At 41.8% G+C, this 68954-nt stretch overlaps 1 protein-coding gene, 1 long non-coding RNA gene, 1 other non-coding gene and 1 pseudogene across 4 annotated transcripts; 1 reads left to right on the forward strand and 3 right to left on the reverse strand.

Annotated features, from left to right (window-relative positions):
- Nucleotides 1-5954: 5954 nt before the first annotated feature.
- Nucleotides 5955-23119, forward strand: LOC139179388 (uncharacterized). Its single transcript, XR_011563769.1, has 2 exons — nucleotides 5955-6126; nucleotides 21082-23119. It is a non-coding gene; the product is annotated as an uncharacterized lncRNA (long non-coding RNA).
- Nucleotides 21052-43114, reverse strand: SERPINB8 (serpin family B member 8). Of its 2 annotated transcripts, XM_019986979.2 has the most exons (7): nucleotides 42939-43114; nucleotides 33898-34075; nucleotides 29740-29877; nucleotides 27304-27421; nucleotides 26570-26712; nucleotides 24840-24992; nucleotides 21052-21578 (listed from the first exon to the last, which is right to left on the reverse strand). In XM_019986979.2, the coding sequence occupies exons 2-7, from the start codon at nucleotides 34063-34065 to the stop codon at nucleotides 21174-21176; spliced, it is 1125 nt and encodes a 374-aa protein (XP_019842538.2). In that variant the 5' UTR covers nucleotides 34066-34075; nucleotides 42939-43114; the 3' UTR covers nucleotides 21052-21173. The 2 variants fall into 2 exon arrangements, with proteins under 2 accessions (XP_019842538.2, XP_070634789.1); XM_070778688.1 differs by lacking the exons at nucleotides 33898-34075; nucleotides 42939-43114 and adding an exon at nucleotides 28079-28164 and having other exon boundaries at nucleotides 29740-29881.
- On the reverse strand, nucleotides 39686-39758 carry TRNAK-UUU (transfer RNA lysine (anticodon UUU)). Its single transcript has one exon. It is a non-coding gene; the product is annotated as a tRNA-Lys (tRNA).
- Nucleotides 43115-45624: 2510 nt separating the features above from the next.
- LOC109577640 (serpin B10-like) lies at nucleotides 45625-52313 on the reverse strand (annotated as a pseudogene).
- Nucleotides 52314-68954: the final 16641 nt, after the last annotated feature.

Raw genomic sequence — 68954 nt, forward strand, 5'->3', positions numbered from 1 at the left:
CTTTAAAGGATTAAAATGTAATTGTTGTTTAGTCACTAAGTCATGTCGGACTCTTTTGCCACCCTATGGACTGTAGCCTGGCAGGCTCCTCTATCCATGGGATTTCCCAGGAAGAAACACTGGACTGGGTTGCCATTCCCTTCTCCAGGGGATCATCTTCACCCAGGGATCAAACCAGAGTCTCTTACATTGGCAGGAGGATTCTTTACCAGTGAGCCACCAAGGAAGCCTAAAATGTAAATCCTTAGGACCAAAGTTTAGTAAGGCAGACTTCTAGTGCAGATGCTGGGGTAGATCACCTTGTTGGATTGATAGTAAATATGTCTAAAACAAAAGCTGAATGAGTTATAAGCTTCAGTAGCCAAACCTGTTTAATGCTTTCCTTGGCAGGATGCAGATGTAATGTTACTACATAACTTCTAATGAAGAAAAAAATCTTTATTCTCAAACTGTTCAGTTTTAGTCGTTATGGATTATGCACAAAGGACTTTTTAGCTGTTTTCAAAACCAAAGGTAAAATATACTGGGATAATTTAAATCCTGTAATAAACAAAAGATCTAAGATATAATAATAACTGTAAAATACCAGGGAAAATTAACTCACTGTAAAATCGGTCTTTAGCAGGTGTAATGAAGAAGATAAATTTCAACAATTAGGAACTAATGAAGTCTTTGTAAAAAATGCTATTTATAAAGAATAAGTGAGAAAATGCTTGGGAAACATGACATATATTAAGCAATAGGTCTGAATGACAAATGCCCTGAGCTATTAAGGAAATTAGTCAAGAAACTTAATTAACTTACAATGATTTTTTTTTCAAAACTCATAGGAGATTGGATACTGGCAACATGGTACCCATTATCAGAAAATGATTGGAAAGAATGAGCTCAGAAATTACCAGGTGGCAATTTTTCCACTAATTGTATTATTAGCAAAATCCTGAGATTAGAATTCAGTGCTTAACAAAAAGATCAGGGTGCCAGAATCATAATAACCAGGAACATATTTTTAAAATTAACCACTCAAAACCAAGTAACCTTTATTATTTTCCATTCAATATCACTGAAATACAGAGGAAAGGAAAATAAAATTCACATCGCCTATTGAGTGTGTATTTTTTAAATAATTTTAGAATGTGAAAAATCTAACATTCACTTGCCGAAATGCTTTTAATTGACTTGTTTAGAAGTTGAGCTATGTAAATTGAAACTTGTCCTTGGCAGGGGAAGACTAATAGTTATTATCTTCAGTCAGAAGAAGTCTATTTAAGGGTCACAATAATTGATCAGAGGGCTAATTTTCTATTAGTCTATACCTTATGCTAATGAAGTCAATACTGAACGTTGTGACATTTGTTTGTGTCTCAAGAGCGAGACTGAGTTTAGGATTTAAACTTTCATTGCATAGGGAGTTTGTGGTTAGCACTGATATGGGAAGGAAAAGAGTGAACCTAAAACCTCAAAGCCAGGGGAAAAAATAGATTTAAATGGGAAAATTGGAGACAAGTTGTTGAGAGGAAACAAAGTCTTTAATGAAGATAAATGGGTGGATGAAAGCAAGTAATCAGTGGAAGAGGGATGTTCCCCAGCTGGTGGCAGTCCTAATGAATTATTCACTAGAACCGTGGCCAGCTAGGAGCTGTCCTCTTCTAGCAGGTTCTGCAGTAGTTAACTGGCAAAACAGTGTGAACTTGACTGGAGCACTCTGGGCCCAGCCTGGAGGGGAGTCAGACTGTGACACCTTTGGTGGGATTACCTTCTCACTGTTGAGATAGATAGTAGCTTAAGTCCACATTAGACATGGATTCTGTGGAGAAGTAAATTCAGTGCCACCTTGAATAATATTACTATTAAATCACGTTCTTCTAAAGGTTTTATCCTGATGTAAGGACTGATAGTAACTTTGGGACTTAAGACTTGGCCTTCCAATGCAGGGAGGGTGAGTTTGATCCCTGGTCAGGGAGCTACGATCCCACATTCTAAGATCCCACAATATTACTTCCATTTTATGTTTTACTTTTTGGCTGCCAGAAACCAAAAAGCCAAAGCATAAAATGGAAGCAATATTATAATGAATTCAATAAAGACTGAAAAATGGTTCACATTAAAAAAAAAAAAATGACTGATAGTAACTTCCTACCATATAACAATTAAAAGATTTAGGGACTTCCCTGGCAGTTCAGTGCTTAAGATTTCTGCATCTCCAAGGCAGGGGGTACCAGTCTGATCCTTGGTTCAGGAAGTAAGATTCCTCATGCCACACAGCCAAAAAATAAAATTTAAAAAAAAAAAGTGAAAGATTTATGTGTAAAAAAAAAATCTAACATGATGCTAATTTAGTTTTTAATCTTGGACAAGTTTCTTAGTTTCATTGCCTTTGTTTTCTGTTTTTCAGCAGTAAATAGAGATGATTTTTGAAAAGCGTACTTAATGTGAGCAGGAAGCTTAATGAAGTGAGTTGTCACATGTGAAAGTTATTCACAAATTTTCAAGTGTTATCCATTAGTTATTATTTTTGCTATTCTGGGTAGATTATATTTGTACTCCTCTCCAAAGTATTAACATATACATAGGCCCATTTAACAAACATTTATTTTAACTCCTAATCTGTGCTGCAATGACAGGTCCAAGGACGCAGTGATGTATAAACAGTTCTCTGCCCTCATAATTTATATTGTGTGGGAGAAAGGACTATTACAACATTATGTGACAATGAATCTGATTTTTTTTAAATGTGTATACATGGGAGACACACTTATTCCAGTCTTAGAATAAGGAAAGCATCCTGAAGGAAGTGACATCTAAGATGAAGACTAAAGATGTGTAAAATTTAGAAAAGTTAGAGATTTTGATGGGGGATTACAACCCAGATAGAAAAAGCAATATGTGCAAAGACCTGGAAGGCACCTTCATAACATATTTCTGGAACTCCACACAGTCCAGTTTTCATAAAATGAATAATGTAATTCTGTGTACAAGGAGAGATGAGTTAGGACTGTTTTATAGAAACGAAATCTTGACGGTCTTATACAACATACAACAGAGGCTGGACTTTTTCCAGTAGGCAACAGAGTTTTAGGCAGGCTATGGCATGATCTCAACATTCAGAATACGAAGATCATGGCATCCGGTCCCATCACTTCATGGGAAATAGATGGGGAAACAGTGTCAGACTTTATTTTTCTGGGCTCCAAAATCACTGCAGATGGTGACTGCAGCCATGAAATTAAAAGACACTTACTCCTTGGAAGGAAAGTTATGGCCAACCTAGATAGCATATTCAAAAGCAGAGACATTACTTTGCCAACTAAAGTTCGTCTAGTCAAGGCTATGGTTTTTCCTGTGGTCATGTATGGATGTGAGAGTTGGACTGTGAAGAAGGCTGAGCGCCGAAGAATTGATGCTTTTGAACTGTGGTGTTGGAGAAGACTCTTGAGAGTCCCTTGGAGTGCAAGGAGATCCAACCAGTCCATTCTAAAGGAGATCAGCCCTGGAATTTCTTTGGAAGGAATGATGCTGAAGCTGAAACTCCAGTACTTTGGCCACCTCATGCGAAGAGTTGACTCATTGGAAAAGACTTTGATGCTGGGAGGGATTGGGGGCAAGAAGAGAAGGGGACGACAGAGGATGAGATGGCTGGATGGCATCACTGACTCGATGGACGTGAGTCTGAGTGAACTCCGGGAGTTGGTGATAGACAGGGAGGCCTGGCGTGCTGCGATTCATGGGGTCTTGAAGAGTCGGACACGACTGAGTGACTGATCTGATCTGATCTGATGGCATGATCAGATTCGAATTATTGAGGATTGGATGAAAGATTTAGATTAGGGTTATTGCAGTAATCCAGATAAAATTCAGTAGTAACATGTTCTAAGACAGATCTGCACACATTTACTATTCATAAAGTTTTACTGAAGATGGCTATATTCACTTACATATTGTTTTTGTCTGCTTCAGTGCTGCGGTGGTAAGGCTGTATGGTCATGACAGAGACTGTTTAGCCCCTCAAACCTGGAATACTCACTATCTGTCATTCACTAAAAAAGTTTGCCAACTTGATCTAAGGAGAAAATATAGTAGGAATGAAGAACAGAAGGCATTGCAGAAAAATCACAAATTGACAGTTTGTAACTGATTAAAGCTGGAAGGGATTGGGGGCAGGAGGAGAAGGGAACAACAGAGGATCTCATGGCTGGATGGTATCACTGACTCGATGGACCTGAGTTTGAGTAAACTCTGGGAGTTGGTGATGGACAGGGAGGCCTGGCGTGCTGTGATTCATGGGGTGGCAGAGTCGGACACGACTGAGCGACTGAACTGAACTGAACTGAAATGTAGAGTAGTAAGAAAGATAAATCTAAAAGATGTTTGACATGGACTGAATTAACAGGTACTAAATAAATAAACTGTATCTGATACCCTATCTTTGTGACTATTCAACTACTATGATATAATCACACTCTGATATTCACAGCTTAGTGCTGAATATATCTAACATGAGCTTCTCTGGTGGCTCAGACAGTAAAGAACCTGCCTGTAATGTGGGAGACCTGAGTTCAGTCCCTGGGTTGGGAAGACCCCCTGGAGAAGGGAATGGCAACCCACTCCAGGAGTCTTGCCTGGAGAATTTCATGGACAGAGGAGACTGGTGAGCTGCAGTTCCCGGGGTGGCAAAGAGTTGGACATGATTGAGCAACTAACACTTTCACTTTTTTTAACATTCATCCATAACATACTGCAAAATATTAAACCTCCCAAAATGTCAATCCATATGGTTTAACACGTATTTAATAGACCAGTATTTTATTTAAACTGAAAATTAGAATGAATATTCTTTTCCAAGTAAAGTTAAACGTGCCCCTTCAAATCTGATTTTGTTTTTCTTTAATGAATCTTATAGAAGTTTGTAAATTTAAGTGTGCATCTTGGGAAAATCCTTTCAAGTCTCAGTTTTCTCATTTGCAGAATCATTATTTATATTATCCCTAACATCTAAAAATTGAAACATTAATGATTCTAGAGCATTATGATTTTCGTTTAACTTGCAGCAGAGGAAAAGAGCAAAAATAGGGTTGCTGCTGCTGCTGCTAAGTCGCTTCAGTCGTGTCCGACTCTTTGCGACCCCATAGACGGCAGCCCACCAGGCTCCCCCATCCCTGGGATTCTCCAGGCAAGAATACTGGAGTGGGTTGCCATTTCCTTCTCCAACGCATGAAAGTGAAAAGTGAAAGTGAAGTCTCTCAGTCGTGCCGACTCTTAGTGACCCCATGGACTGGAGCCTACCAGGCTCCTCCGTCCATGGGATTTTCCAGGCAAGAGTACGGGAGTGGGGTGCCATTGCCTTCTCCGAAAATAGGGTTGAAGTGGCTATAAATCTGAGAAATAGAACATCAAGTGAGAGAATCATATGATAAGAAAGATATTCCTAAGCTAAAAAGGAAAGTTCCAGGCGCTAGGGAGACATATATCCAGTTTAGTATAAAACTGGACTGGATACACAGTATGTTTAGTTGGTTCACACTTTTAAAATGTTTTTAATGACCTATTTCTACTTTCTAGATGCCCTGATGATTTATCTCTATTGAGCCATGCCATGCCAAGTTGCTTCAGTCGTGTCTGACTCTTTGCGACCCTGTGGACTATAGCCTGCCAGGGTCCTCTGTCCATGAGATTCTCCAGGAAAGAATCCTGGAGTGGGAGTTGCCATTTCCTCCTCCAGAGGTTCTTCTCAATCCAGGGATCAAACCCAGGTCTCCCACATTGCAGGCAGTTTTTATTTCTCAGCTGCTCTCTTGAGCAGCTCAATACAATTACTGACTTGTTTCTCTGTCTTTATTGTCTAGAACCAAACAGTGCAGTTAGTGTTTCAACTGACCAATCAGTGTCTTGGAAATTTTGAGATGGTTCAATGGAGATATAAACCTTGGTGAGTTGCTTTGATTTTTGATGTTCTAGAGACTCTTCCTTCCAAAAGTTTCCTTTGCCTTGTCTTTATTTATTTATTGTTTTCTTAAGTCCTGATAGAAGGAGAGAAGTTGGGTCTTTTGTAGTATGATACATTTGGTGGACTCTGAAGACATTATTCAAAAAAGGAGATTGGGGGAGGAAAAGTCACATGCGCACGGGGTAAGTGTTGCATTGTCTATTACTTGAGTACTTAGGTACTTACATTTAAAACCCAGAGCACAAATATTGTAAGTCAGGATCAATTTTGCTTTAAATCAGTTGGATAGAGGCAGAGCCAAGGCTCACTGGCAGCCAAAGGACCTGTTTAGGGAGATGATAAATTGAGTCCTTAAGTCCCTGGCAGAAGAACCAACTTATAGATAGGAGATAAGGAAATGAGTTTGCAATAGAATCTCTACTGATTAGTTGGGATGAAAATCAGAAGGTCTTCTGTGGTCTGGATTGCATTTTATATTATCTTTGCCACTTATTTGGTACATCAGCATATTTTGCAACTTCCCTCCCACCCACACCACCAACTCAGTCCCTTCAGTAACATCTTTTGCTTGAGTGAGCAGTAAATAACAAGGAGAACTAGGGACAATTAACTATTATTGTAGCCCTATGACTAATGAAAAATCGTACATTGCACATTGGGGAAAAATGTACTTATTAACATGCCTGTGGGGGGTAGGTTAATGTTGCTATTTTAACTTTGCTTGGGAGAAACTGAAGTCAAATAACTTACCCAAGGTTATCGAGCCGTCTGTGGCTGTGAGAATTACACAAGCAGAGTTCCTCCCGTCAGTGGCCCCAAGACACCTGGTGAAGAAAGTCCAGGGTCCCAGCAGCACCCTCTGGCCGTATCCCAGACTCTAAACACAAGATTCATCTCTGTGTAGTGAGGCTCATTAGCAGGGTTACTAAAAATGCATGCAGCAACCAGCAAGTCATCTCAAGGCTTTTCTCATGCACTCACACATTCACTTGACGATTCACAGAAATCTTCATTCCTTTCTGAAGAATTTTTTTAATCGGAGTATAATTCCTTTACAATGCTGTGTTAAATTCTGCTGTACAACAATATGAATCAGCTCTGTGCATACATGTATTGGCTCCCTCTTGAGCCTCCTTTCCACTCCCCCGTCTCACCTCTCTAAGTCATCATAGAGCATCGAGCTGAGCTCCCTATGTTATATGATAGCTTCCCACTAACTCTCTCTTTTATATGTGGTCATGTGTATATCGGGCTTCCCAGGTGGTGCTAGTGGTAAAAGACTTGCCTGCCATTGCAGGAGACATAAGAGACATGGGTTCAATTCCTGGGTTGGGAAGATCCCCTGGAGGAGGAAATGGCAACCCATTGCAGTATTCTTGCTGGAGAATCCCATGGCCAGAGGAGCCTGGTGGCTTCAGTGCATGGGGTTGCAAAGAGTCAGATACAGCAAACACAGTGTATATATGTCAAAACTAACCTCGCAATTTATCCCACTTTCTCCCTCCCCTTCTACATCTGCAAGTCTGTTCCCTACCTTTGTGAGGATTTTTTAACCCAGTACAAATGCCAGGACCCCCAAAAGAAAGCCTTAATGGTGAGGTGACAGTTGGCAGAGTTGGCAAGCAGGTTCATTAGGCACCAAATGACACTGTCACTTACTTCTTTATTAATTCAACCAAAACTTATGTGGCACTTAGTGGGTAGTTCAGTGCTGCTGTAGTATAAGCCCTAGTAGAGTTAACGGAGGACTGTGGCATTAGGTGGGGCTAGTACTGAGGACTCTCCTTGTGACATAAAAGGGAGTATTCTATTGTACAGTTAATGGTTGTTGTTACTCAGTCGCTAAGTTTTGTCCGACTCTTTGTGAGCCCATGGACTGCAGCATACCAGGCTTCCCTGTCCTTCACCATCTCCCAGAGTTAATGGTTAGCCGCTGGAAAAGTCTGAACAGGGGTGTGACTTAATTAGATTTTCTTGACTGCTACTGACAACAATCTGGCAGAGAAGGAAGAAAAACCAGAACTAGGAAATAACCCTTTTCTGAGACAGAAGATAAGAACTTGAACTAGATCTTTAGCCATGGGTTTGGCAAGACGAAGATAAACAGAGATATTAGTATTCACAGGACAAACAGACAGGAAGACAAGAGTGGCTGGAGGTAGGAGGCAGGAAGGGGGGCAAATTTGGGGATGACTTCTAGATTTCTGGTTTGGACGATGGAGTAGATGATGCTGTCATTCAGTGATTCCTCCTGGAATTACGGGAGGCAAATGAGGTGGAGGCTGTGTAGGGTACAGGAGATGCAGAATAGGAAAATGTCTTTGCTTTGAAATATGCTGAGATGGAAATGCCTGCAGGCATCTGGACAGTTTCCAATAAGCAGTTTGCTATAGAGGTTTAGCCCTCAAGGAGAAATCTGCACTAACATCAAGATTTGGCAGTCTTGATACAGTGGACACTCGTGTATCTTGGTTGGCCTGGATTCCTCACCCAGCCAGTGTCTGATCCTGAATTAAAGGTTATAACCTGTAGAACTGAAAAACTGGACATGGTCATTCACTTTCTCTTTGCCTTTGTTTTTATGTTGTTGCCTTCGTTTTTAAGCCATGAAAATATCTGATATTAGCAAGTACTGGGGAAAATATAAAGTCAAATATCAAGATGTGTCTAAGAAACTTTGATAGACTTATAAATCCACTATAACAAGGAGTACAACTCACAGGTGTTTATTTTGTTTCCCTTGGTTTCCCTGAGTTTTTTTTTTTACTTTTGTCCTTGACCTCATGAGAGTCATTAGGATAAAATATTTTATAAGCTGCAAAAAATTAAACAAAAGTGAAGGATTAAAACAGTCATAATGATAAAGATGATTATATTTTAAAATGTAAACATTTTAAACACAATGTCATTTAACACAATGGCTTCACATCATAATTATTCAATCAATATTATTTTTCTTAGTCACTTCAATGGAACCAAATGCTTACAACATCTTCAGCACAAGAAAACTAGAACAATTCTAATAATCAAGCCACTAGTTGTAAGAAATCAATTCTTAACGTTCCATTCACTTTGTATTGATTGGCCTTTGACAACATTTTAAGAGTTCCTTCTGGTTCTGTAATTTCTGCTCAGTGCACCAAGATGATGGATGTAATTAAGGAGGCTTTTTAATCAGACAAGATTTATTTGTTCAGAAGTGTCTCTGGAAATAAACTCAAAGCTGAATACTATTAACTTTTGAAAAATAAAATTAAAAAGCAAAAATTTTAGTTGAATTCTAATATATCTATTCTAGTTTAGCTCAAAAGTATTTCTTTAAAATAAACAAGTTGTCATCTGTCTAGAATAAGCGAAAAGGAAATTGTGGTTCAGTTACCTACGTACAGACTAATAGCAACACCAAGTGGTAGCATATTGGAATTGTTTTCAGTCTGTTTTATGAACGCCTAAGAGAAATTACAATCTAGGAAAGTGGCTATTGTGGCCAGCGTAATCTGTAATTGGCCTCTAAACGGTTGCAGATCTGAAGTATAATTACAACTAGTGCTTCTGTAATAAAAGTTTTATTTCCAGTCCAGAGTCAGAGTCAAAAATGACTCTCCATATGGACAATCTTGGTATACAAATGAGCATAAGGAAAGTTGCTTATCTTTTGGAAAGAAAGAGGAGGCAGGTGCAGTGCAGAGGGGCCATCAGCCTGCTACAGGGGTCACTGCTACCCCTTACTGATGAGAGGAACTAAGGGGAAGGGTAAATCAAGCAAGGTTAAATCCTTCTCTGCTGCTTGTTGGATATATGATTTCCAGTTCATTATTTTAAACTGAATATCTGTTTTTTTTTTCCATCTTTAAAGTGGGGACAGCTACACCCCAGTTACAGAAAGGGGAGGCCAGTTACAGAAAGATCCAGGGTGGACAGCGAATCTGTCATCACTTTCAGATGACTGGGTTCCTCTTGTCTCACCTTTACCTAGGAACAACACCTGAGAAGTTCTCCATGTTGCAGGGTATATATGATGGGCAGATCCAGGGGGCAAATAGGAGATGACAATAAGAGAGGAGGAAGCATCGAATGTGGCGAAGATATGAAGCCACATGGAATATGAATCAGGCTACCAAGTTCACTGTAGCTGAAGTATAATATACAAGCGAGAGAAAAAAGGGAAGCAATGAGAGTAAAGAATTAGTGAGGGGACTTCCCTGGCGGTCCAGTGGTTAAGAGTCAGCACTTCCACTGTAGGGGGTGTGGGTTCAATCCCTTTTTGGGAAACTAAGATTCCATATACCATGCAGTATGGCCAAAAAAAAAAAAAAATTAATTAGGGGCAGATCATAACTGGTCATATCACTTGAACAAGTTTGGATTTTATTATGAGGGCTTTGAAAAATGGAAAGTGGTTGAACAATCTTTATTTTTTAGAAGTATGACCTTAATAACAAGTTAAGGATTAAATTCAGGAGGAAGTGGATAAGACTGGAGCAGAACTAGCGAAGTGTTGGCAGGATGGGAGAAGCACATGAATTTATAAAACAGGCAGGGTTTTTAACCAATCAGATATTAATTAATTGGGGAACCAGAGAGGTAGAAATCAAGGATGATGCCTAGGCATCTCTTGTTTTCCTATAGATGATATTCTATCAATGGAGAAGGGAGGGCAAAACAGCTCTCTAATCGCAATTTCTGGTGGTGAAAGTCTTAGGCTTAGAACAAAACAGACAGTGGAAAAGGAGTTTAAAATTCAAGGATTCTTGAATGCAGGTCTATGTTTCCCATTCTTCTCCTTCCACAATCCAGGACTGACACCAAGATTTGTGTTACTGAACACTTAATCCAGAAATATTTAATAAACTGATATAACATGTGAGGTGATCTTCTGGATGATGGACAGGCTATACAAACTCTCTGGGTCTTAGATTCCTTAAAATAAGGATGAAAAGTGAAAAGTGTTAGTCACTCATTAGTGTCTGACTCTTTGCAACCCTATAGACTGTAGCCTGCCAGTCTCCTCTGTCCATGGAATTCTCCAGGCAAGAATTACGGAGTGGGTAGCCATTCCCTTCTCCAAGGGATCTTCCTAACCCAGGGATTGAACCCAGGTGTCCCTCATTGCAGGTGAATTCTTTACTGTCTGAGCCACCAGGGAAATCATAAAATAAGGGTGGCATCTAGATTATTCCTAAAAGCTCCCCCTATTCAAATTCTGAATCTCTGTGACTTTCCAGTAAACCCCTTTTTATTCACCAGTCACCTTTAGCAGTAATAAAACTTATTTATCCCTTCCATTCATCACTATGAATATTTCTGTCTGTGATGTCTACCTGAAGGTAAGGAAATCAACCTTGCTGCAGCCTCCCTTGAAAGCAGAAGTCTCAAAACTTCTGGGTTTTCTAGAACAAATCTGATTTCAGATCAGAACAAATATCATTTCAAACCAGAACACACCTGGTTTCAACCAGAAAAAAAGAAAAAAACAAACACGATTTCCAACCTGTGTTTCTGAAAACACACTTGCATTGTGCCCTGATTGAGGATAATCAAAGCTGTGATTTTCCCAGTAGTTATGTATGGTTGTGAGAGTTGTACCATAAAGAAGGCTGAGTGCCAAAGAATTGATGCTTTCTAATTGTGGTGCTGGAGAAGACTCTTGAGAGTCCCATGGACTGCAAAGAGATCAAAACAGTCAATCCTAAAGGAAATCAACCCTGAATATTCATTGGAAGAACTGATGCAAGCTGAAGCTCCAATACTTTAGCCACCTGGTGTGAGGGTCAACTCATTGGAAAAGACCCTGATGCTGGGAAAGATGGAGGGCAGGAGGAAAAGGGGGAGACAGAGGATGAGATGGTTGGATGGCATCACCGATTCAATGGACATGAGTTTGAGCAAATACCGGGAGACAGTGAGGACAGGGAAGCCTGGTGTGCTACAGTTCATGGGGTCACAAAGACTCAGACACGACTTAGCAACTGAACAAACAATAACTGATTAAGGCTTTGAGGGAACTGGTCTTGGCAGAGACAGCTAGAAAGCTTTTCTAAAGAATCGTCTATTAAGCTTTGTGACCTATTGGATAAACAAGGCCTCTCCCAGTGGAAGGACTTTCTGGCAAGCTTCAGTCACCAGCTGTACTTCTCAGGAAGCATAACCAGATCAGCTGCCCTGCCCCCAAACCCTGCACTCCCAGGTGTCACCTGAAAGAGGCTTAGCGGTTCTGTGAATATAAATAATCTTACTTCCTAAGAACTGCACAAAAGCCACATGAGCCGCTGAGCCCTGCAGCAGCTTTTTCCTCCAAATTTTGGTCCTCTAATCGAATGTCGCTCTCTTTATCAGGAAGCAAAGAGACTGCCTGGAGCCCTTGGTTAACACGTAGCAGGCTTGCCTAGACCCCTGTCTCTGACACAAGTCGTAGCCCTGGAGAACTATTAGCAGAAGCCTTCATTCTGATGAGAGGAACTTCAAAGACCCCCGATGAGGAAGGCAATGTCCCTGGAAAATGTTGAAATGACAAATAGCAATATTTCCGCTGACAAAAGATGAAGATGAAACAAATGTTAGAACAGAAAACGTGATTTTATTTTGCTGGGCTCTCACTAAAAACTGTCATCAAAGTCTTTGACTGAAATGAAAAAAAGGCATAACCATAACAAGCCCAGTAGAGCCAACTTAGATTTCTAACACCGAAAGTCATCTTTGAAATAACAAAAGCTTACAAAGTAATGAAAAATCGCAACACAGAAAGTCACGTGCATGGCCCCAAATAGTCTTGTGCTGCACATTTGGGACAGCAATAGAGCTGGAAGCCTCTTAGGGATCATTCAGGCAAACCCTTTCATGTTACAAAGCAGAGACTTGGAACCCAGAAGACATGTGGTAACTTTCTCAAGGTCATAGAACTAGTTAGTGACTTCCAAATTCTTAGCAACTGCCCCTCTACATCTGGGGAGCCAATCGCTTCTCCCTGCAAATCCAACTTTGCCCAGTGATTAAGACAGCTCTCATCAGGTGGTGCTAGGGGTAAAGAATTTGCCCGCAATGCAGGAGACCCGAATTTGATCCCTGGGTTGGGAAGATCCTCTGGAGAAGGGAATGGCTGCCCACTCCAGTATTCTTACCTGGGAAATCCCACAGACAGAGGAGTCAGTGGGGTCGCAAAGAGTCGAACACGACTGAGTGACTAAGCACACACAGCCAGGACTGAAATTCAAGTTCAGTAGGTCCTGGGGCCTAACGTTTGTCCTGCTATCTCAGGTCCATTCTGTGTTATACTTATTAAGCCATAGACTTGCTGAAACCCGCCTCATCACTGCCTCACAGCTGCAGAGTCAGAGGTCTGTGTGCAGACCTATGCCCTCTGTGTCAGATCTGTCTGATGACATATGACCTGGAACACAGGGACCAAGGCTGTAAATTTCAAAAAAGTACTGGACAAAAAGGATGAAGGCATGGTGCATCTTAAAATTTGAAGCCCACAGAGTTAAACATTAGGGATAAGAGAAAAGATAGAAAACCCCAAAGATAAAATTACTTTTTTCCAAACACTGCTTAATATGAGAAGTCCTAGGTGAGGCATTCAGTCAACAGGTGAGGCATTCAGACAGTTCAGCCTTTTAAAAATTTTAAAAGATTTGGAGTTTTGTGGCTTAATCTGCCTTTCAGATATACAGATGACAATTTTTCAACAATAAGTAAATTTTTTAAATTTTAAGTGAAAGGCGTAGAGCCTATAGAGATGAACCCTCAGATCAAACGCAAAGAAGCGGCATGGAAAATACTCAGAGAAGGGCAATCTGAGAAGGCTCTCCTGCAGAATCTGAAGGTAATGGATGGAAACTGGTATGTACAACAGAAATCAAGTTGATGTGTTATTTATGAAATTGGATCACACCATCCAAGAGTCTGCGGTTGAAAAAAGAGATAATTGGCTTACGGAAGGATTGCTGAAAGGACTCTCAATCCATAATCTTTCCGCCTAGGGCTCTGCATCCCCAACTACTTCCCTGGCCTTGCATCATCTGACTCTGTTCTGTGCTCTAGATACAGCTATGAAGCTACCTTCTTGAAATAACACATACTGTCGGCCTTCATTAGCCACAAGTTCAACATCCACAGATTCAATCAACCACAGATTGAATTCCACAATATGGAGTGCCAACTGCTCATAAATGTTGCAAGAATCTCAGTGTTAACCAGTTCAAAATGGGACCCTTGGTCCCCATGCCACCTACAACTGCCCGACCCTGCTCCCCCTTCAGCTTTTCCCCACCACAGGAAAAGCACCTCCTTTTGTTCCTTAACTTATGCCAGACCCTTCCATAGCTTAAGTTGCCCTCCCCATCCTCACACGTATCCTGGTACATTTTGTTCCACACTGTGACCTGTGATAACTTCTCTAAAATATGTCTCTAATACGTTCCCTTTTCTAAGCATAGTCCTCTACTACTCTAGCCAGATCAGCCCTCATCTCTTGCCAAGACTGTTAAAATAACCTCCCAATTGGACATCTTGTTTCTATGTTTGCCCTATTTTATTCTCCATACAGCAATCCAAATCATATTTAGAAACTGCAGATGATTTAAGTCTTTCCTTCTACATAAAACCCTTTTGCTATGCTATGCTATGCTAAGTCGCTTCAGTCGTCTCCGACTCTGTGAGACCCCACAGACGGCAGCACACCAGGCTCCCCCGTCCCTGGGATTCTCCAGGCAAGAACACTGGAGTGGGTTGTCATTTCCTTCTCCAATGCATGAGAGTGAAAAGAGAAAGTGAAGTCGCTCAGTCGTGTCCGACTCCTAGAGACCCCATGGACTGCAGCCCACCAGGCTCCTCCATCCATGGGATTCTCCAGACAAGTGTACTGGAGTGGGGTGCCGTATGAAAGAAAGTGAAAGTGTTAGTCGCTTAGTCGTGTCCTCTTTTAGACCCCATGGACTGAAGCCCACCAGGCTCCATGGGATTTTCCAGGCAAGAATATTGGAGTGGGTAGCCATTCCCTTCTCCAGGGGATCTTCCGGACCCAGGGATTGAAGCTGAATCTCCTGCGGCCCCTGCATTGGCAGATGGATTCTTTACATTTTAAGCCACCAGGGAAGCACACCAATAGTATTATTAGTTAAATATAAATTTTTGTGTGTGACACACCCACCCTTCATGACTGACCCTGCTTCTTTATTTTGCTTCCTTTTCACCCCTCCTCCTCTGGCTCAAAACTTCCCTCACACATTGTTTCAGTGCTCCTTCAATAAGCACCTTTCAATATCAGGAGTTTGCACCTGCTGTTTCTTCTTCTTGGTACATTTTGCTCATTAACAGCCTCGTTATTGTCACTCAAAATTTAGATCTTAAATGGTACTTCCTCAAAGAGATCTCCCCTCTTTGGCCATCCAAGTAAGTCTCCCAGGTGATTCTCTCATTGCCTCCTTTATTCTACTTCTTTTCCTGATATTTAGGATACTTTGTAACTATATTGTTTTGCATCCCTTTGGTTCATCTTTATGACCTTCACTCCACAAGAGGTAATGGAACAAGAAGACTAAAATGACCTCATTAAAATGCAATATTATTTCATGTTTTGCTAAGGAATTAAAACTTGTGCCGACTGAATTATGATACAATAATTGATGTTTTCCAATTGTGGTGTTGGAGAAGACTCTTGAGAGTCTTGGACAGCAAGGGATCAAACCAGTCTATCCTAAAGAAGCTCAACCCTGAATATTTATTGGAAGGACTGATGCTGAAGCTGAAGCTCCAATACTCTGGCCACCTGATGGGAAGAGCCGACTCATTGGAAAAGCCCCTGATGCTGGGAAAGATTGAGGGCAGGAGGAGAAGAAGGAGGCAGAGGATGAGATGGTTGAATGATATCACCGACTGAGTGAACATGAGTCTGAGCAAATTCCAGGAGATTGTGAAGGACAGGGAAGCCTGGAGTGCTGTAGCCCATGCAGTTGCAAAGAGTCAGACACGACTTAGAAACTAAACAACAACAACAGCAGCAATACTTTATTTCACTTGAAATTTCATGATAAATATGTAAAAAGTTCCTTTGCGTTTAGACATATATTTTTGTATATCTTATTCATATGTATTGATAGAATGCAATATTTGCAAAATAAATCACACACAAAAAAACTTTAGAATCTGGTTCTTTTAAATGGTTATGGGGCTTAAAATCATAGATGTTAATTTTTCATAATGGTATTCTTTAATATGTTGGCAAGAATTTTGGTATGTGGGCATTACCAAACATGAACAAACACAGTGCTATTATCAGGAGGTTTTGCTTCCAAGCTACTGACACTCTTCCTGCAAGCTTTGATGTTGGTGTGTGAAGTGCAACCCTGTAACACACTCACCCACTTGTTCTTTCTTAGGTCCTACAACGTTGCTTTGCAAGAAAATTGGGAATTTCACTCATTCCTCCAAACCTAGATATTCACTTCTCTAATATCAAATTCCACATCACTGTTTCACTTCAATAATTTTTAGCATTTACAATAATGTTTTCAATGCCAGATATCATCTTTAAAATTAATGGCGACTATTCTCAACACATACAACACCAAAAATAACTTGAAATGAAAAAAAAAAAAAATAGATACCTTGACTAAAACATGTATGGACCGTGACAATTATATCAAGACATAGCTTACTTTCGGAGGTGTGCAAATGTACAAAAATGGGTCTTATTGTGAAGTATGGTATGATCTTTGGCTTTTTTATCAGTTTTTTAATTATTATTTTTTTGTGTGTTCATCTGTCCCGTTTTGAAAGAGGCACATTGAAATTTAAATTGCATCTTTACTGTGAATCGTACCTTTTCTATACCAAATGACAGCATTTTTCCATTTTAATTCATTCCTTAAAGTCTGATTTTTCTGGTATTAATAGCTTGACTCCTGTTGTCCCTTTCTTTAAATCTGCCTGATATATCTTTGCTGATTTTATGTCATTTTGTTTGAGATATGCTAATGGAAGACCATATTTGACAAAACACCATTTTTTATTTTCAATGTAAGAGATTTCTATCTTGTAATAAGGAAGTTACATTTAGTTCCATTATTAAATTTGTAATAGTTAGTCTTGCTTCTCTTAGCTGGCTGTAGTTCTTATGGCATCATATTATACCATGGTTTCTCCATTCTTTTGTTAAAATGTTTTATTGTGAAATGTATCATAAATACACACAATGGATATATATATGCATATTTAAAGATTAATAGTTAAGTTGAATAAAATTCTAATATCCACTATCCAGCTTAAGAAACAGAGTATTGGGTATAATTCTGCAGCTTCCCGTTGATTTGATTATACTCTTTCCCTGCACTGGATTCAGTACTATCCTGTATTTTGTATAAGCAGTTCCTTTGCTTTTTCTCTATAGCTTTACTACATATATGTTGCTTTAAACAATTTAATGATCAGCTTGCTTATTGTTTAACTTTATACAAATGCAATTGATACATGATAGCTTTGCTCTGGACCATTTTATGCTGATGGCTGTGATTAATTCATTTTCCCTAATATATGGTGTTCTGTAAAAAATCGTGGAAGCTTGTACATTGTGTTCTGTATGAAAGGTACTGACAATGTGGATGGTGCCCCGGAGCTGAAGAAGGCCATAACCCCGATCCTTTGTATGAATGCAACATAATCTACTCATTTTAATAATTCAGCATTTTTCCTAGGGTTGTTTTTCTAACTTTTTATTCCTTTTTTTTGGCCATGCTGCATGGCATGTGGGACCTTATTTCCCTGACCAGGGGCCAAACCTGCCCCTGCACTGAAAGCACAGTCTTAACCACTGGACCACCAAGGAAGTCCTCCTAGGTTTCTTGAGCTTTCTTTAACAGTTTTTCCTTGGTTTCTTGCAATAGTATTGCCATGAGCATTATTTTACACGTCTCTGGAACATATGGTTTCTCTAGGGTTCCTAACTAGGAGTGGAATAACTGGTAACAGTGCGTACACATACATATGTCAATAAACTTTTGTTCCGGACTTCCCCAGTGGACCAGTGGCTAAGGCTCCATTCTCCCAGTGCAGGGGTCCCAGTTTGATCCCTGGTCGGGGAACTGGATCTTACACGCAGCAACTGAAAAGATCCCATGTGCTGAAACTGAGACCTGGTGCAGCCAAATAAATAAAAAATAAACAAACTGATTTTCTCTTGTTAATCTTTTTGTTAACAAGTCTCAGCTGGAAACCTAAAACAGTGGATAGAAGATTCACTTCCTTATAAAAGCATCAGGTGGATGGGGGACCACCATTGCTGGCGTTGAAAATGGAAGAAGCCACAAGAAAGGCCCTCAGCTGACAGGCAAAGAGGAAACAGGGGCCTCATTCCTGCAAGCACATAGAGCTCAGTGCTGCCAGTAACCTGAAAGTCCCCGGAAATGAATTCTCCCTCAGACCCTGCCAAGGAGGCAGCCTGGCCAACAGCCAGACTTTGACCCTGTAAGACCTAAGACAGGGCAGACAAGTCACTTACCTACAATATTATGAGACAGAGATCTCTTACTCAGTGTTAGTCGATCAGTCTGTCCGACTCTTTGTGACCAGGCTCCTGTGTCCATGGGAGTCTCCAGGCAAGAATACTGGAATAGGTTGCCATGCCCTCTTCCAGGGGATCTTCCCAACCCAGGGATCAAACCTGGGTCTCTTGCATTGCAGGTGGGTTCTTTCCCCCTGTACCATCTGGGAAACCCTTTCTCATGCCACTGAGATTGTAGCAGTCTGTCAGCAATAAAAACCAGCACATTTGATGAGCCTAGTTTATGATAGTTTTGATGATTCAAATGCTTTCAAACAGCCTGATCAATATTATTTCAAATTAATCATTTTTCTAGTTGTGTCAATCTTTAATTGGCAGGAGGAGGCCATGAAACTAAGAAGCATCACTGCTCAATTAAAGGCAAAACAGGTTGGGTGGAAAAGAGACACCTGATCAGTCTTCCAAGCAATGTATTTTAGTAACTGTCTCTAGTTTATCTCTATGGTTTCCAGACACTTTGCCCATGTTGTTTGTTCTAGAATGGACAGCTGTGGAGCAAAATTTGGCCAGTCCATACTGGGGTTAAAGGGTGGAACTCTGCTTCAAGTTCCGCGGGGAAAGAGAAGGAAGCTGACACACAGAGAAACAATAAAACCCGAGATGAAGAAAGAACCTAAGGCACTTGGGTCCAAGATTCTGATTATTCCTCACACACTTTTCCAAACTTGATATCAGATAATAAATTGCTTTTCACTAAGACAGAAATGTGTTTCAGTCATTTGCCAATGAAAAGAACCAGTCTTGAATGCTGTATTCTTTTCCGAATGATAAATGTAGTGACTTATTGGTAAAACACCACACATTCACTATCTCAAAGCTGTGCTGTTCAGAAGTTCAGGGCAGGTCTCTGGGCTAAAACCAAGGTCCTAGCAGAGCCACAGCCCTGTCTCAGGGCTCCAGGCCAGAATGCATGTCCCTGCCTTCCAGCTTCTCCATCCACACTTGGCTGGGCCCGTTTCCTCCATCTTCAAAAGTCAGCAACATTGACTCTCTCTCTGCCTTTCCTCCATGGTCACATCTCCCTCTGACCTCTAATGTCTATTTTAATTTGTTTACTTTTATGAATGACATTGAGCATCTTTTCATGTGTTTACTGACCTTTTCTGTTTTCTCTTTTGTGAGTTCTCCATTTCAAGTCTTTGTCAACTTTTCCATTGGGTCGTTTGCTGCTTTTCTTCCCATTTATTTCATGGAATTATTTCACATTTTGGAGATTTATCCTCTAGCAGTTAAATCCATTAAATTATTATCTCCTGTTTTGTGCTTATATTTTGATAATTTTATGGCTTTTAAACTTAACCTGTATTTTAATGTAGTTGATTTTGTCCATTGTTTGTCTTACTTTTCTATATATTGATGAAGAAATTCTTCTTTTTCCCTAAAATCAAAGGATATTCTACTATATTTTATTGTAAAGGATATAAATTGTTCTTTTCTAATTAAGTATTTACTCTGTCAATAATTGTTTTCTCTTTTTCCCCCAATTAATTAATTAATTTAGCTGCCTTGATTCTTAGTTGCATTCTGGGCTGCTCTCTCGAGTTGTGTGACTCGCGGTGGGTTTAGCTGCCGTACAGCATGTGAGATCTTAGTTCCCCTACCAGGGATCGAACCTGCATCCTCTGCATTTGAAGGCAGATTCTTAACTACAGGACCACCAGGGAAGTCTCGTTTTCTTCTTTTAAATAAGGAAGTTTGCACAGAACATTGTACTGGGCTGTCATTTTCTTATTGACCTCTAATACCAGTTCTTTTCTATTTCACATTTTCATACATGCATTAAGTATGCTTCTGGGCTCTTTATTCTGTACCATTAATCGGTATGTCTATCCCTGAGTAAACAGCACAGTATATTACCAGTAATTTATAATAAGCTTCACTACCTAGTAGAACCAGAGCTCTTCAACTTGATCTTTTTCTTTAGAATGTGTTATATCTTTTTGCCTTTTTGCTTATTCATATGCCTTTTAAAATAAACTTGTCAAGTTCCATAGAAACATGGCTGGAATTTGGATTAGAATGACATCTATAGCACAAGTGGAGGAGAACTGACAATTTTTAACTCAAGGTCTATTCTTGACATGAAATATGTCCATTTATTTTGGTCATCTTTAATGGCTGTCAATAGCACTTTATAATTTTTAGTGTAACAGTCTTACTTAGGTTTTGTTAATCATTATTCCTGAGAACATTATATTTTTAGTGCAAAAGTAATTACATTTTCTCACTGTTGTTTCTTAAGCACATAAAACTGCAATTAACTCTTGTCCAATAATGATATCATTTGCTACTATAACAGGTATTATTCTAAAGTGAAAGTGACAGTCATAGCCGTGTCTGATTCTCTGTGACCCCATAGACTGTAGCCCACCAGGCTCCTCTGTCCATGGAGTGGATTCCCATTCCCTCCTCCAGGGGATCTTCCCCACCCAGGGATCAAACCCAGGTCTTCTGCATTGTAGGCGGGTTCTTTACCATCGGAGCCACCAGGGAAGCCCCCAGGTTCTTTATCAACCCATTAAATCCTCTCAACAACTCTACGAAGGGGAGATCTGTTAACCATAATCACACTTTATTTCAGCATTCAAACCACCACATCAATTTGGCAACCAGAATTTGGAGTAAGGCAGAGTGTGTAGAAGCAAGAAGAGAGAAGTAAAGCGATTGTGCCTCTTACGGAGAAGAGAACCTGCCACAAAACAAAATGCTGTTGGTTTCCCGGTGCCTGATGAAGAAGAGGAAAGGGTGGTCTGCACAAAATTTCGGTTCCATTCTACAGCACCGGGAGTTCCTGACCACGGCAGTGGCCCCAGCTGCCTCTGTGCCCTCCTCATTGACCTCCACGAAGCACTTGTGTGCAACCTTGGACATGGGCACGTTCTTCTTAGCTGACATTCCGGAAAAGTCTGCCTTGGCTTCCTCGAAAGCATCAGTCATTCCTAAACTTCGAAGAAAAGCCTCCAAGTCATAACTTGCCTCCAGCTTTAATCTGGGAAGAAAAACTTGAACTTTCTCCTCAGTCAGCTTTTCTGGACTTGTCCAGGTTCTGAACTTCTCATATGTAAGTGCTTTTTCCACCTGAAACAATAAAGAGTTAAGTCTTAAAAGCTAGACGACAATAGCCCGGTACCCACCCACCTATTGGTTCATTAACCCCTGCCCCTCACGACCTGTGACTTGATACTGAGTTCTGCTCCAGTAATCTACAGGATATTTCCTCTTATAAGCACACCAAGATTTTCCCTCTATTTCTTGCATTTTCCCTGTTTTATGGATATAAGAGAGCAACAGCTAGGAAACACCTGAGACAAAGATGGGGTTTTATTTTCAACTATTTGGACCAAATTCATGTCAAGTTGGTTTTTTAGTTTAGGAAATTCTCATAACCAATTTATTGTACTTATGTAGATGATACCACTTTAATGGCAGAAAGTGAAGAGGAACTAAAGAGCCTCTTGATGAAGGTGAAAAAGGAGAGTGAAAAAGCTGGCTTAAAACTGAGCATTCAAAAACTAAGATCATGGCATCCAGTCCTATCATTTCATGGCAAATAGATGGGGAAACAGTGTCAGATTTCATTTTTCTGGCCTCCAAAATCAATGTGGACAGTGACTACAATCATGGAATTAAGACGCTTGCTCCTTGGAAGAAGAGCTATGACTAACCTAGACAGTGTTTTAAAAAGCAGAGACATCACCTTGCCGATAAACTACGTATAGTCAAACTATGGCTTTTCCAGTAGTCATGTATGGATGTGAGAGTTGGACCATTAAGAAGACTGAGTGCCAAAGAACTGACACTTCTGAACTGTGGTGTTGGAGAAGACTCTTAAGAGTCCCTTGGACTGCAAGGAGATCAAACCAGTCAATCCTACAGGAAATTAACTCTGAATATTCATTGGCAGGACTGATGCTGAAGTGGAAGCTCCAATACTTTGGCCACCTGATTGGAAGAGCTGACTCATTGAAAAGACCCTAATGCAGGGAAAAATTAAGGATGAGATGGTTGGATGGCATCACTGACTCAATGGACATGAGTTTTAGCAAACTGAGGGAGATAATGAAGGACAGGGAAGCCTGGCATGTTGCAGTTCATGGGGCTCCAAGAGTTATATATGACTTAGCAACTGAACAACATCAAACGCAATACAGTATCGTGAGTTTGAGAAACTGTTGACCAAAGAGAGAAAAGCATGACTCAGAACTCGGCTGAATGAAAAAGGGAGAACTCCGTGATTCTGGGGGAGGAGGGCAGGATGGGAAATCCCACAGGACTGTTGCTTCTGGCATCCTTGCTTGCCCTCTGCCTGTTCTAGGGGTAGCTTCAAACCCTCCCAGATCCAGCCTTCATTCTTGTTTATTAACAAGGAAAATATACAGAGGAGCATCTTCCCCCCACCAGCAGAAGTCCAGGTGAGAGCTCCTCTCCAGTGGCAAATGTTTGGATGTCAGTTCTGTTCCTAGACTTTCCTAATTTTCTTTTTTTGGGGGGTGGGGAGCTTTTGAAAAAAATGAAATATATGTGATATACAACATTGTGTAAATTCGACATGTACATGTTAGTGTCATACATTTATATATTAAAATATAATTGCCATTATAGCAGTAATTAATACCTCATATTATATAACTATCATTTATTTTTTATTTGTTTATTATTAACTGGAGGATAATTGCCTCATAATGTAGCACTGGTTTCTGCCATTCATCAACATGAATCAGCCATAAGTGTGTGTGTATATATATATATATATATATATATATATATATATGTCCCTCCCTATTGAACCTCCCTCCCACCTCCCACCCTGTCCCAACCCTGTAGGTTGTCACAGAGCATGGGGTTTGAGCTCCCTGCATCATAGAGCAAATTCCCAGTGGCTACCTACTTTACCTGTGGAAATATGCATGTTTCCATGCTACTCTCTCAGTTCATCCCACCCTCTCCTACCCCTGCTGTGTCCACAGGTCTCTTCTCTATGTCTGCATCTCATTTTCTTAAAATTGCCATGACAGATCTCTTCCTTGCCTTATGCCAGGAGGTTCCTGATTCCATAGAGAAGCCAAGGAAATCAGGCAGGCCCTCCCCTCACAGGGGTGGGCCGGCATGCGCCGGTGTGCTGGCGCCAGCTTGCATCTTCTGCAAAAGTCAACTGTTAAACCCTTGGGAGCCTAAACTTGGCCATGGTGCAGGTATTTACACCACAGGAATCAGCAAATGTTATAAATGAGGTCTTCCCTGACACCTCAGGAGCCAGATAACCAGCACACTGTCGCTCCTGCACCTCCCATCCTGTAAATTTACTTTCCCCCAACCTGAACCCTCTTTTCCTGTCATGGGAAAATATCCTTTTCCTCCTGTCTGAGAAAAATTCCTCACCTGTACTTTAGACTCTTGCTCCTCAAAATTGGGTTTATGACCAAAAGCATCTGTATCATTTGGAATCTTGTCAGAAATGCAAAATCTCAGGCCATAATCCCCCTAAATCAGAATCTGTATTTTAACAGGATCCCATTAGATTATTATGCACATATTAAAGTGCTTGAGGAACACTGCTCAGAGCCATCTTTATCTTTTTCCTGTTCTTTTGTTCAATAATTACTGGGCTGGCAACTAGCCCCTCTCTTCAGAATAAATAATAATGTTCTTATTTTTGGAACTCTCTTCCTCTAGGCTTCATCAGAATTTGTTTATTCCAGCAATTCCACTCCTAGGTGTACACTCAGTGGAAATGTACACACATGTTCGCCAAAAGTCACGCAGTGGTATTCATTTAGCACTCCTTAGAACAACCCTCTGCAGAAAGAAATGGCAACCCACTCCAGTATTCTTGCCTGGAGAATTCACGGACAGAGGAGCCAGGCAGGCTACAGTCCATCGAAGAGTTGGACACAACTGAGCGACTATCACTCACTTACTCACTTAGCACAACCCTAAACTGGAAATGCCTCAAATGCAATCCAGTGGATGCACTTTTGAAAATGAGCTCAGGCTACTTAGGATTGCCATGGGGAAGGACTGGGGGAAGGCATAGTTAGGGAGAGTGGGGTGGACATGTATACACTGCTACATTTAAAACGGATAGCCAGCAAGGACTTAATGTAGAGCACAGGGAACTCTGCATGATGGTACGTGGCAGCTGGATGGGAGGGGAGGTTGGGGGAGAATGGATGCATGCATATATATGCATATATGGCTGAGTCCCTTCACTGTTCACCTGAAATTATTACAGCATTGTTAATCAGCTATATCCCAATACAGAATAAAAAGTTTAAAAAAAACAAACAAACATGCGCAGACTGGATCCATAGACACTCAGACTCCATGTCAAGGGCTTACCACAGCAAGATCTGTGTTCTCATCAGGCAGAAGGATGAGCATGCTCAGCTCGGCGCCCACGTAGGGCAGCTCCAGGACCTGGGCAGGCACCTCCTCCACGTGCCCCATTTTAAACTTGGCTTGCTTGAACATCATCTGTACTGTCTTCTTCTCCTGATAAAAACATGAAACTAAAATCAAATCACTGAAAAATAACACAGAGTGCTAAGAACTGGTATGTCTAATTCACAGAACCCTTGTCGTTCAGTCACTAAGTCACGTCTGACTCTTTGTGACACCATAGACTGTAGCCACCAGGCTCCTCTGCCATGGGATTCTTCAGGCAAGACACTGGAATGGGTTGCCATTTCCTTCTCCAAGAGATATTCCTGACCCAGAGGTCGGTCCCATGTCTCCTGCATTGCAGGCAGATTCTTTACCACTGAGCTACCAGGGAAGCCCACGGAACATAACATATAGGTACATATAATTATTGTTTCTGTGCATTTATGCTGATTGATGCAAAATCTTCATTAGTACATACTAGCGTTGAGTAATAACATTCCATTGTCCCAGCGGATCAAGTACTACCACGTGGGAGAGAAAAAATTGATGAATAGAGACATAAAACTCTCTATATTATCCTCAGAAGAAATTGTGCTTTTTTCTCTTTTTAAAAGATAAGTAGAGTAGCACTCGCAGGGACCTTTTAATTAAAAAATTATTTCTCGAAGTTAAGAGGAAAATGAACTAATATTCAAATCTTTGCCCTGGAAGATTTATTTAGAAAAGGTATATAGGCCAGAGAGAGTTACACTTTTACTCTGAAAAGTTGCTCAATTATATAATTGGCGCTATGGCCTTGCTTTTCTTGGAGGGAAAACCTTGATGAGATGTCCAGAGTCCACCATTTTTAAAGACTGCAACAAATGTATTCTGGGCATGTAAATTTTTGTGCAGTATGCTATTATCAAGTGGATAGAGGTCAAATTCCAAGCTGAGAGTTATTGACCTCAGCCATTATCATATTCAAAAGTGAAAGGAGAAAAGTTTTTTATAAAGTTAGGTATAGAAGTCTAAAAATCAAACACATAGCATGATGACTATGGTTAATAATAGTGTGGATTAATAATATAATAATATGGAATGCTGGACATTTGCTAAGAGGGTAGATTTCAGGTGCTGTCATCGAGAAAATATATGGTAACTATGTGAGCAAAAGATATCTTAATTAGCTTCACTGCAGTAATCATTTCACTGTGTATCTCAAATCCTCTTCTTATACACCTTAAATATGTAAACATTTTATTTTTTAAAAAAAGATCCAAAAATAAATAAAAACAAAGCTGTCCTGAACATTTGCTAACACTTTTTTTCTTGTATTCCAAATTGTACAGCCATGAATTCTAAGGTAATAAATAGTCATAGTTGTCATTGACAATTGCGAGAAAAAGTCTAAATACACTCAGTGATCAAATAATACAAACATAACTCCAAGGCTTAGAAGAAATTTTCTTTCAATCCAAATAATATGACCAGACACAGATCGACTTGACCAAGGATCCAAAAACAAAAAGATCAATATAACAATTATTTTGGTATTTCTCTTTCCCATTCCAATAAGAGATATACAGGGGACATGAAATTTATTCAGAAATAAATTAAGAAACAAGACAGTGTAAAATAAATTATTTTTCCATTCCTTCACAGTCTTTAGAAAGTAGCAATATGTCTGCAAAATGTTTTCCTACCTGGTTAGTCTTAAAGGGCATTCCCCTTGTGTGCTTTCTGTCAAACTGCTCATTCCACTTGCCTTTGAAATAGATGGCATTCACCAGGACCAGCTTAGTCAGAGGACTGACCGTGCCAGCCCCCAGTATCTCTGATATCTTACCTGTAAAGAATATAAGAGAAAGTTACTGCTATTGGGGGAGAATAAACCTTTCTTTTACAGAAGTTCTCTCTCTCAATATTGAAAAATGGCTGGAATTCTGCCGTTCTGGCTGCCTGAGGACTCAGGGGGATGGTGTTTCATGCGGGGCACACATGCAGTCTAGTATTTGTCTTTAAACAATAATCTTGAAGCAGAGACTAACACTAGGTTTAAGCATTTTTCAGAAATCACCACACCGTAAGCCCAAGAAAAATATCAGATTGGCATTGGGGCTTCCCTGATGGCTCAGACAATGAAGAATCTGCCTGCAATGCAGGAGATCCGGGTTCAATCCCTGGGTTGGGAAGATTCCCCTGGAGAAGGGGAATGGTTACTCGCACCAGTATGCTTGCCTGGAGAATCCCACGGACAGAGGAGCCTGGCAGGCTGCAGTCCATGTCAGAATGGCATTACCTGCTTCAAAACCCAGCAAACATACACACAGGCTACTGGAAACAGCGTCAGAGTGGTCACACCGAGGAGATCACATCCGGGCGGTCTTGGCTCTGTCTCCCTTATAACACCATCTCTCCCAAAATGAAAACCGCTCACCGTCCGTCTTCTCCATCACCCAGTCATTTATGTGTTTCCTGCATTCTTCAGTGTCTTCAGCAAAGGACAGCTCCTCCAGGTCAGCCTGATAGAACTTCTGGCAGGATTCTTTAAAAGCCTACAAATGCAGAATACCAAGTGTGGCCATATTCTACCTGGCAAAATTTCCTAAAAGTGTGAAAACATTTTTTTTTCTTAACATGTTTCTGGCATAAATGCTTGTACAGGGCACTCTGTACTTTAAAACTCATTAGTGCAATTAATCAAAATGTACAGACCACTGGCACCGTGCCAGGTGCGGGACGCCAGGGTAAAGACAGGACTTTGGACCTGAGGTGGCTCACAGTCTGCGGAGGAGAAATGTATATACACAGAGAGTTTCAAGATGTTTTGAGAATATGGACAGCGGCAGCTATGCACAAAACAGCCTGCGAACTTTCCTGTCAAACACTTAAACTCCACGTTGACCTTCTGTTTGATTTTTATCTCCTCCACTATGTGGTCTAACCATGTTTTACTCATTTCTGTATGATCAGAACAGACCAGAGTGTCCAAAACATCTTTATGGAATGATTGGAAGGCTTGAACTAGACTATCAAAAAATCTTCTGGGTCTTCCAGGAATGGAATCATTGTGTGTGTGTGTGTGTGTGTGTGTGTGTGTATGTGTAGGGAATTAGGGAAAAAAGTAGCAAGGGATAAGCCATGAACTGTAAGTTGGGGTCAAATCAGGAAGGGCATTACATGCAACACATTAAAATCCACAGGTAACTCACCTCACAAAAACTTGTTTTCTGATATAATGTGCCTGGCAATTGGCTCCCATCCTCCGCCCATCTCCTGTCCTCAAACATGTTAGTTTCTACGGAGGAAAGAAGATGCAGAGAGAAGAAGAACCCAAGCGACCATGAAAAGTGGAGAACGATCCTCTGTGTCCTCAATATTCCCCAATTACAATATTCAAAAATCTGGCTGATATTCAAAAATGAACATCCATAAACCAGGATTTCCTGGAATCACAAGTACTTTTCCTGCTGGGGCTAAGTCGCTTCAGTCATGTCCGACTCTGTGCGACCCCATAGACCGTGGCCCACCAGGCTCCCCCGTCCCTGGGATTCTCCAAGCAAGAACACTGGAGTGGGTACTTATCCTAGAAAACCTAACTAGGTGAAGGACTCAGAATCATCTCCAAGGCTACTGAACCCCAGAGCAGGCAGTTTGCACTGGGTAGCACCCAACAGCAGCCAGGACAAGGTTATATTTGAGTCTTACATAATAATCCTTGGAACTGCTGACTGCTAAGATGGCCAGACTTACCCTGATCATTTCATTAATCTTAAAATAACATCTCTCTGTTTACTGTAGAGCACAATTTTTTGGATCTCACTTATTGAATAATGGACTAGAGACCTTTGGAAATATACACTGCAGTAAATAGGAAATACTCAGATTCAAAATCTTATTTTTAAGTGACAGATTTTAATTTTAGAAAGACTTTTCTATCATTTACCAACAAAAGTCCATCTAGTCAAAGCTATAGTTTTTCCAGTAGTCATGTTATGGATGTGAGAGTTGGACTATAAAGAAAGCTGAGCACTGAAGAATTGATGCTTTTGAACTCTGGTGTTGGAGAAGACCCTTGAGAGTCCCTTGGACAGCAAGGAGATCCAATCCTAAAGGAAATCAGTCCTGAATATTTGTTGGAAGGACTGATGCTGAAGTTGAAACTCCAATACTTTGGCTATCTGATGTGAAGAACTGACTCATCTGAGAAGACCCTGATGCTGGGAAAGATTGAAGGTGGGAGGAGAAGGGGACGACAGTGAGTGAGATGGTTGGATGGCATCACTGACTCAATGGACATGAGTTTGAGTAAACTCCGGGAGCTGGTGATGGACAGGGAGACCTGGCGTGCTGCAGTCCATGGGGTCACAAAGAGCCGGACACAACTGAGCGACTGAATGGAATTGAATTCTATCAGTGGTGTGCAAGGACCAGGCTGCACTTGGAGAGATCATTTAGAAAACAATTAAACTAACAGTGTAGAAGGAGTGAGAGCCTGGACACAGGGAATGACGATGGTGATTCAGGAGAGGGGACAAATTTAAAAGACTTTGCATGGTCAGCTCCACAGAAAGTGCCCAGTAAAGATGAGACAAGGGTTAGGGGTTGTGGTCATTGAGATGTGGGTGGGGGAAAGGCAGGTGTGGGTTGCAGGAAGATGGACAAATTGAAATTGACATCTGGGAGTATGATATATCAGAAACAGTCATTTTTTTTAAAGGATACAGTTCAGAAGCAATCACAAAATTCTCAAATACAGAAGTATAATTCTAAGCATATTTTTAAGGCAGCACAACTATACTTTATTTCTGCTCTTCCATAATTCTGTTTTATTTTCAGTGTCTTTTTTTATCGATGTGCAAGCACTACTTACTGGCAGGAAATCACATGTCTTTTCCCCAAAGAGTCTGTTGGCAGTTCTGAGCAGGCACTTTGGGCCGGACGTGCTGACTTCCCTGAGGAGTGACTGGAAACCTCGATGGACATCTCCACTTTCATTCAGACAAAGTGCCTGGTGATAGAAGACAAGAACACTAACTTTTAACATGCCATTTTCTCCCTCAAAGAGCTCTTCCCAAGCAAATTTCTGCACTGAAAATAACAAAGGATCCTATTTTAAAAGGAGTTTGGTTTGACCATCTAGCACAGAGTTTCTCAACCTGGAAATATAGACTTTTGGGGCCACAAACCTGGGGGCTCAGCAGTAAAGAATCCTCCTGCTAATGCAGAAGACATAGGAGAGGTGGGTTTGATCCCCGGGTTGGGAAGATCCCCTGGAGGAGGAAATGGCAACCCACTCCAATATTCTTGCCTGGGAAATCCCATGGACAGAAATCCCAAGGTGGGCTACAGTCCATGGGGTCTCAAGAGTTGGACCCGACTTAGCAACTAAACCACCACCACCACTTTGCTGTGAGGCTGTCCTGCGCACACTAGAATATTTAGCTGCATTTCTGGTCTCTGTCCACTAGATGTCAGCAGCACCTCTCGGGAACGACAACCAACACAGTCCAGACCTTGTCAACTGTCCCAGGGATGCCGAATCGCCCCCAAGTGGACAGCCCTGCTCTAGCAGGTTTATCTCTGCCAGGAAGGCAGGGCATAATCATTCAGGAAGGAGACTGAATAGAACAAACAGGTCGTGCAATGATCTCTAGGATACAAGAATGAGCAGAAATAGACATGGGAATGTTTCATTGGGAATTCCACAGAAGTCCTCCACTCTTGACGGGATTTAAATGTCAAATCGGAGTGAGAATTAAGTCTGTTCCCTTATCTCCCAACACCACCAGCCCAAAGCCTCCCTCCTCCAGGGAGCTGAAAGAAACAGCCACCCAGGACTCAACTGTGGCTGAGGAAGGATTCTGAGGAGGGTCCCTGCACCCTGATATTCGGGGAACATGATGCGTATATGACAGTTTTCTGGGACCCTTTCACCACGGAGTTTACCTCCCTAAAGCAATAGCCACTACCTCCCTGGTGCATGCGCGTGTGCTCAGTCACTTCAGTCGTGTCTGACTCTTTGCAACCCCATAGACTGTAGCCCACCAGGCCCCCTTGTCCATGTGATTCCCAAGGCAAGAATATTGGAGTGGGTTGCCATTTCCTTCTCCAGGGGATCTTCCTGAGCCAGGGATTGAACCCACTCTCCTACATCTCCTGCATTGGCAGGCTGATTCTTTACCCAGTGAGCCACATAGAAAGCCCACTTTATTGGTAGCTAAAGTCATATATAAACCATGTCAGGTCAACCAGATTATATATTGATTGATTGATTATATATACATATTATATATACATATATATATATATATGGCTGAGCTCTTTCTGTATATATATATATATATATATATTATATCCTAAAAATTCCAGAAGATATAAGTCCCCATTTGTGTTGCACTTTTTCCACTTATGCGTAACATTATACTAGAAACACACATTAAACAAAAAATTCATTTCCATAGTAGCATTTCCATTTGAGATATGACATTAGCAAAAGTTTAAAATAGAACAAAGTTGGAATTCTTGGCTTTTTTGTGGAACAGAATTGTAGTTTCCCTGGCTCATCAAGGGAAACATAGCAAACACCCTCTTCCAACAACACAAGAGAAGACTCTACACATGGACATCACCAGATGCTCAACACCCAAATCAGATTGATTATGTTCTTTGGAGCCAAAGGTGGAGAAGCTCTATACAGTCAACAAAAACAAGACCAGGAGCTGACTGTGGCTCAGATCATGAACTCTTTATTGTCAAATTCAGATTTAAATTGAAGAAAGTAGCGAAAACCACTAGACCATTCAGGTATGACCTATATCAGATCCCTTATGATTATACAGTGGAAGTGAGAAATAGATGCAAGGGATTATATCTGATAGACCAAGTGCCTGATGAACTATGGACAGAGGTTAGGGACATTGTATAGGAGATAGGAATGAAGACTATCCCCATGAAAAAGAAATGGATAAAAGCAAAATGGCTGTCTTAGGAGGCCTGACAAATAGCTGTGAAAAGAAGACAAGCAAAAAGCAAAGGAGAAAAGGAAAGATATACCCATTTGAATGCAGAGTTCCAAAGAATAGCAAGAAGAGATAAGAAAGCCTTCCTCAGTGATCAATGCAAAGAAAGAGAGGAAAACAATAGAATGGGAAAGAATAGAGATCTCTTCAAGAAAAGTAGAGATATCAAGGGAACATTTCATGCAAAGATGGGCTCGATAAAGGACAGAAATGGTATGGACCTAACAGAAGCAGAAGACATTAAGAAGAGGTGGCAAGAATACACAGAAGAACTGTACAAAAAAGATCTTCATGACCCAGATAATCACAATGGTATGATCACTCACCTAGAGCCAGACATCCTGGAATGTGAAGTCAAGTGGACCTTAGAAAGCACCACTACAAACAAAGCTAGTGGAGGTGACGGAATTGCAGTTGAGCTATTTCAAATCTTGAAAGATGATGCTGTGAAAGTGCTGCACTCAATAGGCCAGCAAATTTGGAGAACTCAGCAGTGGCCACAGGACTGGAGAAGGTCAGTTTTCATTCCAATCACAAAGAAAGGCAATGCCAAAGAATGCTCAAACTACCACACAATTGTACTCTTCTCACACAGTAGTAAAGTAATGTTCAAAATTATCCAAGCCAGGCTTCAACATGAACCCTGAACTTCCAAATGTTCAAGCTGGATTTAGAAAAGGCAGAGGAACCAGAGATCAAATTGCCAACATCCACTGGATCATCGAAAAAGCAAGAGCGTTCTAGAAAAACATCCACTTCTGCTTTATTGACTATGCCAAAGCCTTTGACTGTGTGGACCACAACGAACTATGGAAAATTCTTAAAGAGATGGGAATACGAGACCACCTGACCTGCCTCTTGAGAAATCTGTATGCAGGTCAGGAGGAAACTGTTAGAACTGGACAGGGAACAACAGACTGGTTCCAAATAGGAAAAGGAGTACGTCAAGGTTATATACTGTCACTCTTATTTAACTTATTTAACTTATATGCAGAATACATCATGAGAAATGCCGGGCTGGAAGATGCACAAGCTGGAATCAAGACTGCCAGGAGAAATATCAATAACCTCACATATGCAGTTGACACCACCCTTATGGCAGAAAGTGAAGAAGAACTAAAGAGTCTCTTGATGAAAGTGAAAGAGTGAAAAAGTTGGCTTAAAGTTCAACATTCAGAAAACAAAGATCATGGCATCTGGTCCCATCACTTCATGGCAAATAGATGGGGAAACAGTGGCTGACTTTGTTTTTGGGGGCTCCAAAATCACTGCAGATGGTGACTGCAGCCATGAAATTAACAGACGCTTGCTCCTTGAAAGAAAAGTTATGACCAACCTAGATGGCATACTAAAAAGCAGACATTACTTTGCCAACAAAGGTCTGTCTATTCAAGGCTATGATTTTTCCAGTAGTCCTGTATATATGTGAGATTTGGACTATAAAGAAAACTGAGCACCGAAGAATTGCTGCTTTTGAACTGTGGTGCTGGAGAAGACTCTTTAGAGTCCCATGGAGTGCAAGGAGATCCAACCAGTCTATCCTAAAGGAAATCAGTCCTGAATATTCATTGGATGCTGAAGCAGAAACTTCAATACTTTGGCCACCTAATGGGAAGGACTGACTCATTTGAAAAGACCCTGATGCTGGGAAAGTTTGAAGGCAGGAGGAGAAGGGGACCACAGAGGATGAGATGGTTGGATGGCACCACCGACTCAATGGACATGAGTTTGAGTAAACTCCGGGAGCTGGTAATGGCCATGGAGGCCTGGCATGCTGCAAAGAGTCAGACACGACCCAGCAACTGAACTGAACTTGCTCATCAAAGATGCAGGAAACAACACTCAGTGTCTCCCGTGAACACTAGCAGATGTCTCTCACACAATTCTTTCCACTTTCAGGTCTGCATTCTTTCCATCACTCCAGTGCCCCTCCCAGCCTCACTGGCGTCCATCAGCAGGTGTGAGGCAGGAACAGAGCAGCCCTGTGAAAGCAGAGGAAGCCCACATACCTGGGACATCTGGGCCGCCGTGTTCCCCTTGGCCCCCATTAAGACCATGGTCAGGACAGAGGAGAGGCTCAGCGGAGAGAAGAACACGTTTTTCAAGTGGTCCTCTTCACCCAACATTTTTAATAAGTTGATGGCAAAGGTGCCATTTGCTTCGCAGAGAGCATCCATCGGTGGAGGTCTGTAGCAAAAGCCAAACACAGGCACATCAGCCACGCACTCCACTAGTCACCTGCTCATTCATGCCCCATCTGTGGACACTGGGTGTGGTCAGCAAAGCAGCTGCACCCTCAGACATGTGCGTCAAATCCCGGAAACCTGTGGGTGAGACTGAATTAAGGATTTTGCAATGGAAAGCGTCACCTGGATCACCGGGTGAGCTCAGTGTAATCACAGGCTTCTTATAAGAGGACCACAAGGGACTTCCCTGGTGGTCTAGCCATTAAGCTCTCTGCCCAATGCAGGGGTTGAGGTTTGATCCCAGGTCAGAGAACAAGATCCCATGTGCCAAAATTAAGACTTGGCACAGCCAAATAAATCAACATTAAAAAAAAAATAAAAGGCAGGAGGGTCAGAAGCAGAGAAGGAGACATGAGGATGGAAGGATGATGTGGGGTCAGAAACTAAAGAATGCAGGCAGCCTCGCGGAGCTGCAAAATGCAAGGAACTGGACTCTGCCCTAGAGCCCCAAGAGAAAAAACAGTAGCTCTGCCAACCTCTTCTGGACCTCTGACCTCCAGAAGTGTAAGATAAACCCCCTATTACTGATCATTCTCCCTCAGTTTGGTGTCTCTGGCATAATCTTTAAGCAACATTCTATGAGTTATTAACAATTTTCTGTAAATAAAAATGTCATTTACATACACACATCTTCTTACATAGTTGCCTATATAGTTCAGTTCAGTCACTCAGTCATGTCCGACTCTTTGTGACCCCATGGACTGCAGCACGCCAGGCTTTCCTGTCCATCACCAACTCCTGGAGTTTACTCAAACTCATGTCTATTGAGTCAGTGATACCATTTAACCGTCTCATCCTCTGTGGTCCCCTTCTCCTCCTGCCTTCAATCGTTCCCAGCATCAGGGTCTTTTCAAATAAATCAGTTCTTTGCAACAGGTGGCCAAAGTATTAGAGTTTCAGCTTTAGCATCAGTCCTTCCAATGAACATTCAGGACTGATTTCCTTTAGGATGGACTGGGTGGATCTCCTTGCAGTCCAAGGGACTCTCAAGGGTCTTCTCCAACACCACAGTTCAAAAGCATCAATTCTTTGACACTCAGCTTTCTTTATAGTCCAACTCTCACATCTATACATGATTACTGGAAAAACCATAGCTTTGACTAGACAGACCTTTGTTGGCAAAGTAATGTCTCTGCTTTTTAATATGCTGTCTATGTTGGTCATAGCTTTTCTTCCAAGGAGCAAGCATCTTTTCATTTCACGGCTGCAGTCACTACCTGCAGTGATGGGCTCTACAGAGCCCCCCAAAATAAAGTCTGTTACTGTTTCCCCATCTTTTTGCCATGAAATGATGGGACCAGATGTCATGATCTTAGTTTTCTGAATGTTGAGTTTTAAGCCTATTTTTTCACTCTCCTCTTTAACTTTCATCAAGAGGCTCTTTAGCTCTTCTTTGCTTTCTGCCATAAGGGTGGTGTCATCTTCATCTTCTGAAGTCATTGATATTTCTCCTTGATTCCAGCTTGTGCTTCATCCAGCCCAGCATTTCTCATGATATACTCTGCATATAAGTTAAATAAGCAGGGTGACAATAAACAGCTTTGACGTACTCCTATTTGGAACCAATCTGTTGGTTCCATGTCCAGTTCTAACTGTTGCTTCCTGACCTGCATACAGATTTCTCAGGAAGCAAGTCAGGTGGTCTGGTATTCCCATCTCTTTAAGAATTTTTCAGAGTTTGTTGTGGTCCACACAGTCAAAGGCTTTGGCATGGTTGTATATATAATATCCCTACAATTGTAGCATTCTGTTCCTTTCATTCATCATTATTGCACGTTTTCCCTCATTAAAACTATTTGTAAACATGTTTTCCCTTTCCCCACCAACCCCCAAACTCTGTTGTTATTGTTGTTTCTCTGTTGGTTTTAACCACAGGCACAGAGGATTGAGTTAATCATCTTGCTCAGTTCATGGGCTTTAAAAAGGCCTCCTCCCCCCCATCCTAATCTCAATCCCATATTATCTCACATGAAAACAGCCAGAAACAGACTTCCCTTGTGGTCCAGTGGTTAAGATTCCATCTTCCAGTGCAAGGGGTATGGGTTTGGTCCCTGGTCTCAGACCTAAGTTTCCACATGGTGTGGGGTTCAATCAAATTTTTTTTAAAAAGAAAAAGAAAACAGCTAGATGTATTTCAATGGTATTGGAGGGTTTGTGTGGGACAGCCTGCCCTAAAATGCAGGTTCCTGGAAAAACACAAAATGCACTTTAAATCAGAAGGACTCAAAAAAAAAAAAAAAGAAAGAAAAGAAAAAACAGTTTTCCACTGGTGGTGTTGAAATTGGACTAAGAACTGTGAAAGGGGCCCCCTGGGAATGTAGATAGAATATGAAGCCCAGCAGTTTGAATCAGGAACTCATTACGGATCCAGCCTTGACCCTCCCCCAGCTTAACTAAACTACAGACAAGATTCTTCCCAACTCTGATCCCTGGCCTCCCTTTCCTTTGGTCATCATAAGTTTTTTCTCTGCTTCTTGGCAGCTAAACATTTTGAAAAGTCTCTTTCTTATTTTACAACCCTAGACACTCTTTCTCAAGCCCCTAGAAGCCAGCCCTTTAAAATACAATCATCAAGGAAGATGGTCTCCATGGCACAGGGCGAGAAAAACGTCAGCAGCCACCTTGCTGCTAGTTGCGAGAAGTTTTTGCAACTGATTAGTATAATTTTAGGAAAAAATTATAAACCTTTTATTTATTTCTATTAAACCTTCTCGAAACCTTGGCTCCTAGTCAGTAAATTACTAAAACTCATCAACTCATCTCAGTTTCCCTGAGTCTCTTTACTCTTACAGTTGAGAGCATTTTGGAAAATAAAAGGACAAATCATCATCCATAATCCCATGATCCTATAAGCTCATCTTTTCTATTATGTGATCCTTTTAAAAAATGTATATGTATCTTTTTAACTCAAAAATTGTAAAGTGACACAAGAACAATCTGTTCCAGTTTGAAAAACTAGCAAACAAGCAAAACCAAAAGTACTGGAAGCTCTACCTAGAGATATGGGTCATCACGCCTTTGTGCATTTTTATAAGCAGATGGGTCACCCTCTGGTCCTTCATCTTTCAGTCTCCCGGTGGACTGACCGGGCTTCCTGAAACCGTCTTGAAAGTGAATCTCATTAAGCTTTGGAGGGGGTCAGACAGAAGCGGCAAGTGAAGGGGGTGGGGGAAGGGCAACATTTCAACCAGAGCCTCCTCGCTGTTGAATGGTTCCTTTGAAGCTGCTAAGAAATTGTTTCAAAAGAAGATGTCTTTGGCTTAAAAGAAACAAAAGCATGGTAGGAAAAAAAAAAAAGTGTGACATTCACCCTAAGTATAAAACAGTCCCATCCAGTACAGATTACTTAAAGTTTGGCGGGAAAAAAGTATTAAAACGTCATCCAAGAAAATACAACAGTGCTCTATAGTTAATACTTAATAGAGGGACAAAATGTTGTTTTTTTTGAGCCCTCACTTCAGTAAGTCTCTCCAGGGACTTCAGCTGCTAGGTTCCAACACGAGGGCTGCAGGAGTTGGAAGGCTGATGTACCTGCAGTGGGCAAGTCCCACCACAGAGCAGGACCCAGCCTGCCTCCTTGCCACTTCTGGTCAGAAAATAAAGACCTAGGAGCCAGGAAACTGTTATTCACTCAGTCATGTCAGACTCTTTGTGATCCCATGGACTGTACCCACCAGGCTCCTCTGTCCATGGAATTCTCCAGACAAGAATACTGGAGAGGGTAGCCATTCCCTTCTCCAGTGGATCTTCCCGACCCAGGAATAGAACCGGTGTCTCCCGCTTTGCAGGCAGACTCTTTACCGGCTGACCCACCAGGGAAGCCAAGAGGGATACTGAAACCTGATAGCACTGCACCTATCAGAAAGCGGCAGCAAAGAGATTCAAAGAAGGAGAGAATTGGGTACCTGGAGATGAAAGACAGGAATAAATTTGGATTGGATTTTACAGGAGCATAGAAGCTTTGGACTGTGGACTGAAACAGAAAAATGCACAACATGACTTTAAGTTGTGAGTTAAGTTTTACTCAGGATCTTACTAAGGTAAACTATAGTAAGGGAGATAGGCTCTCTGACATAGCTCCGAGGGGGCAGGCAGAAAAGCACGATTTGGGCTACAGAATGCCTGCGGTCAGCCGTTCAGCTCAGTAAAAGGTCACTGCTAGTCACGAGGACCAGAGAGCACTTAGTACTTTTAGCGCTTTGTGATGTAGGGGAAGATGCAAGAATCTAGGCTTATTAATTTTTTTCCAGTGAAATCTCTAAGGAGCCTGTTTTCCCAAAGTACAGAGTGGCTTATTGTTTTTCATTCTGAATTCTGTTCAGGGTACACTGTCAGCCAGTGACTGCAGCAGCTCAACACCTGATCCTTGTAGAACTGGAAGGTGAGCAGCATTCTTTGTGTCACAGGAGCCAGGGTGAGGCTGGCATAAGCTTATGCTGGTGAGTGAGTCTGCGCACGCGTCTGTGTGTGTCTGTGAGTGTGTAGTTGTCCAATCTGCACAGGCGAAGGAATGAACTGGAGTATCACATTAATTTCCTCTTTACATTTTAACTGCTCTTAATTGTAAATGTCTAATTTCAGGTTTCTTCCACATTTCCCCTTTCTCCATCTCATCTCCTTACCTCCGTTCCTTTTCAACATCGGGGTGCTAGTCTGCGGCTGAGTATTTTCCATCATCATGTCCCCCAAGCACTGAAACACCCTTGCACACACACGCAAGTGCACCTCTCAGATGCGTCCCAGCTCACACCAGTGAAAAGATTTTACTTCCAGCCAATAAAAATGGATTGGCATTAAACTTGTTTTCCTTTTACAGGTGAACAATGTCAGGACAATTAAAATACTGTCCTCAGGTCTCAGAAGAAACTAGCAGATTCAGTCATAAAAGCAAGCCTTCTGCTTCCAAGGAGATATCTCTCAGTATCCATGAGGGGTTGGTTCCACAAGCCCCCTGGATACCAAAATCCAAAGACACTTAAGTCCCTTCTATAAAATGGTGTAGTATTTGCATATAAACTACACATATTCTCTTGTCTACTTTAAATCATCTCTAGATTATTTATAATCCCTCACACAATGTAAAATGCTATGTAAATAGTTGCCAGAGGGTGCAATTTCAAGTTTTGCTTTTGAGAACTTCCTGGAATTTTTTTTTCAAACATTTGCAGTTTCTTGTGGGTTCTGCGGAAGCAGAACCTCTGATAGAGTAGAGGACTGACTGTATTCAGCATCATTTCCTCCTGGGACAGAATACCTGTCACGTCCCTGCTCTACCCCTCACCTCCAACCCATGAAGTGAAGTGAAGTGAAAGTTGCTCAGTCGTGTCCAATTCCTTGGGACCCCATGGACTATACAGTCCCTGGAATTCTCCAGGCCAGAATGCTAGAGTGCGTAGCCTTTCCCTTCTCCAGGGGATCTTCCTCACCCAGGGATCGAACCTGGGTCTCTGGCATTGCAGACAGATTCTTTACCATATGAGCCACCAGGGAAGCCCAAAATTCTGGAGTCAGAGGCACTACCATTGTGCCACAAGGTCACAAAAAACAGAGATGCCCAAACAGGGTCATGAACCCTGGCCCCTCAGATTAAAAGTCTGATGCTCTACCAACTGAGCTATCCAGGCATACATACATCCAACCCATACATACATCCAAAAGTGAATTTGTCCAAAGAGCGTTTATGTCGAACTTTCCTTATAAGATTTTGGAGGATTAAAAAACAAAAAACAAAGGCCATAATTCCTGACTGTGAAGAGGAAAAGTTAAAATTTTATGTAACCTCCTGCTCCTTCTGTCTCTGTAACTCAGCTTACTCCTTGCAAAGTCTGGATCACGCAGGTCACGTAGTCTCAGAAAGTGGGGACTTACAATACTAAGAACTGGAGCTTATCTCACTCATCCTCGTCCTGCTCTTTTCAGCTGTCCCGCTTCTGCAAACTTGCATGATTAAATGCCTGTCCGTGTAAAGGTCAGGCATTCCCTTCCCTATCTTGACTGCTGTTCCCGCTCACACGTAACCCCTTAGTTAAAACCAGCCTATTAACAGCTAGTGTTGCCCACTCTGCTGCTGCTGCTAAGTCACGTCAGTCGTGTCTGACTCTGTGCGACCCCATAGACGGCAGCCCACCAGGCTCCCCCGTCCCTGGGATTCTCCAGGCAAGAACACTGGAGTGGGTTGCCATTTCCTTCTCCAAGGCATGAAAGTGAAAAGTGAAAGGGAAGTCGCTCAGTCATGTCCGACTCTTAGCGACCCCATGGACTGCAGCCTACCAGCCTCCTCCGTCCATGAGATTTTCCAGGCAAGAGTACTGGAGTGGGGTGCCATTGCCTCCTCTGGTTGCCCACTATAGTCTGTCTATAAAAACTCTGTAATCCCTTTGGGCTCAGAGCTTGGAGTGTTAACTCCTCTGGGTCCACCTGCATAATAAATCTGAGTTCTCCAACTCTCCGAGTGTGGTGCTTGGTTTCTCGAGTACTGGTTTCTGCAACAACTGGGAGCTCCCATCCTTGGGGAGATACACACGCATAAATGCCTGGTTTCAAGCTGGCCTGTACTCTGTACCAGGATAAACAACAAAGCGCTAAGGAAGCCAACAGTAAAGCAGAAAGAAATCTCTTCAGAAGCCCAGGAGAAGGGGAGCAGTAAGTTGGTTCTCAAAGACTGGCAGGAGCTCTGGAAGGGAGTGAGTGTCAGGGCCAGCAGGTGCACAGAATGGACAGGAAGCGCATGGTCCACGTGGGGCCCAGGGAGCAGGTGAGTGCTGCTTCCTACCTGAGGCACAGTGCCTGAGACAGGAAGGGGGCACCCCATACACCAGGTTGAGAGTTTGGGACTTGAGCTATGATCTAGGAAGCCAGGCAGTTTTCAAACAAAGACTTTATATGAGTTTTAGAAAAAGATTGTGGCTCATGGTTTGGTGTTAAAAAACAAAACTGGGGACCCTTGCTACTGACTAGCGACTCCCCAACACAGAGAAAATGTCTGCACTAGAGAGTGGAGGATGGAACTGCCAGGCTCGGGGGTTGATCACCTGAGGATAAGGAGGAGGACAGAGTCCCAGGCGGAGGCTCTTAGCTAATCCGTCCAAAGGGTGGGACACCAACCACAGGAAGTTATATGAGTCAGCTTGGAATGGGGAAGGTGCTACATTCTGTTTGGGATGAGTGGAACATACCATTTCAAGGGCTCCAGTAACAAAGACTGCCCAGGGTTGTTTGTGAACACAGGGAGGGGACTTAAGAGGATAGGAGGCTCTAGAGCAAGAGATTGACAGCCCTTAGTCTGCATCCACATTCCAGGAACCTGTAGGTAAATGGATGGAATTAGAACGTACAGGTGGAGGCCTAAGACGAAAAAAAAATCTACTTTGTTCTGGGGAATTTCCCATTTTCACAGGTAGTGAGAGGAAAAGCCAAGAGACTAGGACCCAGCAATCCTGATGTCTTGGGAGAACTGGACATGAGTAAGGGACCAGGCAAGTGGGGAGGATGGAGGAGGAGAGGAAGGCAGCACCCCAGGCTGGACCGGGGAGCGGTGAGGGGTGGCAGTTCAGACCTCAAATCCCTCAGCAGAGTTAGTGGGAGCAGGAACCAGGGAGCTGGGGGTATCCGGGGAGTGTGCAATCCACACTGTGACTGCTGAGGATGGGGAGACGGGGAGGAAGCTGTTTGTTTCACGTGAGAGAGAGGGCTTCCCTGGTAGCTCAGCTGGTAAAGAATCCGCCTGCATTATGGGAGGCCTGGGTGGGGAAGATCCCCTGGAGGGAGGGCATGGCAACCCCTCCAGCATTCCTGCCTGGAGAATCCCATGGACAGAGGAGCCTGGCGGGGTAGAAGACCCCATGGGGTCGCAAGGAATCGGACATAACTGAGCGACTAAGCGCAGCAGAACACAGAGAGAGGAGCCCATGAATAAGAACAGATGAACAGATGTTAAGGAAAAAAAAAAAAAAAAGAAATACAGAAAGAAAGGAGGTAAAGAAGGGAGGGACAGAGGGGAGGAGGAACACATAGAAGAATGTGGAGGAGGGGAGGGGAGGGGGGCTGGTTACACCCAATAAGCTGGAGGCCCGGCACCTTCCTGAGCTCACCGGAGGCTTCACTCACCTGGAGTTTTCCAGGCGAGGCTGCGGTGGGCACCATAGACCTCCCGCTGCGCTCCGCACCCCCGCCCCGTCCCCCGCCGACTCCCCCTCTCCCCCTCCGCCCCCAACCTTGTTAGAAGTATCACAGACTTTAGAACAATTGATAATAATCATGGTCTGTTAACCGTTTTTGCCCCTGGAAAACAAAACTACTAATGGAAATTCAGTATAGTAATTAAAGAGCCTACAGGCTTCCCTCCCCGCTCTCACCCTTCACCCCCCGCCCACTCCAGGGCTCCCGCCAGTCCTCCTCCCGGAACCGCAGCCCGGGCGGGGCTCCCGGCCGCGCCCTCCCTACCGGCAAATCGCAGGGCAGTAGTCAGCAGGCCCGTGTCGCCCCCACTGCGGGGACCACCCTGTGACCCAGGGCGGGTCTGCACTCCAGAGCTCGGGCCTCCTAGTCCCGTCCTTGGAGATTCACCCTTGAGGCCCCAACCCAGCGGGCCGGGATCCCGCGGGTGCGGCGGGGCCCGGGGCGACCCCGGCCCCGCGTCTCTCCTGCCCAGATACCCCCGCGGGCCTTCCCCTGGTCCTCTCCACCTCCCTGCTCTGACCCGCGTTGCCTCCGGCCTCCCGCCGTCCCTACAACTACAACGTCCCCAGGCTAGAGGCAGCCGCCTGGGTACCCGGAGGGCTCGGGAGCCCCCGGAGACCGGGTACCTGGGAGATTCCTGCTGCGGCGGCTGCGGCTCTTCCAGCTCGGTGGATGCTTCACGTCCGCTTTAAGTTGGGGCCAGGCTTCCGGCAGTGACTCAGAACTCCGGGAGATGGCCCAGCCTGTGCAGCGACTGGACCGTGGGCGGAGGCTGAGCCTCGCGCGTATCTCCCTTCCCCGGCCCGAGAGAGCAGACGGATTGGTGGTGGAGGCTAGGGCCTGGTCCTCCGAGGGTGTTTGCAGAAGGCCTCGCCCGTTAGGGAATGGGTTTGCTTTCCTGGGTTAACTTGCCATAGTCTTAGGACTTCCCTGGTGGCTCAGATGGTAAAGCGTCTGCCTACAATGCCGGAGACCCGGCTTCAATCCCTGGGTTGGGAAGATCTGGAGAAGGAAATGGCAACCCATACCAGTATTCTTGGCTGGAAAATCCCATGGCAGGTGGAGTCTGTAGGCTACAGTCCATGGGGTCGCAAAGAGTCAGGGACAGGACTGAGCACTTCACTTTCACTTTTCCTTAGCTTATTTAGAGGGCTCCGCAGGTGGAGCTAAGTGGTATAAAGAACTTACCTGCCAATGCAGGAGACATGAGTTGTGGGGTTCGATCCCTTGGTTGGGAAGATCCCCTGGAGAAAGAAATGACAATTCACCCCAGTATTCTTGCCTGGGAAATCCCATGGAGGAGCCTGGTGGACTGCAGTCCATGGGGTCACAAAGAGACAGACACAACTGAAGTGACTTAGCACACATGCCCAGCTTGTTTAATACGCCTTGTTTAGTAAGCCTATGGAAGAGAACTTTAAAAATCCAGATTCCAGTCTGTCTAGTTACATTTTTAACCACTACACAAATGTCTATATTATTGAACATGTTGTTTAGTCTCTCAGTCCTGTCCGACTCTTTGTGACCCCATGGACTTTATCCCCCCAGGTCCCTCTGTCCAAGGGATTTTCCAGGCAAGAATACTGGAGTGGATTGCCATTTTCTTCTCCAGGAATGAATTTGCATCTCCTGCATTGGCTGGCAGATTCTTTACCACCAGAGCCACCAGGGAAGCCCATATACTCTTTAATTACTGTACTGCTTTTTCCATTAATAGTTTTGTTTTCCCTGGGGGAAAAAGGGAGATTAACAGACCATAATTATTATCTATTGTTCTAAAGTCTGTGATACTTCTAAAAAGACAGGCTATATACATTTGCGCTAAAGGAGAAAAACAAATACCAGGGAATACTTTAAGCCTCATTATTGAAAAAGCCTGATGAGTGCACACACATACATGTGTGTCCAGGATGACTGCAGTTTATTTTGCAATCATTTTTTGTACTAGCATCTACTTTGAGTCTATTTCCCCCTTGAGTTTGTAAGCTTCATGACTCCAGGAGACAGGGGACCAGGGTCCGTCTGTGTTCAGAAGCAGAGTCTTATGCCCCAAATATCAACTAATACAGCACAGATGTCTAGTAACCATTTTTTAAATGAATGACTGCCTGAATGCATCTTCCTAACCTGCAGTTTCTACTATCATCCTTTTTCCTCTTGTTTGTTTGGAAAATATTGTGTTGAATGTTCTTAGACTGTCAGCTTCTGACAGAGTCACTCTGGTCTTCCTTTATCTTGGCTTGGTTTCTAGGCTCCCTGTTCACTTGTTAACCTACTTTTCTTTTGAGTCCACATGATACGTGAGGACTTTTAATGCGACAGAACACAGACACAGGGATTTCTTTTGTTGTTACTTAATGTGAGGTGCTATGGGTAGAGGCAAAACGTTACATGATGATATGATAAAACGTCATATATACTACAGTTTCCCTTCTTTGGAGCTAAAGCAAAGAACCCGGGTCTCCTCTATTGCAGGCAGATTCTTTATCATCTGAGCCACTAGGGAAGCCCAAAGTATAGGATCTCTTTTTTTTTTAATTCTATGATACCAAACCAAGATTTTATACAGAAAACACGTTTTCTTGTACTATTTTATACACTGTTCATGTCAGATCCATGGTAGATTATATCTTTCACTCAGTACATTAAAATGAAAAAAAGCAACCTAGAATGATACACTTAGTCTCTAAAATTAGAATAAGAGCTGATGAGACGACCAATAAGCCATTGTGTAGGAGCATTTTTAGTAGGAGTTGGAAAAACAAAGGCAATTTTGTGGAGATAAAATTTTACTAAGAATATCTTCTTATACCTGACAATACGCATTTATATAAATTAGAAATTTACTCTTCTAGTTTATAAGATTTTTAAAGCAAAGGTGTTAATGTGACAACTTTTACCCATAATAATTCTAATAAAATTTTTATTTTGGAATGCTTTTAAATTCACATATTAATATCAGTGATATCATTATATCACCTTTATAGAGATTTTTCTTCACAAAATGATGCATGTGAAATATAAATGACAATGGAAATACAGTGACCAGGTAGGTCAAGCATTGGAAGGCATTTGATTGAATAACCGAATTTCTGAAATGTAAATAAAAGTCACATTAAAATAAAATGTTAAAAAAATTAAATTTTCCATTCTCTCTAGCTATATAGGCCTCATAGGATCACTAGAATATATTATTTCAAGATAATTTTGCTAATATTTATGCATAAGAAAGAGTCAGGCTACAAACCGGTTTTATTAGAATTGTGTTTTTGATCATATGTGTATTTTTCACACTAAGATGCTCTTGTTTGATGAGAGAGATGCAGGGTTTAGGGGGAGCAGAATCTCCCATAAAATAGAATGCTGTTGGTTTTGTTGTGCCTGATGAAGAAGAGGAATGGGTGGTCTGCATTGAATTTGATGGAGGGGAGTTTAATTCTTACACTCACTTCACTCCCAGTACCAGCTGCAGCCTCTGCACCTTGTTCATTTACTTCCACAAAAGACTTATGGAAAACATTGGACAGAAATAGGTTTTTCTCTAAGGACATTCCTGAGAAATCAGCTTTGCTCTGGTTAAAGGCATTGCTCATCCCCATACTTCTCAAAGTTGACTTGATATCATAAGTCTCTTCCAGCTTGAACTTGGAAGATTTAACTGCAGGTTGCCTAACTCCATCATGTTTGTGCTAGTCTACTCACTCAGCTTCTCGTAGGTGATCACTGTTTCCAGCTGCAATTTGGAGCCGATGAAGAAAAAGTCAGTAATTTCCAGTTAAGAAATAGAGGTTGAGTGAGACCTCTAGATATTACATAGATGAATTATAATCATTCCTATTACCAAAGGTAATAAAACACACACATTTGGAAGTTTTTTGTTTATAATGAGATCCTTCACACTGTTGACATATTATTTTGCAGATTAATAGTTCTCAGGATATAGGCTTAGTAGATTAGACCTTGAAATGAAAATGCTTCTGTGATAATTTGCAAGACAGCAACTACATACACAAATATATTAATATAAATATACATTTAGATGTCATTGATACAAAAGCATATACTCTAGGACATGTTGTATGCCAGGGAACAAAAAAAAATTATTTTTATTAGTTTTTAACTAGTTTAAAACTAGTTTATTAATTAATAAACTAACTTAATAGCTAATTTATTAAATTAGTTTTATTAACACAGTACACAATCCTTCAAAAACAAAATCTGAAATAAAATAAAATGTCTAAAATCACACCAGTATGAAACTAGTAGCTATAAATCACAGAAAAAAAGAAAGGAAAATCCTTCTATCTTAAGAGTAATAACTTTTTAAATAGTGATTTTGAAGCTGCTTTTTCTCTTGATATTTAAAATTTTGAAACAATAAATATATATGTATATACACATATGTGTACATAGAGAGGCTACAAAGCAATGTTTGATTTTTCAAATAACATGTTTGTTTAAAGCACATGCTTTTGCTACTTCAAAGTTTTCTTGATCCAAATATTGCTATCAAAGACACATATGTAAATGATGTGCATTAAGTGACAATGTTTTCAGGTCAGGAACTTGCATTTTCTAAAAAAAGGCTTATCTTATAATGATGTAACTCTAATAGTTTAATATTCACACTTGGTCTTATTTTTACCATCCTCTCCAGTTTCACAAATTTTATGACACTATCTAGAAATCTTTCTAAACACTAGTAGGGCAGTGGAAGCAGAAATATAAACAATCTGGCACACATGAGAATTATCACAGGGCAAAGACACACAGACCACTTATTGCACGTGAATTGCTCAGAAACGTGGTCTGAGCAAAATCAGGCTTAAGAGATATTTAATTGATGAATAACTTGAATAATAACTTGAAGATGCACTGATAGAGACTATATCTTCTGAAGAATGTTTACTTGATAAAAAAAAAAAGTGTTCTTTAAACAATATTTTAGACTCTGTTTAATGTTTTTAAATGTATGTCTAAAGCTCACTTAAACATAAAGTTAATGAACTAGGTTCTACCAGAAGGAGGAAAAAGACCTATACTACCTGAAAGATTGTTATGATCAATCTACACAGCTTTGTTACTCATGATAAATATCTCTAACTGTTGTTTGTGTAACTACTTGATGCTAAAGGTTTCTGTAGACTACTTAACCTTCCTGAGGAATAGTAACATCAACCTTACAAAATTTTGTAAAGCTTAAATGATAATGTGAAAATACAGTATCTAGGGCTGAAGGTATGTTGTTTGCCTTCCTGTACAGCAATTAAAGAACTGGGAGATTGTGTCTTTATGTTTTTCCCAGGAGGGATAAACACTAGAACCATCTTCATGTTAAACTGATGTCTTTTTTAAAAAGTTATTTTTCCATGTAAATAAATGTTCCCAGGTGGTGCTAGTGGTAAAGAACCTGCCTGCGAATGCAGGAGACATAAAAGACACAGGTTTGATCCCTGGGTCGGGAAGGTCCTCTGGAGAAGGAAATGGCTACCCATCCCAGTATTCTTGCTTGGAGAATCCCATGGGCAGAGGAGCTTGATGGGTCCATGACACAGAGTCAAACATGACTAAAGCGACTTTGTGTTTGCAAAATAGACACTGACTCACAGAGAAAAAACAAATGTTACCAAAGGGGAGAGGACAAGAGAGAGATATGAACAGACTGATCCCTTTACCTGATCCAGTCCACCAGTGTTTTCTGGCAGTAGTATGAGCAGACTGAGGTCACGGCTCTCATAGTAGAGTTGAAGGCCTATGGCTTGTGGGTTTTCTATGTAAAATACTCAAAGTTTTTCTTTCATGGACATCATTTGCACTGGTTTGCTTGTAATCTGTAGAATGTATGCAGCAAAATCACTGGGGAGGTCTCTCACCAAATTCTTAATTCTTTAGCAACATTGAGTCAAAGATGGTGATCCTCTGCCAAATGCTGAATAAAATTATCCAAACCTTGCTTTCTGGAAATATGTGTTCTACTGGATAACATCATCAATAAATGACGTGGGAGTTTCTTTCTCTGGCAGTATTATGCCATCCTCTGTGAATCACAGCAAGCTGGATTCTACCAAACACTTAAGAGTATGTAATTTTATGCAAACTATGCAAATGCCAATGATTCAGAAACTAAGTTGCATTTCAGATTCAAACATTTGAGACAGTCTTTTAATATCATAAAACTGAAATTCACTTAAGAGAATGAAAACACAAGCAATAAACTAGGAGCTAAGAATTGCAAAACACATGTTTGATAAAGTACCGTTATCCGAAATTTGTGAAGAATTCTTAAAACTCAACAGTGGTAAAGCAATGAACCTTACTTAAAAAATAGGCAAAAGATCTGAACTGATACCTCGCCAAAGGAAGACCTACAGCGTAAGAAAAGATGTTCAATCCTATGTGCTGAGGGAATTGCAAATTAAAAGAGAAGATACCACTCCACAGCTAATAGAATGGCTAAGAATTCAAAACCCGGATGACACAAACCTCTAGTGAAGGTGCAACTGACATTCTCTGCCAGTGAGAATGTAAAGTGGAAGTCGCACCAGATGGCAGTGCAGTGATTTCTTACAAGGCTAAACACGACCTTACCACGTGATCCAGCAACTGTGCGCTTGGGTGGTCACCAAAATGAGTTAACATGTTCACACAAAATTTTGCACACAAATGCTTATAGCAGCTTTAGTGTAACTACCGAAAGCTGGAAAGAACCAAAATGCCCTTCAGAAAGATGAATGGATAAACAAACTCTTACATCCATACAATGGGAGATTATTCAGCAATAAAGTGAAATGACCTATCAAGCCACAAAAAGGCATGGAGGAAGTTTAAGTACGTATTGCTAAGTGGAAGAAGGTGGTCCAAGAAGACTGCATACTATGAGATTCCAATTAGATGGCATTCTGAAAAAGGCAAAACTATAGAGACAGTACAAAGATCAGCAGTTGCCAGAGATTTAGAGGGAGGGATGAATGTGTTGAGTACAGGGCATTTTTAGGACAATGAAATTATTTTGTTTGATACTGTAATGGTGGATACATGACATTATGAAATGTTAGTAAAGCCAATGGTAAACGAAAGTAAAACCCTGCAGTTCAGACATTATAGACTTGTTATTTATCCACTCTATGTGGAGCTAAATGTCAATCACAAAGTCCTACCTTTCTGCTAAGGTAGTGGCCATGTGACCAGGGCTGTTCGTTCAGGATGCTTGTGATGAAATGATTGTCTCAAGGATAAGCGTATGAGTGGGACCAACCAGAGTCTTCTTTGGGAGCATTCTGTTAGAGCTAGCAGCCAAGACTCTCTGTATTAATAGCAGAGTTGTGAAGCTAGAATACAGGGCAGTCATATTCCCTTGTTATATGGATAAATTCCATCTTTAATATTAGAGAATGAGAGCAATAATAATGGGTCAAGGGTAGAGGCAGAGAGAACAGATTATGTTTGAGACTCTAGAGGTCCCACTCCTGGTTCCTCTTGGTTGCTTTGATGTTGTTTAGTCTCTTATTCATGTCCAACTCTTTTGCGAAACCATGAACTGTAGCCCGCCAATGTCTTCTGTCCATGGGATTTTCCAGGCAAGAATACTGAAGTGGGTTGCCATTTTCTTCTCCAGGGGATCTTCTCGACCAGGGTATCGAACCCACACCTCCCACATTGGCAGGTGGGTTCTTTACCACTGTGCCATCAAGGAAGCTCTTGAGCTAACACTAAAATAATTCTCATGTCACTGGAGCTAGTTTGGAATGCTTTCCTATCACCTGCAGCTGAAAATTCCTAGTGATTTTATTAAGACAAGTAACTATCCAGCTTATTTCTAGTTAGCCTGTTGGATTATAAATTCAGTCCCTTCTCTATCCTTACACCACTGATTATCTGAAAACTGCCTATTGCACACAACCATATGGTTAGAATAATATGTCCTCAGCAGCACTGTTTAAGTGAGATCATCCACCCAGGACTAAAATGTTTGCACAAACTTTGGCCAGTCAGTTCCTTACCTAGGAATTTGGAATGTGACCTATCAAACTGATCTCTAGAATGGAGGTTAGACTTCAGATTGAGAGAAAAAGGATGGGAGAAACAGAGTTGAAAAGATAGAGAATCACTTCAGTTCAGTTCAGCCGCTCAGTTGTGTCCAACTCTTTGCGACCCCATGGACTGCAGCACGCCAGGCCTCCCTGTCCATCACTAACTCCCAGAGTTTACTCAAACCCATGTCCACTGAGTCGGTGATGCCATCCAACCATCTCATCCTCTGTTGTCCCCTTCTCCTCCTGCCCTCAATCTTTCCCAGCATCAGAGTCTTTTCAAATGAATCAGCTCTTCGCATCAGGTGGCCAAGGTATTGATAGAGAATGAATCCTGACAATATTTGAATCCTTGTTTCCACTCAAGTCACAAGACACCCTTGGGTGTATCTGTGACCTTCCGTTAACCTCCCTTGTTACTGAAGTAAATTCCTACTATAAAAACAAGTGTTCTGTGTGCCAGCCGAGAGGGAAACCTTAAAGAAAGAGATGAGCTTTTACAATGTTTTCTATTTATTTTTCTTCTGGAAAAGTAAGAGTTTGGTATAAGATAGTGCAGTACTTCTGCCTGGAAAATCCCATGGACGGAGGAGCCTGGTAGGCTGCAGTCCATGGGGTCGCTAGGAGTCGGACACGACTGAGTGACTTCACTTTCACTTTTCACTTTCATGCATTGGAGGAGGAAATGGCAACCCACTCCAGTGTTCTTGCCTGGAGAATCCCAGGGACAGGGGAGCCTGGTGGGCTGCTGTCTATGGGGTCACACAGAGTCGGACACGACTGAAGTGACTTAGCAGCAGCAGCAGTGCTAGTTTAGTAGAACAAGAACAGAACTAGTAAGTGAAGAGCGTGGAATCTTGGTTCTGGCAGCCTTCTCACTGAAGCACAGCTCTAGTCACTTGGGGCTTCGCCACTGGCTCAGCGGTAGAGCATCCGCCTGCCACTGCAGGAGACCCAGGTTCGATCCTTGGGTCGGGAAGATCCCCTGGAGGAGGAAATGGCTACCCACTCCAGTATTCTTGCTTGGAAAATCCCATAGAAAGGGGAGCCTGGAGGGCTACAGTCACAGTCTTTGTAGGGTCACAAACAACGATTAACACATGCACACACACAAACACTGGACATTTAAAGGTTGTTTCCTCTATTGACTAGGGAAACTGTAATGCAACCAAAATAAATAAAATAGACATGAATCTAGTCACTTAGCCACACTGCATTTCTAACCTGGGAAATGAATGCAGTAAATGCCTCACCTACACTACTACCACAGTCGCAGCAAGGAGTGAGTGATAAAATATGTGCGTGGTTTATCTTCAGAGAATAAAATAATGGAAGGGTAATGTCCAGATTACTGGGGACATGGGATGAAACTGGGGCTTTTAGGTCAGTCGTCCCTCCCCGAGTAAAGAGCCATAGTTTACAGGAACATATATTCAGATAGAATGAATTTAAAATAGAATTTCATTTGCAATATCTTATAAAATGCATACTGGTTACTAACAGGCTCCTACCTTGTTTATTTTGAAAGACGTTTCTGTGGCATTTTGGAATAAGAATTGATGTTCCCAGACTCCTTTAAAGTAAAGGGCATTCACCAGAACCATTCTGGTTGTAGGATCCACAGCATCATCAGGTAGGAGATTCAGGATTTTTCCTACAGGAGCAAAGGGACAGATTCCAAATGATACAGTTACATCGTGGTGAAATGCCACACTTATAAAACTGATGATTATGAAATACTATTAAATGGAACATACTCACAGGAATTCAAACTAGGAAGTCAGTATTGATAGAATACTTTTAATATCAACAGATCTATTTAGATTTCTTCTAATTTTTTTTTTTTTTTTTTTGTAGACCATTTTTAAAGTTCTTACTGAATTTGTTACAATACCGCTTCTGTCTTATGTTTTGTTTTTTTGGCCACAAGTCATGTGAGATCTTAGCTCCCCAACCAGGGATCAAACCCATACCTCATGTTTTGGAAGGCAAGATCCCAGCCCCACTAGACTGCCAGGGGCATCCCCTGTTTAAATTTCATCTGTTGTTTCAATGCTGCTAGGTCACTTCAGTCGTGTCTGACTCTGTGGGACCCCATAGACGGCCTCCTACCAGGCTCCCCTGTCCCTGGGATTCTCCAGGAAGAACACTGGAGTGGGTTGCCATTTCCTTTTCCAATGCATGAAAGTGAAAAATAAAAGAGAAGTCACTCAGTCGTGTCCGACTCTTAGCGACCTCATAGACTGCAGCCTACAGGCTCCTCCATCCATGGGATTTTCCAGGCAAGAGTACTGGAGTGGGGTGCCATTGCCTTCTCCAATGAAAGGCAATAGTGTCCTTTTTTTCTAGACCAGAAATCAATCCAAGGACTCCGGTTGCATTTAGCTTTCATTTCCTCTTAGTCTTCTTTAATCTGAGGCAGTTCCTCATTCATTCTTTGTCTTTCATGACCTTGATACTTTTGAAAAACAAAATTGTAGAATGCGTAATTCTTGGTTCAGATTTGTCTGATGCTGCCTCAAGATAATACTTAGGTTATGCATTTGGGAAAGAATATTACTCTTGTGGGCTGAATTTTGTCCTCCCCAAAAGATACATTCATTCTTAACCCCCAGTCCCTGTAAATGTGGTCTTATTTCAAAATAGGGTCTTTGCAGGTAGAATCAAGTTAAAATGAAGTCATACTGGATTAGGTTGGGGCTATAATTCAATGACTGCGTCCTTATAAAAGAAGGGAAATTCAGAACAGACACATGGACTGTTAAAACACAGAGACAAAGGAGAGCAAAAGAAGAAAGCCATGTATCAACAGAGGTAGAGATCAGAGAGATGCTTCTATAAGCCAAGGTTTGCCAGCAACCATGAGCGACTAGAAGAGAGGCATGGAATGGCTTCTTTCCTAAAACTTTCCAAAGGAGTAGAAGCCTGGCGTGCCACAGTTCATGGGGTTGTGAAGAGTCAGACACAACTTAGCGACTGAACAGCAACAGAGCCATGTTAACACCTTAATTTCAGAAGTGCAGCCTCCAGAATTGTGTTGTTGCATTGTTTCACACTAAGTCGTGTCTGACTCTTTGCAACCCCATGGACTGTAGCCCGCCAGGCTCCTGTGCCCATGCAATTTCCCAGGCAAGAATACCGGAGTGAGTTGTCATTCCTTCTTCAAGGGATCATTCCAACCCAGGGATGAAACCTGCATCTCCTGCATCCCCTGCATTGGTAGGCAGATTCTTTACCACTGAGCCACTAGGAAAGCACCAGAACTATCAGAGGCTATATTTCCATTGGTTTAAATCACACAGTTTGTGGTCATCTGCTATGGCAGCCCTCGGATTTATGGCACATTTCTATCATCATAGGGAGATCTGGACAGCTCTGTGATCTGGTGAAATGGATTCTGTCATGCTCATTGAGTGCATCAGCCTATATGGGGAAGATGGCAAGACACTTACACAAACCAATCTTATGAGCATGACAGTTTCTCTCTATTCAGCTCTGAAAGACTTTGCTGGGGTGAAAGATAGCACATGGGTCGTTCCCTGCCTTCCTGTCTGTAAGGCCCCCTGCTGTCTTCCAGAGAACCACCAAGGCAGAGGGCAGGAATTTGAGAGCTGAGATTAAGTTCAGCTCTGGCACTATAATTGCTTCCATTTCTAGTGGAAAGAACCTGCTTGTCAATGCAGGTAGAAATAAGAGACATGGATTCGATCTCTGTATCAGGAAGATTCCCCTGGAGGAGGGCATGGCAACCCACTCCAGTATTCTTGCCTGGAGGAGCCCATGGACCAAGGAGCCTGGTGAGCTGTAGTCAATAGGGTCGCAAAGAGTTGGACATGACTGAAGTGACTTAGCACAGCTACTATGCTGAGTCTGTGTTGTGTATTTCAACGTGCTTTTGCCTGTACAATCACGTTTGTTTCTCATATGAACTGGAACAATGCAAATAGTTTCTTTCTGTAAATACAGGCTAATCTATAATTCTCAAACCAGGCTCACATTTGGATAAATCCAAATAGGCATAAGTTAGGGAAAACAGTCACTCCTGCCTCAGCATGGCTCATGAGTCACTAGTTCAATGAAAAAAAGAACTGAGAATTTAGGGCTGCCAGCTTCCTCAATTCACTTCAATAAACATTAATGTTTGGAGCAACTACCATAAGCGAGGCTGTTATGTGTTAGTGATTCAAAGCAGAAACTCAAAAAAGGTAGTAATATTGCACTTGAGTCTTTGAATCTAGTGGGAGAGGTAGGGACTTCAATGAACAACTGAACAATTGTTAACTTTAGGAGCAACATGGTGTCAAGATAAAGGTTCCCAAAGGGGTTTTGAGAGCAAGTAGAAAGGCTCTTATCCCTGAGGGAGGCCCTGAGTTGTTATCCAGTGGCCATGAAGGGGCTAGGAGTGGCAGAAGATGGGACAGTTTCAGACTGCGGGGACACAGGAGCACGTGTATGGGGTCGTGAGGTAGCACAGGAATCTTCCAGGATTCTGTGCCACTTAGAATTCCTGAGCATTAATTTTGAGTCAGAGAATGACAAGAGTTGAAGTAGAGAGACAGGAAAGATCTCTGAGGTAACGCTGAGCTTCTATGTCAGTTTAGGAAGTTAGGATTCATCTTTTGTTACAAGTCCAAGCAATTGACTATCTTGGTTTGTCCGGGACTGAGACTTTCAGATACTAAAGTCAGGAAATCCCCAGGCAAGCTAAGGCAAAATTGTCACCAGAGCATAAAGTGTATCATGTTCCCAAGCTTGGGATATTAGTGGAATTGATGTGCAAGCAGCAGCAGTGCAGTGCTGGAGCAGCGAGCAGCCAAGAGGAGATACCACACATCCAAGCCTTGTCTAACTCAATGAAACTATTAGCCATTCTGTGTAGGGCCACCCAAAACATATGGGTCATGATGGAGAATTCTGACAAAATGTGGTCCACTGGAGAAGGGAATGGCAAATCACTTCAGTATTCTTGCCTTGAGAACCCCTTGAACAGTATAAAAAGGCAAAACAATATCACATTGAAAGATGAATTCCCCATGTTGGTAGGTGCCCAATATGCTACTGGAGATCAGGGGAGAAGTAACTCCAGAAAGAATGAAGAAATGGAGCCAAAGCAAAAACAACACCCAGTTGCAGATGTGACTGGTGATGGAAGCAAGGTCCGATGTTGTAAAGAGCAATACTGCATAGGAACCTGGAATGTTAGGTCCATGAATCAGGGCAAATTGGAAGTGGTAAAACAGGGGTTTGACCTGAGTACAAGAGTGAACGTTGACATTTTAGGAATCAGGGAGCTAAAATGGACTGGAATGGATGAATTTAACTCAGATGACCATCATATCTATGACTGTGGGCAAGAATCCTTTAGAAGAAATGGAGTAGCCATCATAGTCAACAAAAGAGTCTGAGATGCAGTACTTGGATGCAATCTCAGAAATGACAGAATGATCTCTCTTTGTTTCCAAGGCAAACCATTCAATATCACAGTAATCCAAGTCTATGCCCCAACCAGTAATGCTGAAGAAGCTGAAGTTGAATAGGTCTATGAAGACCTACAAGACCTTCTAGAACTAACACCCTTAAAAGATATCTTTTTCATTATAGGGGACTGAAATGGAAAAGTAGGAAGTTAAGAAACACCTGGAGTAACAGGCAAATTTGGCCTTGGAATACAGAATGAAGAAGGACAAAGGCTAATAGAGTTTTGCCAAGAGAACGCACTGGTCATAGCAAACACCCTCTTCCAACAACACAAGAGAAGATGTTACACATGGACGTAACCAGATGGTCAATACTGAAATCAGATTGATTATATTCCTTGCAGCCAAAGATGGAGAAGCTCTATACAGTCAGCAAAAACAAGACTGGGAGCTGACTGTGGCTCAGATCATGAACTCCTTATTGCCAAATTCAGACTTAAACTGAAGAAAGTAGGGAAAACCACTAGACCATTCAGGTATGACCTAAATCAAACCCCTTATGATTATACAGTGGAAGTGACAAATAGATTTAAGGGACTAGATCTGATAGAGTACCTGATGAACTATGAATGGAGGTTCGTGACATTGTACAGGAGAGAGGGATCAAAACCATCCCCATGGAAAAGAAATGCAAAAAAGCAAAACGGCTGTCTGGGGAGGCCTTACAAATAGCTGTGAGAAGAAGAGAAGCGAAAAGCAAAGGAGAAAAGGAAAGATATAAGCATCTGAATGCAGAGTTCCAAAGAATAGCAAGGAGAGATGAGAAAGCCTTCCTCAGTGATCAATGCAAAGAAGTAGAGGAAAACAACAGAATGGGAAGACTAGAGATCTCTTCAAGAAAATTAGAGATACCAAGGGAACATTTCATGCAAAGATGGGCTCGATAAAGGACAGAAATGGTATGGACCTAAAAGAAGCAGAAGATATTAAGAGGTGGCAAGAATATACAGAGGAACTATATGAAAAAGATCTTCATGACCCAGATAACCACAATGGTGTGATCACTGACCTAGAGCCAGACATCCTGGAATGTGAACTCAAGTGGGCCTTAGAAAGCATCACTATGAACAAAGCTAGTGGAGGTGATGGAATTCCAATTGAGCTATTTCAAATCCTGAAAGATGATGCTGTGAAAGTGCTGCATTCAATATGCCAGCAAATATGAAAAACTCGGCAGTGGCCACAGGACTGGAAAAGGTCAGTTTTCATTCCAATCCCAAAGAAAGGCAATGCCAAAGAATGCTCAAACTACAGCACAATTGCACTCATCTCACACGCTAGTAAAGTAATGCTCAAAATTCTCCAAGCCAGGCTTCAGCAATACATGAGCCATGAACTTACACATGTTCAAGCTGGCTTTAGAAAAGGCAGAGGAACCAGAGATCAAATTGCCAACATCCACTGGATCATCAAAAAAGCAAGAGAGTTCCAGAAAAACATCTACTTCCGCTTTATGGACTATGGCAAAGCCGTTGACTGTGTGAATCACAATAAACTGTGGACAATTCTGAAAGAGATGGGAATACCAGACCACCTGACCTGCCTCCTGAGAAACCTATATTCAGGTCAGGAAGCAACAGTTATAACTGGACAGGGAAAAACAAACTGGTTCCAAATAGGAAAAGGAGTACATCAAGGCTGTATACTGTCACCCTGCTTATTTAACTTCTATGCAGAGTACATCATGAGAAACGCTGGACTGGAAGAAGCACAAGCTGGAATCAAGATTGACGGAAGAAATATCAATAACCTCAGATATGCAGATGACACCACCCTTATGGCAGAAAGTGAAAAGGAACTAAAAAGCCTCTTGATGAAAGTGAAAGAGGAGAGTGAAAAAGTTGGCTTAAAGCTCAACATTCAGAAAACGAAGATCATGGCATCTGGTCCCATCACTTCATGGCAAATAGATGGAGAAACAGTGAAAACAGTGTCAGACTTTATTTTTGGGGGCTCCAAAATCACTGTAGATGGTGACTGTAGCCATGAAATTAAAAGACGCTTACTCCTTGGAAGGAAAGTTATGACCAACCTAGATAGCATATTCAAAAGTAGAGATATTAATTTGCCAACAAAGGTCCGCCTAGTCAAGGCTATGGTTTTTCCATTGGTCATGTATGGATGTGAGAGTTGGACTATAAAGAATGCTGAGTGCCAAAGAATTGATGCTTTTGAACTGTGGTGCTGGAGAAGACTCTTGAGAGTCCCTTGGACTGCAAGGACATCCAAACAGTCCATCCTAAAGGAGACCAGTCCTGGGTGTTTATTGGAAGGACTGATACTGAGGCTGAAACTCCAATACTTTGGCCACCTCATGCCAAATGAGTTGACTCATTGTAAAAGACCCTGATGCTGGGAGGGATTGGGGGCAGGAGTAGAAGGGGACGACAGAGGATGAGATGGCTGGATGGCAGCACTGACTCGATGGACATGAGTCTGAGTGAACTCCAGGAGTTGGTGATGGACAGGGATGCCTGGTGTGCTGCAATTCATGGGGTTGCAAAGAGTCAGACACGACTGAGCAACTGAACTGAACTTTACTGAGAGAATTCATTAATTTCAAACTGAAGCTGTTAATATTTAAGTAGCATTGAAATAAAACAAGAGTAAGCAACATCCAGCAATACATTTATAGAAATGGACCCAAATTGGAATTTATCTAAGATTAAATCTATCACATTCATAGTGAAACCTTTTCATAATTAGCCTATTATTAACTAGCTGTGAACTAGGATATTTCTGTGAACCAAAATTCTGTTATTACTCTTTTTAAGCCATGACGTATCTTGTAAATTACAAGACTAAGGAGATATTCTCAGTCCAAACTGACAGAATATGTACCCTGCCTCTCTCATTCAAGATTATTATCTGTCTCATTTCTACATTTGTCATGGAGGCCACCCTCTTGGGTGGCAGTTCTGTCACTTGGTCTTTATATTGCTGTATGATATAGAGCTGAATTTATTTGCTTCTATTTTTATTTAAAACACACACATTTATGTTTACACATGCATAGATACATATATATATGGCTATTAGATTATATGTTTTGCTATATAAGGTCTTCTTTGATGGTTCAGATGGTAAAGAATCCGCCTGCAATGCAGAAGACATGGGTTTGACCCCTGGGTTGGGAAGATCCCCTGGAGGAGGGCATGGCAACCCACTCCAGTATTCTTGTCTGGAGAATTCCATGGACAGAGGAGCCTGGCAGGCTGCAGTCCCTGGGGGTCACAAAAAGTCAGACACTAATGAGTGGCTTTTACTTTTGCTTTGATATATAAGGCTATGCCCACACACACGCTGTGATTTGAGAATGCTTACATCAAATTAATAACTGCTTATACAATAATACTGTTCTGCTATTTTAATTCTCTTCATGGATTCATTAGATTTGTCCAGACAAGCAGGGACTGAACAAAGTAACAACCAAACAAAGCATGAGGAACAGAATTCACTTGATTTTTCTATTTGTGTCATTTAAAATCATTTATTATTTTATTTATTTATTGTTGGTTGCACTGGGGCTTTGCTGCTTTGCACGGGCATTCAGGCTTTCTGTAGTTGAGGTGACTGGGTGCTACTCTCTAAGTGGGGTTTCCCTTATTTTGGAGTCTAGACTCTCGACTCACAGGCTACAGTAGTTGCCCTGCAGCCTGTGGGATCTTCCCTGAGAAACTGTGTCCCCTACATGGAAAGGCAGATTCTTAACCACTGGACCACCAAAGAAGTCCTCTATTTGTGTTTTTAAGAAAATCCTTCTAAGATTAGAAAGATGATGACTAACGCTATCCAAATATGAGCCATGACTTTCTTGAAATATTTTAATAATCAAAATAATTTTTTTTAAACATTGAACCAAACTTGATAACCTCATCCCTACAACCGATTTTGCCAGAGAACAGGCATTCTTAAATGGTTTTCCTAGAAACAGCTGTCAGTTGATTCACTCTCTCAGACTTATTTTTTAAGGTCTGGAAAATTTGTGTGTCTTTTATTTTGGAAGACATGATTTTAAAATGTGGATTATTTGGGTTTCAGGAGAGGAATGAAAGTGAAAGCAAAAAAAAAGAAACATTTCATTTTAAGACATAGAGGATAGTTGATCTTTCTTACTCACCTAGGCCATTTGGGCTGCAGTGGTCCCTTTGGTGCCTAAATACACCATGGCCAAGGAAGCTGAGATGCCCCAGGGAGAAAAGAAGATATTTTTACCCTCAGCAGATTCAGCTAGCTTTTTGCCAAACTCCAGAGCAAATTGGTTGACAGATTTTGCTATAGAGTCTATTGGGAAGATATAAGAAAAGTAAAGCAGTTAAAGACCGTGTTAATAATCCTTTCCATTTATTTTATTTTTGTACATGGATTTTTTGGCTTACACAATTATCTTTTTTATCACACTTCATTGAAATGACAAAAGAATGTATTATCCAATGTAAAATCTATATGGGGCTTCCCCAGTGGCTCAATGGTAAACAATTGGCCTGCCAATGCAAGACACATGGGTTCAATCCTTGGAGCAGGAAGATCCCCCGGAGAAGGAAATGTCAACCTATTCCAGAATTCTTGCCTGGGAAATCCTGTGGACAGAGGAGTCTGGTGGGCTACAGTCCATGGGTCACAAAGAGTTGGATACAATTTAGCATCTAAACACCAATGACAATAATCTGTATATCTTTTATCCATATTCTCATAAGAACTGAATGAACATAATTCCAATATTATTTTAATATTAGAAAACTGGAGTCTAGAGAGTTTAAGAGAACTCCCTCAAATTCTACAGCTGATACTCCTGAGAGAACACCTGGATCCTGGTCAGTTAGTGGCTCCCTGTTGAAAATGCCAGAATATAAATGGTAATGGAATCAGCCAAGTGCTTCTTTTTAATACAACACATACCTGCTGACTTTACCAGTAAATGAGGAATAGTTATACACCTTTTTGACTTTGTACTTTTTCTCACTTATCTTTTACCCCCTGTTTTTATACTTTTTAACCTTGTTTATTTGTTCACACTTTGATGAGTGATATCCTGGTTCCTGGAGAGCCTTTATCCTCCTTTACAAGAAGGTGAAACCCAACTTTGCTGCAGATATTTTCCTCTGGAAGCTTTTTCTGAACTTGGTGGTTCACAGGAGCATGTCTGCCACCAAAGTCCCATAACGTAAATTTCACCACTTGCTTGGCACTCATCACACTGCTAGTTCTGTTTTTATATACTTATATCTTTTCAACTCTAAGATAAGTTCCCTGAAAGCAAAATTTTCTTAATCTTCTTTGTGCATCAACTAGCACCCAGCTCAGGACTTTGCACAAAATGGAAACTTACAAATACTTATTTTTTATTTAGAGTGTTTATAGTTTGGGTTCTAGTCACCATTTTTAAAAATCTATTTAAACCTGAAAATTTCCACAGTTTATAATGCTTATAGAGAAGTAGAGAAGAAATGCTTATAGAGAAGTAGAGAAGTCAAGACTTTTGTATTTATTCTCACTCACCGAGTCTCCCTGAAACCGATCTTAATGAACAGAGATAATGCTTATACAGAAGTAGAGAAGAAATGCTTATAGAGAAGTAGAGAAGTCAAGACTCTTGTATTTATTCTCACTCACCAAGTCTCCCTGAAACCAATCTTAATGAACAGAGGAATTCAAGCTTTCTCATATTTCTAAAATATTGTATTCAGCTTCTAAATTTCACTTTTAATCACTCTGATATTTTCTTTTAAGTTTTTTAAGACTGGATCGCTATCAAAGAAATAATGAGTTCAAACCATTATCATTTTATAGCCAAATAATTTCTCAAACTGATTAATTTAAAATAAGCCAGATTCCTAGGTCTAGAGATTCCCATTACGGCCACTATTGTGTAGAACTTGGTCTTGCACTGATATCATCTGGCCCTCTGAGAAACCTAGAATGAGAACTTTAGAAAAGTCAGGAGATCGTTCTAGTTAAATGGTTGAATCACAGAAGAAACATGTATAGACAAAGTCTTGATTTTATCATGACTTGAGTTAACAGTGAAAACTGGTGAAACCTCTCCTAGTCATAGGCTTACCCTTAACCGAACAGCTTCTTAGCCCTTAAATCATCTCTAGTTGATGATACAGAAGCATCATCATCACCTACTTATTGCAGAAGCTGATGATAATTCTAGGCTAACACATTTTAATAAAAAGAGCAACAACTCTAGTTTTGTAATAACTCTACGCCCTCATAAAATGTTTGAAATTTACAAAGTGTCAAAGTCAATATAAGCACTTTCTCCTGACAGATCCAGTGTCGTCTTGGAGATAAGCTCCCTGTTTTCTTTATAGCTATGTCCATTTAAATGATGCTTTGTTTACTGCCTATAGATTAAGCTTTATCTTTCATTTTTTAGCTTTTTTTATTTGGCTATACTGGGTCTTATATGTGGCATGTAGGGTCTTTGGTTGAGGCATGTGGGATCTAGTTCCTTGAACAGGCATCAAATTCAAGTCCTCTGCTTTGGGAGCAGGGAGTCTTAGCCACTAGACCACCAGGAAAGTCCCCTAAGCTTTATCTTTTAAGAACTTATGAATTTTTTCATATGGAAAATGTTTGGCTCCATGGCCAAAGCATAATCACCTTGAAGGAAAGAGGAGAAACTACTATTTTAGGGCTGAGGACTTATATCTTTCTACTTATGATTTATGATTATTCTAGAGTTTAGATACTTGTAACAAATCCCCGAAAATGATAATTCTTTCTGATGAAAGATTTAATTTCTTGTGGAAAATTAATAGCCAGTTATCTTCAGCTTCATTAACTCTCTTGTTAATATCATCATTAGTATATCAGATGCAGCCCAGAACATACAAGAAGAACAATTCTTGCCTTTAAAAAAAGTACTGAGGTGCTAAGCCAGTAGTGAAAAGTGCTTTCTGAAAGATGCAAAATTTGGGGATGAAATTCTCATGAAATAATTTATTCATTCAAAGGATGGAGAGTGATCTTTTCAGAGGAAATTATAAGTAAAGACTAATGTCTATATGAGAAGTCAAACATTCCCTTTTCAAAATGATTGCTCTTCTGCAGTTTTCAAGAGGTATATAGATATATCAGTATGCATGCTCAGTTGCCCAGACTGACTCTTTCTGACCCCATGGATTGTAGTCCACCAGGCTCCTCTGTGCATGGAATTTTCCAGACAAGAATACTGCAGTGAGTTGCCATTTCCTACTCCATGTATCAGTATCAGTTCAGTTCAGTTCAGTCACTGAGTCATGTCCAACTCTTTGTAACCCCATGGACTGCAGCACACCAGGCTTTCCTGTCCATCACCGGCTCCTGGAGCTTACTGAAACACATGTCCATAGAGTTGGTGATGCCATTCAACCATCTCATCCTCTTGTCCCCTTCTCCTCTTGCTTTCAGTCTTTCCGATCATCAGGGTCTTTTCCAATGAGTCGATTCTTCGCATCATGTGGCCAAAGTATTGGAGTTTCAGCTTCAGCATCAGTCCTTCCAATGAACATTCAGCACTGATTTCCTTTACAGTCCAGGAAACTCTCTAGGCCAGGATACTGGAGTGGGTAGCCATTCCGTTCTCCAGGGCATCTTCCCAAAGCAGGAATCAAACCTAGGTCTCCTGCATTGCAGACAGATTCTTTTACCAACTGAGCTATCAGGAAAGCCCATATATCAGTATCAGTTCAGTTCAGTTCAGTCACTCAGTCGTGTCTGACTCTTTGCGACGCCATGAATCATAGCACACCAGGCCTCCCTGTCCATCACCAACTCCCGGAGTTCACTCAGACTCACGTCCATCGAGTCAGTGATGCCATCCAGCCATCTCATCCTCTATCATCCCCTTCTCCTCCTGCCCCCAATCCCTCCCAGCATCAGAGTCTTTTCCAATGAGTCAACTCTTCGCATAAGGTGGCCAAAGTACTGGAGTTTCAGCTTTAGCATCACTCCTTCCAAAGAAATCCCAGGGCTGATCTCCTTCAGAACGGACTGGTTGGATCTCCTTGCAGTCCAAGGGACTCATAAGAGTCTTCTCCAACACCACAGTTCAAAAGCATCAATTCTTTGGCGCTCAGGCTTCTTCACAGTCCAACTCTCACATCCATACATGACCACAGGAAAAACCATAGCCTGACTAGACGGACCTTTGTTGGCAAAGTAATGTCTCTGCTTTTGAATATGCTATCTAGGTTGGTCATAACTTTCCTTCCAAGGAGTAAGCATCTTTTAATTTCATGGCTGCAGTCACCCACAATCTGCAGTGATTTTGGAGCCCCAAAAAATAAAGTCTGACACTGTTTCCACTGTTTCCCCATCTATTTCCCATGAAGTGATGGGACCGGATGCCATGATCTTCATTTTCTGAATGTTGAGCTTTAAGCCAACTTTTTCACTCTCCTCTTTCACTTTCATCAAGAGGCTTTTTAGTTCCTCTTCACTTTCTGCCATAAGGGTGGTGTCATCTGCATATCTGAGGTTATTGATATTTCTCCCAGCAATCTTGATTCCAGCTTGCGCCTCTTCCAGCCCAGCGTTTCTCATGATGTACTCTGCATATAAGTTAAATAAGCAGGGTGACAATATACAGCCTTGAAGTACTCCTTTTCCTATTTGGAACCAGTCTGTTGTCCCATGTCCAGTTCTAACTGTTGTTTTCTGACCTGCATACAGATTTCTCAAGAGGCAGGTCAGGTGGTCTGGTATTCCCATCTCTTTCAGAATTGTCCACAGTTTATTGTGATCCACACAGTCAAAGGCTTTGGCATAGTCAATAAAGCAGAAGTAGATGTTTTTCTGGAACTCTCTTGCTTTTTCCATGATCCAGCGGATGTTGGCAATTTGATCTCTGGTTCCTCTGCCTTTTCTAAAACCAGCTTGAACATCAGGAAGTTCACGGTTCATGTATTGCTGAAGCGCGGCTTGGAGAATTTTGAGCATTACTTTACTAACATGTGAGATGAGTGCAATTGTGCGGTAGTTTGAGCATTCTTTGGCATTGCCTTTCTTTGGGATTGGAATGAAAACTGACCTTTTCCAGTCCTGTGGCCACCGCTGAGTTTTCCAAATTTGTTGGCATATTGAATGCAGCACTTTCACAGCATCATCTTTCAGGATCTGAAATACCTCAACTGAAATTCCATCACCTCCACTACCTTTGTTAGTAGTGATGCTTTCTAAGGCCCACTTGACTTCACATTCCAGGATATCTGGCTCTAGGTCAGTGATCACACCATCGTGATTATCTGGGTCATGAAGATCTTTTTTGTATAGTTCTTCTGTGTATTCTTGCCACCTCTTCTTAATATCTTCTGCTTCTTTTAGGTCCATACCATTTCTGTCCTTTATCGAGCCCATCTTTGCATGAAATGTTCCCTTGGTATCTCTAATTTTCTTGAAGAGATCTCTAGTCTTTCCCATTCTGTTGTTTTCCTCTACTTCTTTGCATTGATCACTGAGGAAGGCTTTCTCATCTCTCCTTGCTATTCTTTGGAACTCTGCATTCAGATGCTTATATCTTCCCTTTTCTCCTTTGCTTTTCGCTTCTCTTCTTCTCACAGCTATTTGTAAGGCCTCCCCAGACAGCCGTTTTGCTTTTTTGCATTTCTTTTCCATGGGGATGGTCTTGATCCCTCTGTCCTGTACAATGTCACGAACCTCCATTCATAGTTCATCAGGTACTCTATCAGATCTAGTCCCTTAAATCTATTTGTCACTTCCACTGTATAATCATAAGGGGTTTGATTTAGGTCATACCTGAATGGTCTAGTGGTTTTCCCTACTTTCTTCAATTTAAGTCTGAATTTGGTAATAAGGAGTTCATGATCTGAGCCACAGTCAGCTCCCAGTCTTGTTTTTGCTGACTGTATAGAGCTTCTCCATCTTTGGCTGCAAAGAACATAATCAATCTGATTTCGGTGTTGACCATCTGTAGAGTGATGCCCATGTGTAGAGTCTTCTCTTGTGTTGTTGGAAGAGGGTGTTTGCTATGACCAGTGCATTTTCTTGGCAAAACTCTATTAGTCTTTGCCCTGCTTCATTCCATATTCCAAGGCCAAATTTGCCTGTTACTCCAGGTGTTTCTTGACTTCCTACTTTTGCATTCCAGTCCCCTATAATGAAAAGGACACCTTTTTTGGGTGTTAGTTCTAAAAGGTCTTGTAGGTCTTCATAGAACCGTTCAACTTCAGCTTCTTCAGCATTACTGGTTGGGGCATAGACTTGGATTACTGTGATATTGAATGGTTTGCCTTGGAAATGAACAGAGTTCATTCTGTCGTTTTTGAGATTGCATCCAAGTACTGCATTTCGTACTCTTTTGTTGACCATGATGGCTACTCCATTTCTTCTGAGGGATTCCTGCCTGCAGTAGTAGATATAACGGTCATCTGAGTTAAATTCACCCATTCCAGTCCATTTGAGTTCACTGATTCCTAGAATGTCGACATTCACTCTTGCCATCTCTTGTTAGACCACTTCCAATTTGCCTTGATTCATGGACCTGACATTCCAGGTTCCTATGAAATATTACTCTTTACAGCATCAGACCTTGCTTCTATCACCAGTCACACCCACAGCTGGGTATTGTTTTTGCTTTGGCTCCATCCCTTCATTCTTTCTGGAGTTATTTCTCCACTGATCTCCAGTAGCATATTGGGCACCCACTGACCTGGGGAGTTCCTCTTTCAGTATCCTATCATTTTGCCTTTTCATACTGTTCATGGGGTTCTCAAGGCAAGAATACTGAAGTGGTTTGCCATTCCCTTCTCCAGTGGACCACATTCTGTCAGACCTCTCCATCATGACCCGCCCATCTTGGGTTGCCCCACGGGCATGGCTTAGTTTCATTGAGTTAGACAAGGCTGTAGTCCTAGTGTGATTAGATTGACTAGTTTTTTGTGAGTATGGTTTCAGTGTGTCTGCCCTCTGATGCCCTTTTGCAACACCTACTGTCTTACTTGGGTTTCTCTTACCTTGGCCGTGGGGTATCTCTTCACGGCTGCTCCAGCAAAGTGCAGCCCCTGCTCCTTACCTTGGACGAGGGGTATCTCCTCAACGCCGCCCTTCCTGACCTTCAACGTGGGATAGCTCTTCTAGGCCCTCTTGGGCCCACGCAGCCGCCGCTCCTTGGACGTGGGGTTGGTCCTACCACCGCCGCCCCTGGCCTCCAGCATGGAGTAGCTCCTCCCGGCCGCCGCTCCTGGCCTCGGGCATGGGGGCGTGGGGTAGCTCCTCCCGATTGACACCCCTGACCTCGGACGCGGGGTAGCTCCTCTCGGCTGCTGCCCCTGATCTCAGACTTGGGTAGCTCTTCTCAGCCGTTCCTACGCCATTGCAGCCACTGCCCCTGACCTCGGACGTGGGGTAATTCCTCTTGGCCGTGCTTGCGCCGGTCGCAGCTGCCCGCGCTTAAGTGCGCCGGTCGCAGCCGCCTGCACTATACATATACAGTATGTATACACACCTATAAATAAACACATTTATGTAAAATCTCAATCTGTAAAGGGGCTTAACTAAAGAAATATGGAAATAAGAAAAGGATAGTGGCATTCATCAAAATGCCTCATCATAGATACACATATTCCCAACAAATCAGAATTGGAAAGAATCTTCCATTCCTTCTAATCAAATTGCCTCATTTTATCTGCTAGGAAGCTAAGGCCCAGAGAGGTTAAATGTGCTGATTAAAATGCATAGTCATCTAAGAGCTATCATCACAATCCCAGGCTCTGGAACCTAAATGCAAATGCTTTTGTCACTATATTTTCTTGCCTTTAAGGTTTTATGGTAAAAGGGAGGGATTGGGTGATGAAAGAGGATAAGCAGGAGGAGGCAAAAAGGAAGGATGATGGTGAGCTGGAGGAGGGAGCAGGAAGGACTCTCCTCCCCTTTTCCATGAGAGGATATTTAAGGCCTCCTGACTTTCCGACAGTGCTAATACTGCCTACCTGGTGGAGCCATGCATATCAGAAAATAACCTCTCCACACTCCCAGCACTTCTAAGTTTACCTAAAGCCATTTATGTGGGAATTAATAGTCTGGCAGGGTTTCTGATAAGCATGTAGTGTAAGGTTAGGGGCTTAGATTATTCTATGAAAGAGGGGAAAGCTAATGGCCCCTGGAATGGTGGCCAAGACTTGAAGCTGGGTAGGAGTAGAGGATAAAGAGTCAGATCAATAGTTCCCTACACAAATGAGTGAGATCAAGTTTATGTTGCCATGTCCAATCTTTTGAAGGGGTAGAAGGGTTTTGGTTCAATCATTCTGAGACTATCCTATTTCTTTTTGCCCCTTTTGACAGATACAAAGGTTGCAAATCCAAAAATGTGACTGGAGAAAACATCATTCATGGTTTAACAATTCATGGTAAAACCATCTCTCTCACATCTTTGGAAATGAAGGTGCTCTCCTGCTTAGCCGTTTTCCAGCACAATCTTTGAACCAGTTCAGGGTTAAATCTCTCAGACTTGCACAGAATTCTTGGGGGATGGCCTTCAACTATCATTTCTGTTCTGTGGAAGTCTTGATAACTTGTTATTTAGCTAAGCACTTCAATGAAGAAAGAAAACATAAATAAATATTTTTAAACAGAGACATATTTACAACACCTTGTTTTCTTCCACTGGAGCAGAATTGGCAGTGGGTTCCTTTAGTAAGAGATTGTGGCTGAGTTAATTAACTCTGAACTGTAGGAGTAATTTTTAGCAATTTTAGCACTACCCTTTTCTTAGCCCCACCCTCTGATTCACTTTTACAAGCCCACACACTCTTCCTTTCAAGTTTATCTTGGCCAGAAGCTCAGATAAAAAGAAAGATAGATAAGGTTTTCTTCAATTACTTAATTGCCCACATTTTCCATGTCTGTCTGCATATAGAGCCTGGAATTATGACGAATTGTAACTCACACATTCCCGGCTTCATGTTTTCTCTAGTCTGCCAACTGGCAGCGATTAGTGGCTTCCCCAGGATATTTTTTTTCCTACAAAAACAGAAAGTTTTAAATTAGTAGAATAATTAAGAGCAATGATATGGAGATTATTATAGGTAAACTGTTTGCTGTTAAATTGCTCACAAGTTACTACGTGAAGTATCCAGGAAATGTTTCTGTTCTTCTCATTTGGGTGCTGGTGTCGACCCCCAAGCAC

Source organism: Bos indicus, chromosome 24 (assembly GCF_029378745.1).
Source record: "Bos indicus isolate NIAB-ARS_2022 breed Sahiwal x Tharparkar chromosome 24, NIAB-ARS_B.indTharparkar_mat_pri_1.0, whole genome shotgun sequence".
In the NCBI taxonomy this organism is placed as follows: domain Eukaryota; kingdom Metazoa; phylum Chordata; class Mammalia; order Artiodactyla; family Bovidae; genus Bos; species Bos indicus.

Excerpts from the sequence above, each read along its gene's own strand:
- SERPINB8 (XM_019986979.2), bottom strand. The coding sequence starts at position 34,065 with ATGGATGCTCTCTGCGAAGCAAATGGCACCTTTGCCATCAACTTATTA. Across the intron at positions 29,878-33,897 it reads CGGCGGCCCAGATGTCCCAG|GCACTTTGTCTGAATGAAAG; the intron begins GTATGTGGGCTT and ends TTCTATCACCAG. Across the intron at positions 27,422-29,739 it reads AGACATGTGATTTCCTGCCA|GCTTTTAAAGAATCCTGCCA; the intron begins GTAAGTAGTGCT and ends CTGCATTTGTAG.